A 72,089-nucleotide genomic window follows, 5' to 3' on the forward strand; every position below is an offset into this window, starting at 1 on the left:
GATGCGGATGGAATTCTTGTGGACGATAGCGATGCCTCCTCCTGTATGGTCGGCGCGGTCCTTACGAATGATCTTGAATCCTTCCGGGATGGCAATGGTGATGTCTGGGGCTGAGGAGGCGTTCATCCATGTTTCTGTTAGGAAGGCGACGTCCGGGGAAATGGTGTCTAGTAAGTTCCAGAGGTCGATGGCATGTCTGTGGACTCAGCGGGTGTTGAGCAGGATGCATTTTAGGTGGTTGGAGTCAGATATCTGTTTAGTGTTAGTGGATGAGGAGTTTTTCTTGGTGCCGTCGAACTTGCAGGAGTAGCATGTGAAGGGTCCATGGGTGTGTCCAGGAGCGGCTTGGGCGCAGTTGGAGAGTCGGCCGGGGTTGAGTGCTAGGAGGATGGAGGGGTCATAAGTAATGCGGGGGGGATGGGTGGGACGGGGGCCAGGGGGTCTAGCGCTGGGCGCGGTCCAGGCGCGGACGGGCGTAGACGGGCTTACCTTTGGCGCACCTTCGGCGTGGACGCTGCGCGTGGACGCTGCGCGTTGGGGCATCAGACATAAATGGAGAGTGGAGGGGGCGGAGCGTGGGAGGGGGAGCTGGGAGGCGTGGGCGTAGGGGGAGGGACGGGCTGCAGGCACAACAAAATGGTGTCCAAACAACAACAAGAAGGACAGCACTACGCTATGGGCGCAATCAGGCAGCAATTGACCTCAGGGGGCAGTGCGGGAAAAGCGGACTAGTGGTGTAACACAAGATAAGAATAACAATACTTGAAATCACCAGACAAAGCGATGCGGAGCACTACGCCACCGATCGGGTTCTAATTCTATGTCCTTAAAGCTATGGCAGAGGAGAGGAGCAGCGCTACGCACACAGCCACAATATTAATGGAATATGCAAAGTAAGCAGTGCGGAGCGCTACGTTACAGATCGGATGTAGAAGCAATTTAGATAAAATATAAGGCAATGCGGGGCGCTACGTTACAGCTCGAATGCTAAAGCAATTTAGATAAAATATAAGGCAATGTGGAGGGCTACGTTACAGCTCGAATGCAAAAGCAATTTAGATAAAATATAAAGCAATGTGGAGAAGCAGCGCTACGATACCACAGCAGCGCTATGAGGTCGGGAGGAAGGCTGGAGCGACCGCTTTCCAAGGAGTCAAGCTTTAGGCCAAATTTATGTAGTGAAGAGGCAGACAGCAGTGGATCCGATAATTAGATTTATTGCAGAAAAACAAGACAGCTTAAACAGCCATCAACAGGACCAGACAGCAAGGCAACCGTCTTCTCCAAGCACCGTATATAAACTCCTCGATATTCCCCTCATGACAGTCCTACCTTCTAACATTACATACTTACATTCTAGTAGCATTACAATCTAACATTCTACTATGACTTGCATTGGAATACTACACAGAGCACATTACTTTACAGGAATGCGCTCATGGTTTCATCCATGAGTCTTGAGACCAGTATAGAAGTGTGGAGAAGTGTGGCTCAGGGGTTAGAGGCAGCAGACCCGGAAGCTGAGATCAGTCCTGGACCAGGGTTCAATTCCCCGCCTCGGCGGGGTCTTGGGCTAAAAATTCCACGGACTCGATAATTCTCGCCCCGGTGCCTCCTCGACTCACGGGTTCACACTCTGCGACTCTGGGCAATAGCTTGCTTAATCTCCACAACGGCCCCTAGCGGCGGGATGCCTGACTTTCACCTTGTGGATACCCTGCTATCTCACAGGGGAATACCAGGAAGTGTTCCCTAAGCAAGCGCCGGGAAACCCACTGCGGGTAGCTGTGCGCTATATAAGCTCAACTACATTTACATTTACATTTACATAGAGGTGAGCACTTCGCTTCCCTCTCCCTGTATTGTATAAACGCAAACTAACACTACAGGTATGCTACAGTGCCCAGAGCACATCACTTCACAGTAATGAGCTCACGGTTTAGGCTCACGGTTTAATCCCCGAGTCTTCAGACCAGTAGGGGTGAGTAGTTCACTTCCCACTCCATGTATAAATGCATACTAACACTACTTACACAGTTATACTACAGCGGCGAGTATGCTACAGCACCCAGAGACCATCACTTTACAGCAATCAGCCCGGTTTGATTCCTGAGTCTTCACATCGGTAGGCATGAGTACTTCGCTTCCCACTTCTGGTATAGTATAAACGTACAGTAGCGGTCAGTAGTTCGCTTCCCACTCCCTGCATGGAATAAACACCTACTAACACTATTTGTACAAGTGTGCTACAAAGACCAGAGCACATCACTTTACAGCAATGAGCTCACGGTTTAGGCTCTCAGTTTCATACCCGTGTAGCAGCATCTCATCTCAGCACCATGTCACTTTGAGCAACACCACAGTTTCAGACTGGTAGGAGTGACTACTTCGTAGTAGTGCACCACAAGCCATTATTTGCAGAGTGGTGGAGAAAGGGGGCATGGCCTTCGAAGACTTCTTAGCAATCCCGCTGTGTGGGACTTACTGGAGGTAACAGGAGGGCTGGTTGGCCTGCCAAGGATGTCCTTGGGGGCCAACCACTCTGCAAAAACACCTACTGGTGCACTACTAGTAAGGGGATGAAGCCCCCTTGGCTCTTGAGGGTGCTTGGGAGCCAACTACCCCTCCTGTCACCTCCCGGAAGACCCACACAGCTGGATTGCTGAGAAGTTATCAGAGACCATCTCCAATCTCTTGGCCTTCAGGAAAGCAGTGAAGACCTGACTGTTTCAGTGAGCAGTTGTCTCACATGCACCTCTCCCCTGTCATTTAGCGCCGGAATGTCCCTTTGCCGGGACAGCCATGCACTCTACAAATCACCTAACATAACATAACATAACATGCCCCCTTTCTCCACCACTCTGCAAACGCACCTCCTGGCTCACTACCGGTTAGGGGGAAGTAGTCCACTTTAGTCCTGAGGCCCTCAAGAGTAAAGTGGAATTAATTTTCCAACCAGAAGCGCACCAGGAGGTAGAGTGGTGGACAAAGGAGGCATGGCCTCCAAGTCCTCTCAGCAATCCTGCTGTCTGGTACTTATTGGAAGCATTAGGATGGCTTGTTGGCCCTCAAAGACCCTCAGCATTCAAGGGGACTTCATTCTGAAATCACCATTGTGCCAGGCGGTGCGTTTGCAGAGTGGTGGTGAAAGGGGTGTGGCCTTCAGTGACTTAGAGAGTTTCCTATATATAATATTTTTTTAGGGATGGGTGGCTGCACAGCCCTGCTTCCCTGAGTGGATTTTGGACCCTGGGAGCCCATCCCCAGGACAAGTCTTTCATGAAATGGGGAGAGAGGGTGTGCAACCTGGGAACTCCATTCTCCGGAGCCCAGCTTTTCCTTTTCTTTTTTTTAAAGTTAATAAAGGAAGGGGGCGCATGGCCCCTCTTCCTTGGGCCGATTTTGGCCCCGGGGTACCCATTCTCCGGGGCTTGCCCTTTTACAAAAATAAAAATAGATTTATACTCATGGGAGGGGGGTCACGCGGCCCCGATCCCAGGCTGATTTCAACCCCAGGGTCCCTATCCCTCAGGACCTAGCCCCACGACTTGGTGCCCTCATCCCACACAGGGTACTCAGTTTTTCAAGATGGAAACTGCGAGAGAGCCGGAAGGTCCCTGTGTTCCTTGCAGCAGCTGGCATTGCTTTTGGATAGAGGGAGCTGCTACCATGTGGTGGGTTGTGGATCCACAACATCCCTAAATAGATAACTGGAAATTTCTAGAAATTTCTCGGCAACTACTAAACAGATTTACACCAAACCACAAAAAGTCACTTCCTTGAACCAACATCTACCTTACTGCCAAATTTGCCAAATTTGGTGTAGTTCCGTGTAGCAGTTCGGGCTGTAGCCGAGTCTGGAAGTCCTAAAGAAATTAACATGGGGAAAAGAAACTTTTAAACACCCTCTGGTTCTCGGTCCCCACTTCACAGATCACCCTGAATAAAAGCAGAAGTGAGCGTCGTAACAGTTGGAAAATTTTGTGAAGATTCCTCAAGCAACACCAAAGTTATTGTCAAAACAAAAAATGCTTTTCCTATGGAAACTATGTCCCAACTATGACTACCTACTGGCAATCGCCAGTAGGAAATATATACACACACACATATATATATATATATTCACTGAAAAAACCATAGGTTATAGACCATATATAGTTAGGAATTAGCATTTACAAAACCTTGAAAATTCACTGAAAAAACCATAGGTTATAGACCATATATAGTTAGGAATTAGCATTTAAAAAACCTTATTTTACTCACACAAAACCATTGAAATTCCATATATAGTTAGTTGTACTAACTATATATCGCGCACCCGCAATCCACTGCTGATCATGTCACATATTACATCATTCATGACATGGTCAGTGACATCACTGATGACATCACTGATGACATCTCAAATGACATCACTGATGACATCACTGATGACAACATCCAGTGACTGTATTTTTCTGTAAAGTTAAAATATGTCTTGAGTGGATGTATAAGTGTCTGGATGAAGGATTTAGTAGGTGCATGACTGACTGTATGAGTGAGTGATTAAATGTGTCTCACTGAGTGCATGGGTTAGTGACTAAACTGTCTTAATTTGTGCATCATTATGTCTGTTGTTCTGAAAACTGCTGCATGTGTTGTTCAGTAGCTATATGAGTAACTATATGGGTTATTGATTGGTTGCCCAAGTATTTGTATGGGAGACTGAGTGTGTGTGTGGGTGGCTGGGAGGTGTATGACTCTGTGCATAGATGTGTGAGCAGTTGATTCACTAGATGAATGGGTTCAAAAGTGCATGTGGAAACAGCTGTATGGGCGGTTGACTGTGTGCATCAGTGTATTGGTGAGTGAATGGATATCTCAGTGCTACATGTCAAAGTAAAAACATATGTAAAACACAGTATATGTGAGACTTGACATATATAAATAACTGTGCATAAGAGCCAGTGAATGTGTGAGTGGCTGTATGCATCATTGTGAACTTGTATCCGGGATTGTATAAGAGAGTAAATATGTTTTAGTATATGTTTGAATAAGTAAGGTGTGTATAACTGTATAGTTGGGAAAATGGAGGTGTGATTGATTGTTTGCATGACTGACTAGGTGTGTGTGTAACTTCATGGATGAATGATAATCTGTGAGTCTGTGTTTACACTGAGTGTATCTAAGGTTATATTAGAGTCTGAAGAGGTTCATCGTATTATCACATGAATGATGTCATCAGTGATGTGATCAGTAATGTCAAATGAGATGTCATCAGTGATGTCATCAGTGATGTCATTTGAGATGTCATCAGTGATGTCATCAGTGATGTCATTTGAGATGTCATCAGTGATGTCATCAGTGATGTCACTGACCATGTCATGAATGATGTAATATGTGACATGATCAGCAGTGGATTGCGGGTGCGCGATATATAGTTAGTACAACTAACTATATATGGAATTTCAATGGTTTTGTGTGAGTAAAATAAGGTTTTTTAAATGCTAATTCCTAACTATATATGGTCTATAACCTATGGTTTTTTCAGTGAATTTTCAAGGTTTTGTAAATGCTAATTCCTAACTATATATGGTCTATAACCTATGGTTTTTTCAGTGAATTTCAATGGTTTTTTAATAGCAAATATCATAAGCTGTCGAATGTCAAGTACGTGGTAAGTAAAAACATTTTCGTGTTTATGCACACTGATCTGCTTTGAATGCTGCCCCCCCCCTCATTTCTATTAGGAGTACTCTCTCTTTGCAGATAGTGAAGGGTAGTTAACGCAGGCCTTTGCCCCCGTTGTAATCCGTCGTGCCTGCTTCTCTCTCCATTTCATTGATTGTTCTCTTTGGTTCATTCTCTATTTACAAACAAGCACAGAGTCGCAATACTCTGTTTAGTCTTTGCAGATAGCGAAAAATCGTGTAAAAAAACAAAAGGAATCGAGCAAAATCAGTAGGCCACTAATGGGATCTCTTTTTGACCTGGCTAAAATAGAAACATTAGGAACAACCTGTTGAAAATAGCAATGTGTATGTACATAAGCGGCGTTCATTTGTGTTCACAGTACCCCTTGTTGATTGTTTGAATCGAGCATTGAATTGTTCGAAGTTGGTTCTCTTAAGGATCTTCTCTGCCTGCAAACGAGGAAGAATAGGAATATTCTCTCTCCCTTTGCAGATAGTGAAAGGTAGGTAACGCAAACCTTTAACACGTCGTGCCTATTTCGTTCCTCATTGATTGATTGTTTGCCCGAACATTGACTGTTTGGGAATTGGTTCTTTTTGGAGGTATTCCCTGTTTGCAAATAAACGTAGGAAAATCTTTGCAAGTAGTGAAAGGGTAGGTAATGCGGACCTTTGTCCCCCGTTGTAATCTGTCATGCCTATCTACTCCCCACTGATTGATGCACCTGTTTCACCCGGACCATTTACTAGAGATAGGTCATCTGGCCCGACCAGAGAGCACCCCTAGTGAAAAGGACATATGCAATAATAACGAAGTGATCACTGTATCCTGTTAACAGAAACTTTAGCATGAAACAACCTGGAAAGAAAGGAATAGGAAAACGAAAATCAGTAGGCCACTGATGAACTTTTTATTAAATAACAAACAAAGAAACGATAACAATACGTAATGATAAAACCTATTATTGTCCTAGAAACAAGAAACGTTAGAAGTAAGCCTGTAATAAGAAACCTGAAAACAGTAAGAGAAACCAAGTGTGACATTGCAACGGCCACAAGGCAACGAGGCTTCATCGCCCCTCACTGCCCCAAAACGTGTCTGTCCCACCGCCTGCCACGCCCAAATAACGGCAAACTGGGAAAGATACAAGTCAGCAGACATCCGCCCCATTCTGGAAACTTTATCGGGATTGTACTTGATTGAGTGTGATGTCACAAACATTTGTGCGGATCTAGATTGTGTTAAGGAATACAATAGGTTAAGAAGAGAGTATGCGCCACATTTGCCTCAATATCCTTTGTTTGAGAAACAGGTTTCTGGCTACGCCCAGCCGGAAGCAACACATATAAGGCGGGTCCTGCTGCCAACCGTCGGCCAGGAGATCATCACGTAGGGTGTAGCCGGAGGAGAGGCCGAGGCCAGCGGGACCCGGCCAGGGGGATTGCTACGACCACCCTGGAGAGTTGCAGGGGGGGGAATGTCCGTGTCCTCGACCCTCCCCTCTCTCTCCCAGTCCGGCCACCATCAACCAGAGGCCGAGGCCGACGGGATCCGGCCGCGGTGGCGGTAACCCTGGAGAATTGCAGGTTAGACCCTCTCTCTCCCAGTCTGGGCCAGCATCCATGGAGGGCCTGGGAGTGGAGAGGCCACTGCACGAAAGGCCCAGGAGAGGCACCACACGCCAAGGCCTGCCCCACCGGATGAGCCAAGGAACCCGTTCATGGGGCCAGAGCAAAGGGCGTCCGGCCGCCATCCACCGGAGGTCCGGCCCAAAGACGGACGGGACATTTCTTCTTTCTTTTATAATGGCTGCGACAACACTGGGGGGGGATGTCTTGCACATGCCTCCGACCCCCCCCCTCGTCCTCATCGCCTGGTCCGGCCATAACAAATGTCAAGCGAGACGCCGTGGGGTGCACTGGGTGGGAGAGGCGGTGCGAACAGGCCTCTCCCGCCTCCCCAGGTGGAGGCTTCCCAGCTGCACCCTCAGCGCTCCAGGCGCCCGGAAAAGGGTTCTTCCACTGTGGCGATGCTGCAACGTCTCGCCCGGCAGGGTGGAGCCCGTCCGCTTATTTGACCCCGCGATCGCCAGTAGCTACCGAACTCTCAAAATGGCGGTCGACCTGGCAAGAGCGGGCCCAGCATGAAGAAATGGCCCGGTCACTGGTTGACTCCACCACCGTAGTCCTCCACGACCTTGAAGATTCTAGAGGAGCCGCGGGAGTCCCCGACCCCCGCAGACACCCCCGATGGGGAATGACTGCCATGATCGCCCGTGGAGTGACGAAACTGTAGCCGCGGGACGTCGGCGCTCCCATGCTGGCACCAGCCTCAGTTTGAATGACTAGAAACCTGCAGACCTCAGTTCCGGTGAAAGCACAGTGTGACCCGGTAGGAAAAATTGTTGCACCCCCTCCCCTTTTTGACTGATGGTTCAAACCACCGATCCTTTCCTTTGCCCTTTTAACGGAACTTTGGACTGCCTCCCCCCCCCCGCGGCGCCCCACGCCGTTATTTGCTGGGCGGCAACTTACTAGACATCACCTTCGTGCCATCCAGATTTCAGCGCGTTCTGCTGCCTTGGAACTATTCGCACAACAGACCGCTACTGACAAACCACCCCCGGGACGCCCCACGCCGGATACCCAAATCAGCGCGGCACCCAGGCAACATCTTCTGAATTTTCATAATTTGAAAGAACTAGTAACATGTCCTCATCAGGAATTTCCTCTTCAATCATCTCATCAGGAATCTCCTCATGAAAAGTCTGCAATGATGATTCTTGTAACTCTATGGTCTCCAAACATTCGATAAATTCGCCATCAAGAGATTGATCAAAAAAATCATTCAAGTCATCTCCTCCTTGTGAGAATATTTCATTATTGGTGCTGTCAATTTCATTAAATGTAGTGGATAATTCAAAAGAAATTGCCACGGTCTCTTCATTGTTTAAATGTTTTTACTGTTTTTGTTTTGTTGTATATATTTATAAGTTATTAAAGTTTTATATTCCTACTACTTTGTTGGAGTGCTATATATTTTTAATATGACACATAATTGTAAAAACTTTGATGTACAAAGAGTCATCCCTGGAATCTTCCGCTTCAGGCTCGGTCCCCTCCCCAATTTATTTATTTATTTATTTTTGTAATTTGTTGAGCGCGGCAAATACCCGTGGGCGTCTCGGCGCTAATTGATACCATTAAATTCCCTCATCGCTCCTGGCAGGCTGTGTTGAACTACTGATCGAATAGCCAGGTTTTCAATAACTTTCGAAATTGCATAAGTGAAGGAGAGGACTTGATGCAGAGAGGCAAGGAGTTCCAAAGCTTTGAAGCCGCAACTAGGAAGCGACGGTCTCCCCAAGATACTGTCTTGGATCGAGGAACCACTAGATGATTCAGGGTGGTGGATCGAAGCGTTCTGGTTGGTTTATAGGGTGTCAGATTTGCCTTAAAAAATTGGGGAGCTTGGTCATGTAATGCTTTATAAACTATGCATAAAGATTTAAATTTTATGCGGTTGCGGATCGTTAGCCAGTGATAGTTTATGAGGGTGTCAGATACTGTGGAAAATTTAGGTGTTCCTGAAAGGAGCCGTGCTGCAGCATTCTGTAATGACTGAAGTTTGTTTGTTATCCTGGTTTGGGCATTTAAGAATAGCCCATTGCAGTAGTCAAGGGAAGTTAGCACTAACGAACTAACTAGAGTTTTTGCAGCAGTAGCTGGGAGAAAAGGAAGGATCTTCCTAATCAGCCTCAGTTTATGGTGGGCAGTTGCCGCTACCTTGTTTGCATGTGCCATGAAATTTAGGTCCACATCAAAAGTTACTCCTAAGTTCCTAACCTTGGGTGTTGGCTTCGGAGGTTCACCCATTCCCGGTGGCCACCAAGATGATGACCAGTCAGGTCTGAGGGGTCCGAAAATTAGCACTTCCGTCTTATCGGAATTTAGCTTGAGACAGTTGCAAGCCATCCACTCACTGATTGCGAGCATTCCGCGACGAAATCGGTCAGCCACCTCTGGTCCATTATCTTTAATACCCAAAACCAGCTGGGTATCGTCTGCGTAGGAGGTTACGCTCATCCCATATGCCTTGATGACATTGGCAAGGTCCGACACATAGATGTTAAAAAGTGTCGGACTTAGGGATGAGCCTTGAGGAACCCCACATGGTAATGACAGATTAATGGACTGGTGAGGGCCAATGGTGACAGCTTGTGATCTGTCAGCTAGGAATGAGGCAATCAGTTTGCTCGCCGATTGGTGAATGCCCATCCTTTCGACACGGTCGATTAGAGTGTTGTGGTCGACCGTGTCGAACGCCGCCGACAGGTCCAACATGACTAGGACTGCTGTTCCACCGAGATCTCGGATGTTCCTTATGTCGTCCGCGGCCTTGATTAAGGCGGTTTCAGTGCCATGGTGTCTTCGAAAGCCAAATTGTGAGTCATCCAGTAGATGGTGTGTCTCGATGTACTCAACCAGCTGTTGATTCATGGCCTTTTCGACCACTTTGGCTAAGAAGGGTAGGCTTGCAATTGGTCTATAGTTCTTTGGGTCTGTCTTGTCCAAGCTAGCTTTCTTTAACAGAGGCTTCACAATTGTATTTTTTAGGGATTCGGGAAAGATTCCGGTACCTAGTATTGTGTTACAGACTGAAGTGATCATCGGGATGAGAGTATTCATCACTGGAGGGAGGACCGAGAATGGACACGGATCCAGTATGGATCCGGTCTTAATGGAAGAGACTATTTTTGTGGTTTGTTCCATGGTCAGAGGTTTAAAACTCGTGAATTCATAGTCCGGTACTGGCTTAGGGGGGGACGAGTTTAGGGGGTTAGAAGAGAAAGCCTGATAGATGTCATTGACTTTGGAATAAAAGAATTTAGCCAATTCATCACAAAAGGATTGAGAGGCAGGCGGGGTAAGATCTGGTGCATTACCCGATAGTGTTCTGGTAATGTCATATAGTTGTCTAGATGAATTTTTAGCTTTGTCGATTTCTTCTGAAAAGTAAGTTTTCTTTGCTTCCATAATCATGTCTTTATACACTGATAGTGACTCTTTATATTTCACTTTCTCATCGGGATCATAATTTCTTCGCCATTTCCTTTCCCTGGTTCTGTTGAGCTGTTTTTGTCTCCTAAGCTCGTCAGTATACCATGGTGCAGAAGGGGTCGTTCTGTTCGTGGAAACTTTTTTTGTTGGAACTAAGGTATTAGTGGCATTTCTTAGCCAGTCATGAAATTGTTGTGTGGCAATGGATGGGTCAGTGGAAAGTAATGGACAGGAGCTGTCCAATAGATTGATTAATTCGGAATGGTTTATATTTTTCCAAATTTTAAAAGTGGCTGGCTTCGGCGGCGAAGCTTTTCTCTTGGAAGTATCTGTTAGAGTCAGCTTATTGAATATAACATAGTGATCTGTCCAAGGCAATGGCAGGATGTTAAGTATATGTAGGGTCTCAACATTAGAAAAGATACCGTCAAGAATGTGTCCAGCTTGGTGGGTCGGGGACGTGATCAAATGTTTGAGTCCTAACGTGTCCAGATCCATAATCAAGGTCTGGGTATCCTTGTCCTCTTTCAGGTCCAGGTGAAAGTTCATGTCACCCAGAATTGTAAATGATTCCTCCATGATAAGTGATTCCATGATTGTACTAAGAGTGTTTATAAAAGGCTTTCTGTTTCCAGGGGGACGATATAAGAGTAGTCCTTTGAAACTATATATGGCTGTGAAGCGAATGCTAAATTGAAGTACCTCACATGTGGTTACCGAAATGGGGGTTATTTTAATTGGAAATCCTTCTCTGGCAATAATTGCCAGTCCCCCCCCTCGTTGTAGTTTCCTGTCCAGGCGGTAAATGGTGTAGCCATGAGGCACAGCAATAACCAAGTCTGGTCCGGATGCTTCGTGCAGCCAAGTCTCAGTCACAAAAAGGACATCTAGATTGTTGTCTATGATGAGATCGGCTATTTCTTGTCTATGCTTACCCACTGATCTCGCATTAATCAGGGCCATGAGAAAATCAGTTTCTTTCGCTGCTGAAATTCCTTTAGATAGAATTTTTTGATTATTTATGAAAAGCGTGGTGTTACAATTAGTACAGTTAATAGCCGTGTTGTATGTAAGACTGCTAGGGTCATGAACCAAACATCGAGAGTTGGAAAGGGTGCGTAGATCTAATAAGGAGGCTCGAGAATGGGTTATCCTACAATCTGATGAGATCTGGCCAGGGGTCGGGGCCCTGGGCCCGGTCCCGGCGCGGACGGGCGCAGACGGGCCCGCCTTTGGCGCGCCTTCGGCGCGCCCGCTGCGCCCGCCCGCTGCGCGGACGGATTGACATGTTGTTTTTATCCCCAGATCTCGTGCGTACTGAGGAGGGTGGGAGGCGTCCAACAACTAGAACGCGACCCGTTCCTCAGCGCAAGATGGCGCGTGAAGTGTGTGAAAAGCCGGTGTCAGCCCGCAAATCGGCTGCACCGCGCCTTACAAATGTTTGTTACAGCTTCAGCGCGAAGCAAATCTCGCGCTGAAGTATTGAACAATTACAGTTTTAAAAATGCAGTTTAAAATATTTACAGTCCTTAATAACAGGTAATCATCCACATTCAATAGCGCGTTCCAGAAAGTATGAGCCCCCGGCTTTCCGCCTCAGGGGTAGATTTAATAGCAATCACCGATCTACTAGTGCTCGGGATTTAAATAGGCAAGGAGGGCGGGAGGCGTCCAACAACTAGAACGCGACCCGTTCCTCAGCGCAAGATGGCGCGTGAAGTGTGTGAAAAGCCGGTGTCAGCCCGCAAAACGGCTGCACCGCGCCTTACAAATGTTTGTTACAGCTTCAGCGCGAAGCAAATCTCGCGCTGAAGTATTGAACAATTACAGTTTTAAAAATGCAGTTTAAAATATTTACAGTCCTTAATAACAGGTAATCATCCACATTCAATAGCGCGTTCCAATCACAATACAGGATGGTTTTCAGATAGTAGGAACGCGTGTGGTTTGACGGATCTCATCGGGTGTGGGCCTTGATCTACTATAACTCCTTTGAAGAGGGGTGATTCTTTACAGCTGGGGCCATAAACTACATCTGCAGGGCTAGCTGATAGCCTGGACAATCGGACACAGAGGAAGAGGAGTGTCAGAGGGTGCGGTAGTGAATAGGGCGAAAGGGAGGTGTCGGGCGGGCACAGAGTGTGATTCTCAGGGAAGAGCAGCGCAGATGGGGGGAGGTTTATTGCCGATGCATAAGACAGAGAGCGGGGGTGACCAGTGCCTGGGGAAGATGCTTGCGAGGGTGGGGAGCCATGCTACGGATCAACAGCGTGCAGAGAGTGGGTCTGGTCAAGGCATCTAAAATGGCTGCCGTGCACGACAAAAGTGTGGCATTTCAAAAAAGGCAAGATGGCGCAGACAATGTTTTTCAACACTTCCTCATTTCCTTCGAATCGAACGTTAACAGACGTTGGTGCATATTACCAAAGTTAAGCGATATTTATCGCTAACGATGCTTAGCAACGAATTTTTTACCGCTAAGCATCGTCAGAAATTATCGCAGATAAACCTTGCTATTATCAAGGTTTATCGCAAATGCGATAAAAAACGGCCGCAAAGCATGAATATCGCTAAAAAGTCCGCGATATTCATGCATTACCGAGCTAATGCTCTTAGGCATGTTATCCACCTCCCATTGGATAACATGGCTAAGAACTGCTCAGGGCAGGTGTTAGTTTTTGGAGATATTCGCGCTTAGCGCGAATATCTCCAAAACTTGGTAATAGGAGATAGATATCTTGCATGTTGTAATGCAAGTTATTGTGGTATATGGAACTCATACCATAATCTCTCAGGAAAACAGAAACTGATCCTTTTGGGACCGCCTGAGAAGGCCTAGGGGGTGAGGGGTACTCTACTTTGCCCCCTTTTCACGTTCCGAACTATTTTATTTTACTCTCTTCTGTAATTACACAAAATGGCAGCGATAAGATGCATCAGACACAGACAGTGAGAGAAAGGAGGCCGGAGATGAAGAAGAGATGTCAAATACACATTGGAGATAATATAGTGGGACAAGGAAAGTAAATATGAGTAAACTTACCATGTAACATAAAAATGTTGCACTCTATACTATAAGTCTCATTTTATACTACAATCACTTCGCTACAACCTCATAAATTAAAAATAAAAATGAATAATGTCTCAAACAATTTTTGATTTCTAAATATAAATTTATTCTTCTGAATTTTCAAAATTTGAAAGAACTAGTAACATGTCCTCATCAGGAATTTCCTCTTCAATCATCTCATCAGGAATCTCCTCATGAAAAGTCTGCAATGATGATTCTTGTGACTCTATGGTCTCCAAACATTCGATAAATTCGCAATCAAGAGATTGATCAAAAAAATCAATCAAGTCATCTCCTCCTTGTGAGAATATTTCATTATTGGTGCTGTCAATTTCAATAAATGTAGTGGATAATTCAAAAGAAATTGCCACGGTCTCTTCATTGTGAGCCATTTTATTTTGAAATTGCTTGCTGTAAATTGCAGAAAAAAATAATCACTTTCATTTATCGTTTTTAGTAATACATAATATAAAACTAACTTTATCAAGTATTTAGTATAACAGAAGGACTGTAAATAAATAACAGAATTTTTTTTTCAAATTATCTTAAAGTGTACAACATAGTTCCCCTTACAAATTAACAACTCACCTTTTTAAAAGTAGGAGAAGTGTTAGTACTGTGTAAATCAAACACCAGAAATTGAGCACCAAAAATTCCTCACAAATATACCTCAGACAGTAGTATCACAAAATGGCTGTGGTTTCCTCTCATTTTAGATATATACATAACCAATTAACTTTCATCACACACAAATACAAAACCACAGTAACATTTTAATTGGTTCTAAATTTCAACACTTTCAAATGTGTTTTCCCCATGCAATTTTCCATAGGACATTTAGATACGTCTACAGCCTGAATGGCTGAACGGAATTACACCAAACTTGGCAAAATGGTACATCAAACCTAAGAGGTCAGGGAGGATCTACTATGCCCCCTTATGGTCATTTGCCCCTTTGCTTTGGCCTCCTCTTGTCTCTCGATCCTACCGAGAGACAAGATGGCGGCCGCTACGGACTGTTTGGAATGTTTACAGACGCCGGAGAACCAATCAGCTTCGCAAAGCTCCGTAACGCGAAAAGTACGCGAAGCGGAGCGCTGTTACAGATATATATCTTTTTTTGAACGTTAATTTCTCAAAATCCACTGGAGCACATATATTGAGACCTAGCAAAGGCACATCGGGCTACCAGTCCCTAATATTTTGCCAAGTTTCGTGCAAATCCATTCAGCCGTTCGATTATTATTATTTTTTATTTTTTTTGCCCCGCGGGGCCCTTTTAAAACCTCCACATCAAACCTAGGGGGTCAGGGAGGATCTACTATGCCCCCTTATGGTCATTTGCCCCTTCGCTTTGGCCTCCTCTTGTCTCTCGATCCTACCGAGAGACAAGATGGCGGCCGCTACGGACTGTTTGGAATGTTTACAGACGCCGGAGAACCAATCAGCTTCGCTTCACAAAGCTCCGTAACGCGAAAAGTACGCGAACTGGAGCGCTGCCCGGTCCGCTGGTACAGATATATATCTTTTTTTGAACGTTAATTTCTCAAAATCCACTGCAGCACATATATTGAGACCTAGCAAAGGCACATCGGGCTACCAGTCCCTACAATTTTGCCAAGTTTCGTGCAAATCCATTCAGCCGTTCGGGCTAAAAGTGAGGCCAACCGCCCTATGGAAAACTCAATGTTAAAAACACGTTTTGGGACCCCCCTTTTTTCTCAGCCCCCCCTTGACAAACCCCCCCCAAATTTTCAGTGGCTGCTCAGAAACAAAATGTTCCATTTTCCTGAAAATTTCAGCCAATTCCGTCCACAAACGCCAAAGTTATTAGACATAGAATTTTCAAAAATCCCATAGAGAAAAAATCCTAACTATATATACCTACTGGCGACCGCCAGTAGGTAATATATATTTATATATATTTATATATATATATATATATATATATATATATATATATCACGCTCGAGTCTGTACCACAAACGGCGGGGCAATGGCGGTGGGTGCCGCTAACACGGTGGTACGCCGTGTATCAAATGCCGCTCCGAATCTCCTCCCCAGCCGGGAAAGAAAAGGGCAGCACTCACGGGGTGTTGTCAGTCTTCCAAATTTTTTAATGAAGTCCTTACAGACGCGTTTCGGGTCAAGCCCTTTCTCAATGTGTCGACACGAGTGTTGCACAAGGACTCATTTTTAAAGTGCAGCGTGCAATCTTACAGAGAAAGAGAGGTAGGACTACTCATGGATATTCCATGAGCGCCATGTTGGAATGTGCAAATCGAGCAAAAATCATACTAATACAATTCATGGACAATAATGGAAATAATAAACCATAATAACCATCATATCACTATTTACACTTTGCGCCGTGAATCGGCCATCCTGATTCCTAGTTCTACAACCAAGGTGAGACATTATAATCAAGCCGTGAATCGGCAATTAAAGAAATAGTGCAATTAATGTGCATAATAGTCTCATTCACATTTCAAATTACAGATATTATTAACATGACAATTCAAAACATCTGTCTCCCAGTGGAGTATCACTAAAGGAAGCAATTTAAATTCATGGTTATATTGCCCGATAACAAACACATTCCCAATGTAATCTTGCCGTGGATCGGCACTGGCGGTTCCCAAAATGGAAACCGCAGAAAAGAAACCCCTCTATGTGCCAAAATTAGCAAAATAAGTTCCCTGCCGATTGTAGTGGTGGCCCTGGTAATGTGTCTTTATGTTCATTTTCCTAGGTGGATGGCCAGTTCTTCCCCACTATTCAGACCTGTGGGGATTTTAGTTTGCAGGTCAATGATATAACGAGACTCTAAACGTCTAAGTTTAGTGAGTCTATTGCCGCCTCTCTCGTGCTCTGGCACCTGGTCAATCCCAAAGTACTGTAAGTCATCCCTGTTGCTGCGATGTTTAATTGCAAAGTGTTTGGCCACTGGAGACGTCATGTCCTTATTGGCTATGGCCCGCATGTGTTCTAGGATTCTTAATTTTACGCTTTTTATGGTGCTCCCAATATATTTTAATTTACAGGGGCACATCAGGCAGTACACCACGTATGGTGTTTGGCAGGTGATAAATGAATTAATGGGTTTTCGATTTCTTACACCCGGTATTTCATAGCCTAGAACCCTTTTGCTGTACGTGCAGGCCTTGCTCTTGCCACAGGGGAAGAAACCCTTCATATCTGCCACTGTATTGGCTCTTGATCTTGGGTCATCTAAGTGACTGTGTACTAGAAGTTCCTTAAGTGATTTCGTTTTCTTAAAAGTCACCAATGGACCACTTGGAATGTCCATCCCAATGATCGGGTCAGTTTTCAAAATGTGCCAGTTTTTTTCGTAATGTTGCCTTCAAGAAGTTGGCATCATTAGAAAAAGTTGTTATAAGGCGAAACTTTCCGTCTTCACCTTTCTTATCCGTCTTCTGTTTTAGCAGCTCGTCTCTAGGTATCCTGCTTACTCTGTTTAACGTCTGGTTCAAATGGGTCAGATTATAACCTCTGGCTTTAAATCTCTCAATGCTTTCTTTGGCCACATTTTGAAAGTCTTAAGGACTTCATTAAAAAATTTGGAAGACTGACAACACCCCGTGAGTGCTGCCCTTTTCTTTCCCGGCTGGGGAGGAGATTCGGAGCGGCATATATATATATATATATATATATATATATATATATATATATATATATATATATGAAGCTCAAATTCCCCCAACTTTTGCGGAAAATCAGCACTCGTAGGCACGTTGGTCTTAGTCTTTCCCGTATTTATTCCACAAAGTCAACATGTGATTGCGGGGCCCCCGCCACCGCAGACTGCACCCACTCGCGAGTGACCCGTCGTTTGGGCAGGGTCGAGAGCTTGGAATGAATATATATATATATATATATATTACCTACTGGCGGTCGCCAGTAGGTATATATAGTTAGGATTTTTTCCCTATGGGATTTTTGAAAATTCTATGTCTAATAACTTTGGCGTTTGTGGACGGAATTGGCTGAAATTTTCTGGAAAATTGAACATTTTGTTTCTGAGCAGCCCCTGGAAATTTGGGGGGGGGTTCGTCAAGGGGGGGCCGAGAAAAAAGGGGGGTCCCAAAATGTGTTTTTAACATTGAGTTTTCCATAGGGCGGTTGGCCTCATTTTTAGCCCGAACGGCTGAATGGATTTCCACGAAACTTGGCAAAATTGTAGGGACTGGTAGCCCGATGTGCCTTTGCTAGGTCTCAATATATGTGCTTCAGTGGATTTTGAGAAATTAACGTTAAAAAAAAGATATATATCTGTAACAGCGGACCGGGCAGCGCTCCGGTTCGCGGACTTTACGCGTAACGGAACTTCGCGTAGCGAAGCTGATTGGCTCTCCGGTGTCTGTCAACATTCTAAACAGTCCGGAGCGGCCGCCATCTTGTCTCTCGGTAGGATTGAGAGACAAGAGGAGGCCAAAACAAAGGGGGAAATGACCATAAGGGGGCATAGTAGATCCTCCCTGACCCCCTAGGTTTAATGTGGAGGCTTTAAAAGGGCCCCGCGGGGCAAAAAAAAAATTTTTTTGTTTTTTTGCGTGGGTAGCGCCCGGTTCGCGAACCGGGAAGCGTTCTGGGCATCGTACTATAAGGAAAAAAGAATGATAGACTTTTCAAATACTGTATGTTAATTGATTGTTGGTTTTGTTGATTATTTTTTAATTTTTTTATTTTTTAAGCAATTATTTATTATTGTGATTGTGTTTGAAAATTTAATAACATTTCTAACATTTAACTAGTTTATGAATTACATATAAAAATGATTAAAGACTCAAACAATTTTTTAATATTACATACAATTTTATTTTTCGGATTGTTTTTCAAAATTTAATAGAACGTCTAGAATTTGACTGTCCGATATGTCCTCTTGTTGAGTGAACATAAGTTCCCACATTTGACCGTCATCATAATGAAGTAAATGATCCACAGATTCTACACATTGAACTAATTCATGGTCCCGTGATTCATCCATGAAATCTGAGTCATCATTGTCCTCAATATCTTTTTCTGTGTTGTTCTCCAGAACAATTTCGAAGGAAACATTCTGCTCACCTTCCATTTTATTGCTGTAATTTGCATAAAAAATAAATATATCAGTAGAGATAGGGCACTGTTGGGTTTAAGTTCAGACAGGTACTTGTGAGTTTATAACAGAGAAGTAATCTATGGGCACTGTATGGTTTCAGGCGTGAAGTAGTACTATTAAAAAGTGCCTGTGAAGAAGCCTAAGTAAATTCATAATTATACCACAGAAACCTAAATCAATCCATAATTATAATAAAGAAGCCTTTCTCAATGTCTAACTCTTACAGAGGGATAGTATATAACTATCTGAAAATGTTTTCAAATTTATAAAATAATATCTCACCTTCTAAAAACAAGTTTAAGTTGTGAGTGAAAATGATCTTGCAATGTAGTTCAGGAAGTAGTAGTCAAAATGGCTGTGTTTCTCTCTCTTCCTTTATATATATTCAGGTACATAGCCAATCAAATGTCAGGTAAAAAAAGTAGAAAATGAAAGTAACATTTTAATTGGTTGTCAATTCCAACACTTCAGATGTGTTTTGTGAAGTAATTTACCTCAGGGTATTTAGAGAGGTCTACAGGCTAAATGGTTAAATGGAATTTCAATCAAATTTGTGAAAATGGTAGGCATTGGTATGTAGTATGAGCTAATCTATATTTGGTGAAATTGTCTCCAGTCGCTTTTCTGTAAACTACTTTCCCACCTTTTTTGATGGTGCGCTTCCCAGGGAGCGACCCGGTACGCGAACTGGCGAGCGCCCCGGTTCGCGAACCTTAAGCGTTACGGGAGTCCACCATTTTGTGTTTCGGTCGAATTAAGATACAAGATGGAGGGCAAATAATGTTCAGAATGGGTAGAAGGGGGCACGGTAGACTTATCTTGACCCCCTAGGTTTTCTGAGGGTGGCTGAGGAGGCCCATATGTGCGAAAAAAAAACATTTTTTAAAAAATGTAGCGAGGTTAGCTCCCGGTTCGCGTACCGGGTAGCGCCCCAGGGGGCGTACTTTGTTGAAAATTAGTGAAAAATGTTAGAGTAAAATAATAATTGTGAGTGATCAGATGTAGGGTAGCTCTGAGAAGAGCTTTTGGGTTTATGGTACATTTAGGTACTTATAAGTAGGTACCAATGCACAGTCTTAAATTCAGAATGAAAATTCTGTTGCCCTCATCTGAGAAGTGAACTCCATCTCCTCTGTAGATATCTTGCATGTAGTAACGCAAGTTATTGTTGTACAGGGAGCCCATTCCATGGTCTCTCATGTAAGCTGAAACAGATTTGTTTACATGCTTCCTCGACTTCTCAATTTGTGGACAAAATTGGTTTGACCACCTCCATTTCTGTCTTTGGCATATATTTGAATATACCAAGGCAGTCTGAGGAAAAAGTGCCATTAATTGCTCAAAGGTGTCCTTTAAAAGCATTTCCAGACCTACCCCAGTCAAAGTGCCCAAATCATTACCTCCACAGTGCACAATTAACAGGTCAGGTTTTGGCAAATGCATAAAGGTTTTCACCAATGGTATCAATTGGTGACATTTTAATCCTCTGTGGCCAAACCACTTAATTTCCACATCTTGTAAATTGAGGTTAGGTAAATTCCTGTTCTCAGCATACCTCTGAGCCCAATAGATGTAACTATGTCCAACAATCCAGACAGAAAACATGGTGAGAGAAGGTTCTCCTGCAGTCAGATGAAGTGTGGCAATGAAATGGCAGTTGAAAAAATAAGAGTTTAAAATGAAAAAAACTGTTGAGTTTCTTTGTTAATGAAGCAGTAACAGTGATTGGTGGATTTTGATTGCTGAAAACAGAAAGTTAGGGTGCATGGATGAGTTCTTTGAAAGATGTATTTTGAGTGGTCAAGAAAAATCATTAAATGAAAGAATGCACTGGATATGAGGTGCACTGAGAGTTCAGAGTTCAATTGCAACATTGTTGTGTGAACTTGCAAACACCAGAGGCCTTCAAGGAGGTGGTTGCTATGCAAAAAAGGCAGAAAGGGCCGAGGGGGGAAGGGTTTTGATTTGAAAAAAAGTGAGGGAAGAGTTTTGATTGGGTGACATGAGAGATATGTGTGAAGAATTACAGCATTTCTGTGCTTTTGATAGCTGCAGACTCTGGAGTGCATACCTTTTGCTCTGCTGAAGACAAATTGGTGTGTTTCTGAGACTGTTTTGAAACTCAAAGTATTTGCTAAGGTGAGAAAAGATTTCTTTAATTTAGATAGAGAATAGTGTGCTTTAAGGAGAAAATTATGAAGAAAGTTGTGTTTTTCAAATGTTGCTTTGTCTCAAGTGTTTTACAAATAGATTTTGTTTCTTTGAGAAAATGTAATTGGAGAAAATGTGAAGTATTAGTACTGACAGGGTGTTATTGTGCATAGGAGCTGTGGAGTCTTTTCAAATTATGACTTGAAAATCGTTTTTGAGGAAAATGAATGGTTATAATATTTATGACAAGGACATAATGGTGTATGCTTCTTTATAAGGCAATTGAGTGTCTCTGATGTTATTTTTCCCATTTTAATGTAAGACCTTTCTCTGTGGAGCAAATTGCTTGTAAATATGCTCCCACCTGTGCATGGCAAATTTAGATTTTGAATGTTTGCGTTACATAGCCATGTTAAAAGTGACACAACCATGCTGGAAAGGCAATCAAAAAACGCTTTCATGTGTCTTAAGGATATTTTAAGTCATTTCTCCATGTGCAGTGTTTTGAAATTATGATTTGAAAATCGTTTTTGGGGAAAAGGAATGGTTTTTAAATTTATGACAAGGACATAATGGTGTATGCTTCTTTATAAGGCATTTCAGTGTCTCTGATGTCATTTTTCCCATATTACATTAAAAGACCTTTCCCCGTGGGGCACATTCCTTGTAAATATGCTCCCACCTGTGCATGGCAAATTTAGATTTTGAATGTTTGTGTTACATAGCCATGTTAAAAGTGACCCAACCATGCTGGAAAGGCAATCAAAAAACGCTTTCATGTGTCTTAAGGACATTTTAAGTCATTTCCCCATGTGCAGTGTTTTCAAATTATGATTTGAAAATCGTTTTTGGGGAAAAGGAATGGTTTGTAAATTTATGACAAGGATATAATGGTGTATGCTTCTTTATAAGGCATTTCAGTGTCTCTGATGTCATTTTTCCCATATTACATTAAAAGACCTTTCCCCGTGGGGCACATTCCTTGTAAATATGGTCCGACCTGTGCATGGTAAATTTAGATTTTGACTGTTTGAGTTACATAGTCATGTTAAAAGTGACCCAAAAACTTGCAAAGGCTTTAAAAAAACACTTTCATGTGTCTTAAGGACATTTTAAGTCATTTCCCTGTGGGCAGTGTTTTCAAATTATGACTTGAAAATCGTTTTTGAGGTAAAGGAATGTTGTTAAAATTTATGTGCGCCATATGCCCCCAAATTTCTTTTTCAGGGGTGCAGCAGGGTGTTCTTGAGACACCCCTGCACCTTTGGAAAAATTCCTAATTTGCGATGAGCTAATTGCTAATCGCAAATTGCACCTTCATTCCTATGGGCCTCCTGGCCCATGGAAATGAATGGGTAATTTGCAATTAGCAATTTGCTCATCGCAAATTAGGAATGGTAAAGAATCGCTATTTATTCCTTAAAATTCGCTATTTTGGAAATGCAAAATAGTTTGATGATACATATGGCGGTTCATCTCTAACAAGATAAGAAGCTTAGGGATACATTTATGATGACTGGCGCAATGAAGTGGACATCACATACTTCATTGGTAGAGCTTTACATGTATTATCTCCTCTGTATTCTTCATCAAGCGTAACTTTCATCTGCAATCCTGAGTAGGCCTCACCTTAAACAAACCTCTGGATAGGGCACACCTTATCGTCATCCTGAATTAATCATTTAAAATGCTAGGGACAGATTTATGATAGGTGTATGCCTCTTTTGCGCCACTGTGCGTCACTTTTGTGATGCAGCGGCGGTGCAAAAGATTTGCTATGAGGCGACAAAATTACAAATTGATGCATTTAGGCAGATGTGTCATGGTGTAAAAAACACCGTGCCACATGAAACCGATGCAGCAGTGATGCAAAAGATGCACCATGTTGCAAGACAGGCCTCACTTGGGGCCATATGTATGAAGCTAATTAGCATTTGCAAAGGCCGAAGTTCTGTGAATTTCGGCCTTTGCGAATGCTAATTAGACAAATGGTATGTATCAAACAAGTTTGATGCAAAATAAGGAATAGCAAAATTTGCTATTCTTTATTTTGCGATTGCACTGAAGGATTTGCAAATTTTGTGATTTCTTAAATGCAATGTATCAAACAAAAAATATGCAAAAAATGCCATTAAGGATTTGCAAATTACCACCAACTTCTAGTTGGTGGTAATTTGCGAATTCTTTTCAAAAAGCTTTTTTTCCAAAAAACAAAAGGTGACATATGACGCCCATACATGCCCTTAGGGCATGTATGTGCGCCATATGCCCCCAAATTTCTTTTTCAGGGGGTGCAGCAGGGTGTTCTTGAGACACCCATGCACCCTTGGAAAAATTCCTAATTTGCGATGAGCTAATTGCTAATCGCAAATTGCACCTTCATTCCTACGGGCCTCCTGGCCCATGGAAATGAATGAGTAATTTGCAATTAGCAATTTGCTCATTGCAAATTAGGAATGGTAAAGAATCGCTATTTATTCCTTAAAATTCGCTATTTAGGAAATGCAAAATAGTTTGATGATACATATGGCAGTTCATCTCTAACAAGATAAGAAGCATAGGGATAGATTTATGATGACTGGCACAATGAAGTGGACATAACTTACTTCATTGGTAGGCCTTTACATGTATTATCTCCTCTGTATTGTTCATCAAGTGTAACTTTGATCTGCAATCCTGAGTAGGCCTCACCTTAAACAAACCTCTGGATAGGCCACACCTTATTGTCATCCTGAATTAATCATTTAAAATGCTAGGGACAGATTTATGATAGGTGTATGCCTCTTTTGCGCCACTGTGCGTCACTTTTCTGATGCAGCGGCGGTGCAAAAGATTTGCTATGATGCGACAAAATTACAAATTGATGCATTTAGGCAGATGTGTCATGGTGTAAAAAAACCGTGCCACATGAAACCGATGCAGCAGTGATGCAAAAGATGCACCATGTTGCAAGACAGGCCTCACTTGGGGCCATATGTATCAAGCTAATTAGCATTCGAAAAGGCCAACATTCTGTGAATTTCAGCCTTTGCGAATGCTAATTAGACAAATGGTATGTATCAAACAAGTTTGATGCAAAATAAGGAATAGCAAAATTTGCTATTCCTTATTTTGCGATTGCACTGAAGGATTTGCAAATTTAGCAATTCCTTAAATGCAATGTATCAAACAAAAAATATGCAAAAAATGCCATTAAGGATTTGCAAATTACCACCAACTTCTAGTTGGTGGTAATTTGCGAATTCTTTTCAAAAAGTTTTTGTTCCAAAAAACAAAAGGTGCCATATGACGCCCATACATGCCCTTAGGGCATGTATGTGCGCCATATGCCCCCAAATTTCTTTTTCAGGGGGTGCAGCAGGGTGTTCTTGAGACACCCCTGCATCTTTGGAAAAATTCCTAATTTGCGATGAGCTAATTGCTAATCGCAAATTGCACCTTCATTCCTATGGGCCTCCTGGCCCATGGAAATGAATGGGTAATTTGCAATTAGCAATTTGCTCATCGCAAATTAGGAATGGTAAAGAATCGCTATTTATCCCTTAAAATTCGCTATTAAGGAAATGCAAAATAGTTTGATGATACATATGGCGGTTCATCTCTAACAAGATAAGAAGCTTAGGGATAGATTTATGATGACTGGCGCATCACCAGGGATGTGCCAGTCATCCTGCGCTGCTGTTCCGCCACCCATGGTGTGCTGCATTTACAATGCGGCGCAGCATGGGGCAAAAATGGCACAGATGCGTGACGCATCTGTGCCGTAAAGGTGGCGCATTGCTGGAGTTGTATCGCAAGTGTGATGCAGCTCCAGCAAGGCTCAGGGGTGCCCCATCTCCACAATGTTGCGTCAAGACCTATGCCTGCTTCAAGCAGGCGCAGGGTTTTGACGTAGCTTTCTCCTATCTGATTGTAAATGCGGCACACCATGGGTGGCAGAGCAGCGGTGCACGTTAACTGGTGCATGCCTGGGGATGTGCCATTTAACATAAATCTGCCCCTTTACATTTAAGTATGTGCAGGGGACACAGAGTCGGTGAGGCTTATCCAAGGTTAAGAAGAGATGAGTCCTGTTCACTGAAAAATTAGACATAGGCTTCACCTGCTCAGCATCGCTGGACATGGCTATATAATAGCTGCAAAATGTTACTCTTGTTAAACAATTTTACTATTATAATCTCTGAGATTTGTCTCTTACTCTGCAACATCTCATTGTTGTTATCTTTCTTTAAAGATAAAGACAACATCAACATGAGCGACAATCAGCAATCAGTTGATTTTGACCTCATCATTGAACTCGTAATTGAAACATCAGTGGATGTTGATCCCTTGGATGATTTAAATCCTGAGGATGAAGAAGAACGTGATGAGGATGCAGATTTGTCCGAATTATATGACATAGGATGGGAAGCTGACGTGCTTGAGCCTATGGAACTATAAACATTTATTTTAAAAATTTATAATAAATAAAAAGTAAAAATGTAAACCGTTTAATTTAAAAATAAAGACACCTTCAAAAACAGGTTATGTGTAGTGTCTTCAATAAAATATTAAAATATGCTCATAAAATTAGATCAGATTCACATATAAAATAGCACAGGTAACATGAATATAAATTCCATTTCTTTTCTGCTATTTCTGTATTCTAAATTTGCCAAGCACTAAAAAATCTTCTATGTAAAAATGTCAAGTAGTGTTTTAAGTTTTTGATTACTGTTATTGATTTACTGTTGGGTAATAGTGGTTAATAACATTTTTTAATATATTTTACCACAGATTCAACTGCAGATCATTTCAAGATTTCACCATGTCAACGAAAGAAAGACTGAGAAAGGCTGCAAAACGTCAAAGACAGCAGGTGAATGAAAAAAAGCAGCAGTCCTCTAATAAAAAGATTTGTCAAGTCACCAAGAAAGCACCGGGTAAGAGTACAAAAACATTCATAAGAAATATTTGTAGTAAAAAAAATATTACTACAGAAAATGTTTCAGTCCAGAAAAAGAGAAGCAATTCAAACGGAAAGGAAAGGCCAATGAAAAATGTTACTGCTAGAGCAAGAGATAACTCTGTGCATGATATTAGAAGGAAACAACAGTTTAGGGACATTCGTAAACGAATGTTCCGCAACAGGATAATTGGCAATTTGTTAAAAAATATTAAGAAAGGTCAACAGAAAGTGGTTTTTTATAAGAGAAAAAAAAAGTTGAGAAAGTTATTGATCAGGCATTTGAAATTAAACGTAAGTTATTTATTTTGATAATCAATAGAATTAGGAAGCTAAACAAGGCAATTTATGATTTCAAAAGAAATAGTAGATGGAAGAGAATAGTTAATCGTAGTAATTTTTGTGAAGTTTTTTCTGGAGAATGGATGCATAGTTCAAGCTGTGAGGCATTTTTTAATGAGGAGAGTTATTTCCAGGATAATGATTTGGTGCATGCAGTTGACACCAGTGGTCGTGCTTATGAAGTGAAAGATGGTTGTCCAGTTGAAAAAGAAAAACTTGTGACAACAGAGGCAGAAGAGGTGTTAGGTAATGAGGTTTTAGGAAGACGTGCTAAGGGTCCTGTGTACACCTTGAAGTGTAGTAGTATTTGCAGTGTGCGACAGGATTCCATCAATTTGCTTTGTGATTTTGTACGGTCATTTAATAAGAAAAGTTTGAAGCAGAAAATGAGGTTGTTGCAAGAATTAGATCCTTGCAGAGTGAGAGAAGTGACAGGTTTGCATGGTCATTCACTGGCTTGTCTTTCCAGGAGAGTATGCCAGAGTGTTTTTCATCATTTCAGGATGCTAGCAGTGCATCATAATAAAGTGAGGAAATTAGTTAGAATGTTGTATTATGCTAAGAGTCCAGCAATTATGCTTAAACAATTATGCGCTGCTCTTTTGCATGGTTCTGAAATAGATGTGAAGAATATATGTGAAGAAATTGAGTTTTGTTACTTTGGAAGTAAAGAGGAGAATGTTGAAATTGACCAAGAAGAAGCGGGTAATGTGGAAGATAGTGTACAGGTTTCCAGTACAGATAATTTCCAGAGGGAAATTGCGACGTTTCAGGTCAAATCAAGTGAGAGGCCAAATTTCACTTGTGTGTGTTGTCGACGCACTTATTATAAGAATCAGACTAAGTTAGTGGATTTATATGCAAAAAGTGAAAGGGAAAATAATAGTGAATGGAAGGATTTCACAACATACTTGATGGCAGAAAATAGTTTTGATTTGGGATTGGATCAACGTGTGTGTACTTATTGTTGTTGCAAATTAAATCAAAACCAGATGCCTGCTAGAGCAGTTCATAATAATCTGGAATTGGTTGAGATTCCTTCTGAATTGAAGGATTTAAATACTTATGAATCTATTTTGATTCAAAGTATCCATCCCTTTCAGGCTATTGTAAGAATGGAGCCAAAGACAGGGAAATTGCCTCCATCAGATTTACAGAGAGGATTAAAGGGAAGAGTTGTTTATTTGCCTCTAGATTTGAAGAAAAACATTAACACAATTGGAGTAGAAAAAGTGGAAGAGGAACCTCTGGTTATCTTAGTTAATGGGGTTCCGACAAAGAATAAGAAAATATGGCAAGATTTAGTGGATGTTAGGAAAGTTAAAAAGGCAACATTGTATTTGAAAAAAAATAATAAATACTATAAGAATGTATATGTTGCAGAAGAGGAAGTAAGTGAGGAAGAGGATAGCGATTTGTGTGCTGGTCAAATTGAGAAAGTAGAACCCTCTACTAGTGAAGAAATATATGAACATTATAGTGTTCATCCTTTGCATTCCAAGGAAGTCATGGGGAATGCTATTGAGTTGTTTCAAATGAAACACGCCAAAGGGAGTCCCATTAGTGTTTGGGAGGAAAGTTTGGAAGCTCGGTGTTTCCCACAGCTTTTTCCAACAGGTCAGGGAGGAAGATATGATGAGCGACCTCATCAAATTCCTTCTTCTGAATACCGGACTTTGCGATTGTATGCAGGAGATGCTAGGTTTCGACAATGCATTCCTTATTTGTTTCATCTCCTGTTTGAAAGCGATCTGTCTGGACTGTCATATGCAGTGAACCACATCTTGAAAAGTGGTATACACATGCAAAACATCTCGGCAAGTGACTTTATGGATAAAGTCAATGTCCAAGACAGTATTTTGGATTCTCACCTGATTAATCTCATGGCGTGTCAGCGTGGTACTAATGAGTACTGGTACCGTCGTCATGGTGATTTAAAATGTATGCTGAGGAACTTAGGAACTCCCACATGGTTCCTCACTCTGAGCTGTGCCGAGTATGGCTGGGAAGACTTACTTGAATTTCTACGAGAGGCAAATGCTAACGTAGAAAACATCGAATTCAAGACACCCGGAGAACTGTGCTCTTTGGATCCAGTCAATGTATGTAGGTACTTCAATCATAGATTTGAAGCTATGATGTCTTTCATCATGAATAAGAAGAATCCACCTCTTGGAGAGGTGTTGGATTTCTTCTGGAGAAAGGAGTACCAAGCAAGAGGTGCTCCTCATATACATATGTTGCTGTGGATCAAGGATGCACCTAAATTTGGAACGGATCCAGAAGACTCAGTGATGAGTTTTATACAACAGTATTCTACGTGTGCTGTTCCAAACGCAAAGGAGAAGAAAAGCCTAAGAGAAAAAGTTCTGCGTTTCCAAAGCCATCGATGTGGAAAGTACTGTCGTCGTAAATTCCGAAACAAGGACAAGTTCTACACCAAATGTCGTTTCGGCTTTCCACGACTGGTGATTTCTAAAGGAAGAGTAAACAGTTTGATGTCTTTGCTGCGACATAATGTGATGAAGAAATCACCTAAAAACACATACAATTTGAAGAGGAACGAAGAGTCCAAGTACATCAACGACTACAACCCGGTGATTTTGTCCATGTGGAATGCTAACATGGATATACAGTTTGTGGCTGATAACTGTATGGCTGTGGCTCGGTATGTGACATCTTACATCACCAAAAAAGAGAAGACAGAATTGAAGGATATGTGGGAGGACATTTCCCATGAAAAGAGCCTCAGCAAGAAGTTGTACAGTTTCAGTCTGAAGATGTTGTCGCATCGAGAAATCGGAGCGTACGAATGTTCTGACCGGTTGTCTTCAGCAAGTCTCTATGCCAAGTCCAGGAGTATTGTTTGGGCGAGTCTTGGTCTTGCTGCAACGCGTAATCGAGTTCTCAAACCTGTGCGGGAAATTGAGTATTTGGCGGAAAAGGAGCCAAACAGTACCGACATTTTGAAGACCAACATGTTGGATACATATTATCCAAATCGAAGCATTCACCTCGAGAATGTTTGTCTGTATGAGGTTCTTCAAAATTACATATTCAAGAGGAACATCAAAGAAGATACTGAGAAAGGAGTGTATGCTGTAATAGGAAGTGAGGGATGTCTGGTCAAGCAAAGAAAATGCCACTTGGTAAACCATCGAAAATTGAGTGGCGAATCTCCTGAAAAAAAGGAGTTTTTCTATTTCGCACTTTTGCAACTTTTCAAGCCTTGGCATGCAGAAGAGGAACTGCTTGGAGATTTTCTCTGTTACGAAGACTCTTTCAATGCCGCCAAGGAGACCATAGAATGTCCTGCTTTTCCCAAATATGTAGAAATGTTGAATGCGGAAATTGAGCAGGAAGCAATGATTGCAGCCGAGATTGCCAGAGACAGTTCTCAGGACAGTCAGAGTTCTGCTTCATTGAGTCAGGATCGACTAGGAGGACCTGTTATCGAAAATGAAGCTGCCACTGCTATGAATGAAGTGGAAAGAGCCATGGCACATGCTCAGGAGGATGCGGTTAACTTAGAAGAGTTGGAAAGACAACTCAACGTTGAGCAGAGGAAAATATATGACGAAGTTACCATGCAAATTGATCATGGATTAAGTCATAACAAGAAAGAGTGCTCATGTATGTCGTTGAAGCCTGTCCGACTGTACGTGAGTGGAGAAGCGGGAACTGGAAAAAGTTTCCTTATTAAAGCAATTTCATGTTATTTGCAGGAAAGGACAGAGTCATCGCTGTCTTGTGTTGTCACCGCTCCAACTGGACTGGCAGCACATAACATTAAAGGGATTACTTTACATCGTTTACTGATGCTGCCAGTGGAGCATGACAACAAATTACAATATCACAAGCTATCTGGAGATGCTTGTTTTGAAGTTTCAAGAATCTTGAGGAAAATGAAACTTCTTATCATTGACGAAGTAAGCATGGTTTCCAATGTCATGCTTGCCTTTGTGCATTTGAGAATGCAAGAAGTTCTCAAAACAGAGTATGATGTGTTATTTGGTGGCAAACACATCATTGTTTTCGGAGATCTTCTGCAGCTGACACCAGTGAAAGGGCAACCTGTGTTCAAAATGCTCACACATGAAGATACCAGGAAGTGCCTAGACAGCATTGGCAACGTCAATATATGGTTAAACTTCAATTATGCTGAACTGCATGAAAATATGCGTCAGGCGAAGGATGAAGTTTACAAGACTATTCTACAAGATGTTAGAATTGGAAAAGTGACCGAGCATGGGAAAGAAGCTTTACATGCACGATTACTGTCAAATTTATATGCAGAACAAGATGTTGTGCCTGAGAATATTTTTCAGAAAATTACTGAGAAGAAATCTGGAATATGTTTGATGCCAACTCTTGCAGAATGTGCCAAATTCAACAACAAAATGTTGCATTTAGAAAAGCAAGAGATTGTGAAACTGGAAGGTATTGACAGAGTAGAGCATATGGGATCAACAATTATTTTGTCTGAGAATCTGAAAACAAAATTGGATTCATTAGAGAAGAGTATATCTAAAACTGCAGGTTTTGAAAAGACTCTGAATGTGTGCTTGAACTGCCGTATAATTTTAAGAAGGAATTTACATGTTGAAAGAGGTCTGGTAAATGGACCAATGGGTAATGTTGTTGATTTTGTAAAATACAGAAATAGAGATGGAATTGAATTTTTAAAAATTAAATTTGATGGCATTGAGGAAGTACAGCTAATTGGTCGTTGTTCTGCTAGATTTTTGCTTGTTAAAGACTTATATGTTCGCCGTAAGCAGTTTCCTGTTTGCTTGGCATATGCGGTGACAATCCATAAATCGCAAGGTTTAAGTGTAGACAGTGCATTGGTGAATATTGGCAGTTCTGTGTTCAAGGAGGGTATGGCATATGTGGCATTGTCACGAGTTAGAACTTTATCGGGATTGTACTTGATTGAGTGTGATGTCACAAGCATTTGTGCGGATCTAGATTGTGTTAAGGAATACAATAGGTTAAGAAGAGAGTATGCGCCACATTTGCCTCAATATCCTTTGTTTGAGAAACGTGTGGTAGGCCGGAAACGAAGAAATGTGACCAATACTGGGGAGGTTGTAGCAAAAAGACGAAAAGTCGATGAACCTGAAATTATAAGCAGAAACAAAAAGGATTCTGTTGAAGATGTTGTTGGTTTTCAATTTGAAAACAGTTCTGGTGTCAACTGCTATGCTAATGTAGTGGTTAATGTTTTGTTTTCTCTAGAAAATGTAAAAGAAGAGATTGTGGTCAATTCTGATCAAAGATTTTGCAGTTTGTTAAATTCTGTCTTAGAAAAATGTAGCACTGATAGAACAAACATAGAAAGTGTGTCTGAAATTCGAAATCTGTTAGACAGATGTTCAGGCCAAACACAATTCTCTCAAAATATTCAGCAAGATTGTCAGGAGTTTTTAATGTATATGCTTGATGTATTGCATGCTGAAGGTGTAGATGTAGATCAGCTGTTTGGGCTTTCTTATCAATGGCAGCATGACTGCGAGAACTGTAGGGTATCAAGTACTACTAGTGTAGACTCAGAAAGATTTATATATTTAACTTTGCCAGACAGTAAATCAGTCTCCTTTAATAAGCTAGTAAAAGCAGCTGATCACAACATGGAGTGTAGCCAATGTAAATCTGAAATGATGTCCACATTATTTATACGAACATATGGCCAGTATGTCATTTTAATGTTCCAACGATGTAGGCCTGATGGAACAAAATTGACAACTTTAATTAAAAATGTTGTGGCTTCACAGTTGTCAATATCAGGAAGGACTTTTGTAACTGCAGCAATTATATATCATGACGGTCCTTCAATAACATCAGGACATTACACAGCTTATTTAAAGTCTAGAAATGGCTGGTCATTCTGCAATGATTCTGTTTTAATTTTCAAAAAAAAATTGCCGTATGACCTTAAAAACTCTTACCTGGTGTTTTTAAAACCAACATTTTAGGGAAAGAATCTCGGGATGTGCTCTGAGGAATTTCAAGAAGTTCTAATGGCTCCTACACGATTTGGCCTTGAGGATAAGTGTAGTTCAGAGACATAACTTCTAACTATAAGACTGGACGTCATGGAGAAATAAGTGCACTTTGAATGAGTTCAGAAAAACTGTTTCTTTTTATAAGCTAATTGAAGCAGCCAATCAAAACATAGAGTAGAGGGAATGTAAGTCTGCAATGCTGTCTACTGTTTTACATTGCTTTGTGATTAAAAGTGATGTAGAGAATTAAATAATTGTAGTAGTCATAGAGGTAGTGTAAGTCTGCTTCATAGTAAGCAGTATCAGTGTCATAGGAAATGTAGAACATGACTGAGCAAGAAGGGGAAGATATTACTAGTCCAGGATTGTGAAAATGATCTTCAACATTTTAATTGTGAAAGTTGCGGAAATACAACATGACGGGATTGGCTTACAAGAATTCCAAGAGTTATAAATGGCTCTGACACGATTTGGCCTTGTGGAAACGTGTGGTAGAGAGCGAGAAGTCATTTATTGTATGTAACATGTTTTTCAAAACGATGGAGGTTTTCTTTCAGAAAGTGGCGGGCTGAAAGTAATAACAGCACAACAGAGTGTAAGCTGTTCATAGGACATCCTTCGCCGTCATGGAAAGTAAGTTAACTTTAAGGAGTTCTGAATTCTGATTTGTTATGTTGTATGGGTTTTTTAAACACAATCATTTTGATTGTGTTTTTTTCCCCGCTGTTATATGATGAATACCTTCAAGTCACTGTTTTTAGTGAAATTTGATACATTCTGAGAACAGCAAAAATAAACCATTTAACATGTATAATTAATTCTGTACTGTTTCCATTTATGATGTACATTTAGAACTGTGTAGGAGGCATGGAGAAGGAGAGGCTTCTGTAAGTGTCAAAGTTCTTGCATACAGTGCTCATATTCTACGTAGTCTTTCATATGATAGACTACATTTCCACAATGAGATACCTAAGCAAAGGAAACACAGGTCATATGATTGTGGAATGAGCAAAAAAATGTGCATGTTTTTCAATTATATTACCTGTGTTTCCTAACATTACACACCACATTGTGTAGATGAGGTTTAGGCCTTTTCCTGGAGACAGAGGAGGTCTGACATTTGTTCAAGAGTGCAGTGGACATTACTCACTTCGTTGGTAGGCCTCCACATGTATTATCTTCTCTGTATTCTTCAACAAACCTAAATTCCATCTGCAACCCTGAGTAGGACTTACCTGAAACAAATCTGTGGATAGGTTACACCTTATTTGCATCTTGAAACAATCATTTAAAATGTTAGGGTCAGATTTATGGTGGCCGTGCGCCTCTTTTGCTCCATGGTGGGTCACTTTTGTGTAAAAGATGCACCATGTTGCAAGATAGGTTTCAGTTCATCTCCAGCAAGATACCATCAGTTTAAAATGTATATAATTAGCATTGTGTAGGGGGCATGCAGAAGCAAAAGCTTTTATAAGTGTCAAAGTTGTTGCATGCAGTGCTGCACTTCTAGGTACTGTTTAATATGCTGGACTACATCTGCACTATGAGATACCTAAGCAAAGGCAACACAGGTGATGTGATTGTGAAATGAGGAAAAGAAACTCCACATTTTTCAATTACATCACCGGTGTTTCCTAAGTTTATGAATGACATTGTGCAGATGAAGTTTAGGTCTGTCCACGGACACAGAAGAGGTCTGGCCTTTGTTCAAGAGTGAAGTGGACATGACTTACTTCATTGGTAGGCCTTCACATGTATTATGTCCTCTGTTCTCTTCAAACAACTCGAAATTTCATTTGGAACCCTGAGTAGGTCTCACCTCAAACAAACCTCTGGATAGGACACATCTTATTGGCATCCTGAAGCAATCATTTAAAATGTTAGTGTCTTGCGACACTTTTCTGAGACAACAGCAGTGCAAAAGATGCACCATGTTTTAAGATAGGCCTCACTTCATCTGCATCAAGATACCGTTAGTTTAAAATGTATATCTTTAGGACTGTGTAGGGGTCCTGGAGAAGCAGAAGCTTCTGTCAGTGTCAAAGTTGTTGAAAAACTGTTTGTCCTTCAATCTTTTCCCTTGTCTTTTGTAATTTTTAAATACATGTTTTAATATTTTTCAAATGTTTGTTCTCTCTTTCACAGATTGAAAGTATAAAAACAAAAAGTGAGTAATTTAACGACAATTATAAGGTAAATGTTTTGTATTCTTTTTTCGTTACATTTCTATCACATTCACCTACTATTAGTTCCACAGCTTCATTTCTTTAACCCTCAGTTTCCTGCCTTTGCTACTTTCCTCATTCCTTTCTCTATTACCTACTTACTCAACTCCTTCCACTCTTTTTCTCAGTCCCTCTCTTCTCATAGTTCCTCACTCTTGTTCACTCACTCCGTCTCTATTACTCTTAGTGTCTTTGACTGATCACTCTTTCACTACTTGTTCATAATGCTTTCTCTGTGTAGTTGAAGCACACTAAGGGGCATATTATGAACACAGCCAATAAAATTATTGCTGTTTTTATTGGCAGAAAACTGGTGCAAAAGTGGTTTTAGCGGCAGTTTTCTGCTGCAAAAGCGGCTTTGGTGACATATTTCTGCCGATAAAAGCTGCAAAACTTTTATTGCCTATGTTGATGATATGGCTCTATGTTATTTACATTTCTTTGCTGTTTCAATTAATCTTTTTCTGTTACTTCTTCTTTTCTGTTTTCTATTTTTTCTCTCTGTTATTCCCCATGTTTTAATCTTATTTTGAACATTCACTCACATTCTCCAAGAAAGTCTTCTTTGTTATTGTTCTACTCTCTTTTTTTTCTTTCACTTCCTTATCTATTTTGTTTTTCACAATTATACCCTCTTCCGTCTTTTCTTCGGTAAATAGATCTATTAAACAGTATCTCTGGTTTACTCCCTATAGCTGTCTTTCTTTTAACATCACTCTCTGTTTACTTTCCTTATACTTACTCTTCTTTTTTTTTTTTTTTGGTTAGCTCCCGGTTCGCGAACCGGGAAGCGAACTGGGAAGCGAACTAAAAGAAATAGAGCTTGCCAGAGTGCTAAACATTCTAGCAATTTTTTTTGAAAGGGGAGGTAGTTCTGAAAAGAACTTTTTTTTAATGTTTTTGTTGTTTTATATTTTTTTTTAATTTTTTGAACATTTTTTGTTTTTTTTGTATTTTTTGAACAATTTTATATTTTTTTGGGTTTTTTGGGGGGGGAAACAACAAAAAACAGGCATTGAAAAGGGCTCAACAGGAGCAAAAAAAAAATTACTGTCTGGGGCGGTTAGGACAATTGTGATTGTTATAAGCTAGGTTGATTGAATTAATGCTCATGTTACCACATGATATCAATGCACCGCAGTGCAGACAAGTATATTTCATATGCCCAAAATTCTCCTGGATGTTTAGCACGGTTTCCCGTGCCTCTGCTGCTGTCAACGATATTAACGATGTTGACCTGGCCACAGGAGTTGCTGTTGGGTTTTCTTCCATGTCACGTATCTCCGCCCGGCTGTAATTCAATGGATGCCACCTGTTCATGTGCCGATGCATGGTATAGTTCCCGTAGCTATACTTTTTATCAGTCCCTCTTGATAATTTCTCTTTGCAAATGAGGCAGGTGACATACCTCGCATTTACTTTTTTCTGCCCTGGAGGGATTGAAAAAAACTGCCAAATGAAACTGGCTTTCCTATGGGAAACCCGGGGCACCTCTTCCAAGAACTGTGGTCCTTCTCTCTCCTCTTCCTCTAGTTCTTCCTCTTCCTCCTCTGTGTTGGTGATGACCTGGGGAGGTGGTCCTCTCTTCCCATGAGGAGGTGGAGGTGGTGGTGGGGGTGCACCAGCTGAAGCAACTACTGAAGCCATTGCTCTACTATGAATAAAGGTCTTCCTCTCACAATGATGAAAGTCAGAGTGAGGAAAGAAGGAGGGGTTTTCATCATTTGGGAAAAACAATAGTTCTAAACCAATGAAAAGTGTTATTTTTAGGTCACCTGACCTAGCCTTACATGATTATGAAACCAAAAGTTAAATGAACCAATGAAAAGTTTTATTAACAAGTCACATGACCTCTCACGCTTATGTTACGCGCTGCGGAACGCGCCCCGGATCGCTTCCGGTTCGCTGCGCTTCGCGCCTCGGTTCGCGCTCCGGAGCACTTCCGGGTGCGCTAACGCGGCGCGTCATAAGATGCATTACGCGGCAACGCGATACGTCGCGCTTTCGCGACGTGCCGCGGATCGCTTCCGGGGAGCTGCGCTTCGCGTCTCAGTTCGCGTACCGGAGCACTTCCGGGTGCGCTAACGCGGCGCGTCATAAGACGCATTACGCGACAACGTGATACGTCGCGCTTCCGCGACGCGTCACGATGTTGATTTCTAACGCGGCAGTTGCACTAACGGAACGTTTACCGGTTCGCGGACCGGGTCGCGGCATCAAATTGAGCTAACGGAAAGCTTCCCGGTTCGCGAACCGGGAGCGAAACAAAAAAAATATTTTTAAAAAAAATTATTAATAAACATATAAAATATATTTTTGGATTTAAAGAAGAATACATTTTACAGCTATAGATATTAGCTTTTAAAAAACCAATGAAATTCACTGAAAAAACCATAGGTTATAGACCATATATAGTTAGGAATTAGCATTTAAAAAACCTTGAAAATTCACTGAAAAAACCATAGGTTATAGACCATATATAGTTAGGAATTAGCATTTAAAAAACCTTATTTTACTCACACAAAACCATTGAAATTCCATATATAGTTAGTTGTACTAACTATATATCGCGCACCCGCAATCCACTGCTGATCATGTCACATATTACATCATTCATGACATGGTCAGTGACATCACTGATGACATCACTGATGACATCTCAAATGACATCACTGATGACATCACTGATGACATCTCAAATGACATCACTGATGACATCACTGATGACATCATCCAGTGACTGTGTGTTTCTGTAAAGTTTAAATATGTTTTACATATTGAAGAATGAGTAGATGTAGAAGTGTCTGGATGAAGGATTTAGTAGGTGCGTGACTGACTGTATGAGTGAGTGATTAAATGTGTCTCACTGAATGCATGGGTTAGTGACTAAACTGTCTTAATTTGTGCATCATTATGTCTGTTGTTCTGTAAACTGCTGCATGTGTTGATCAGTAGCTATATGAGTAACTATATGGGTTATTGATTGGTTGCCCAAGCATTTGTATGGGAGACTGAGTGTGTGTGTGGGTGGCTGGGAGGTGTATGACTCTGTGCATATATGTGTGAGCAGTTGATTCACTAGATGTATGGGTTCAAAAGTGCATGTGGAAACAGCTGTATGGGCGGTTGACTGTGTGCATGAGTGTATTGGTGAGTGAATGGATATCTCAGTGCTACATGTCAAAGTAAGTACATATGTAAAATACAGTACATGTGAGAGTTGACATATATAAATAACTGTGCATAGGAGCCAGTGAATGTGTGAGTGGCTGTATGCATCATTGTGAACTTGTATCCAGGATTGTATAAGAGAGTAAATATGTTTTAGTATATGTTTGAATAAGTAAGGTGTGTATAACTGTATAGTTGAGAAAATGGAGGTGTGATTGATTCTTTGCATGACTGACTAGGTGTCTGAGTAACTCCATGGATGAGTGACAGTCTGTGAGTGTATGTTTACACTGAGTGTATCTAAGGTTATATTAGAGTCTGAAGAGGTTCATTGTATTATCACATGAATGATGTCATCAGTGATGTGATCAGTAATGTCAAATGAGATGTCATCAGTGATGTCATCAGTGATGTCATTTGAGATGTCATCAGTGATGTCATCAGTGATGTCATTTGAGATGTCATCAGTGATGTCATCAGTGATGTCATTTGAGATGTCATCAGTGATGTCACTGACCATGTCATGAATGATGTAATATGTGACATGATCAGCAGTGGATTGCGGGTGCGCGATATATAGTTAGTACAACTAACTATATTTGGAATTTCAATGGATTTGTGTGAGTAAAATAAGGTTTTTTAAATGCTAATTCCTAACTATATATGGTCTATAACCTATGGTTTTTTCAGTGAATATATATATATATATATATATATATATATATATATATATATATATATATATATATATATATATATATATATATATCGTGCTCTGGCGTTGGTCCAACAGTAAAGAATCACTCGGGTACAAAGTAGCTTTAACCCCATCAGCTTTTATTCGGTAAGAACAACCGCCCTCGCAAGACAATGAAGCATCAGACTGGTGTCCGGACGCGTTTCGGGTAAGTCCCTTCTTCTGGGGAATAACAGTCTTGTGGCCCTCCACTTTATCCATATCGTACGCCATGAATGGCTCCTCTAACTTGAGACTGCACATTGATTTCTGGGAGGCGTAGTCCATTGCTTCTCAGAGTGCAATTTAATTCATGCTATGTTCAAGGCTCCACATGAGCCCTGGGAGGCGCAGCTTGTTCCCCATCCAACTTTGTACCCCACACAACAAGCCACTCGCTTCGTGACTACGTGGCCCCCGCTTACGGGGTGTTGCTCCTTAGCAGCAGGATGGCCGCTGAAACATCGTGCTCTGGGGTTGGTCCAACAGTAAAGAAGCACTCGGGTACAAAGTAGCTTTAACCCCATCAGCTTTTATTCGGTAAGAACAACCGCCCTCGCCAGACAATGAAGCATCAGACTGGTGTCTGGACGCGTTTCGGGTATGTCCCTTCTTCGGCGGAATAACAGTCTTGTGGCACTCCTGGGGCCACGCCCTCCATTTTATCCATATTGTACGCCATGATTGGCTCCTCTAACTTGAGACTGCACATTGATTTCTGGGAGGCGTAGTCCATTGCTTCTCAGAGTGCAATTTAATTCATGCTATGTTCAAGGCTCCACATGAGCCCTGGGAGGCGCAGCTTGTTCCCCATCCAACTTTGTACCCCACACAACAAGCCACTCGCTTCGTGACTACGTGGCCCCCGCTTACGGGGTGTTGCTCCTTAGCAGCAGGATGGCCGCTGAAACATCGTGCTCTGGGGTTGGTCCAACAGTAAAGAAGCACTCGGGTACAAAGTAGCTTTAACCCCATCAGCTTTTATTCGGTAAGAACAACCGCCCTCGCCAGACAATGAAGCATCAGACTGGTGTCTGGACGCGTTTCGGGTATGTCCCTTCTTCGGCGGAATAACAGTCTTGTGGCACTCCTGGGGCCACGCCCTCCATTTTATCCATATTGTACGCCATGATTGGCTGCTCTAACTTGAGACTTCACGGTGATTTCTGGGAGGCGTAGTCCATTGCTTCTCAGAGTGCAATTTAATTCATGCTATGTTCAAGGCTCCACGTGAGCCCCGGGAGGCGCACCTTGTTCCCCATCCAACTTTGAACCCCACACAACAAGCCACTCGCTTCGTGACTACGTGGCCCCCGCTTATGGGGTGTTGCACCTCAGCGGCAGGACGGCCACTTAAACATCGTGCTCCGGGGTTGGTCCAACAGTAAAGAAGCACTCGGGTTCAAAGTAGCTTTAACCCCATCAGCTTTTATTCAGTAAGAACAACCGCCCTCGCCAGACAATGAAGCATCAGACTGGTGTCCGGACGCGTTTCGGGTAAGTCCCTTCTTCGGCGGAATAACAGTCTTGTGGCACTCATGGGGCCCCGCCCTCCACTTTATCCATATCGTACGTCATGATTGGCTGCTCTAACTTGAGACTGCATGGTGATTTCTGGGAGGCGTAGTCCATTGCTTTTCAGAGTGCAATTTAAATCATGCTATGTTCAAGGCTCCATATAAGCCCCCGGGAGGCGCAGCTTGTTCCCCATCCAACTTTGTACCCCACACAACAAGCCACTCGCTTCATGACTACGTGGCCCCCGCTTATGGGGAGTTGCTCCTCAGCGGCAGGACGGCCGCTTAAACTTCGTGCTCCGGGGTTGGTCCAACAGTAAAGAAGCACTCATGTACAAAGTAGCTTTAACCCCATCAGCTTTTATTCGGTAAGAACAACCACCCGCGCCAGACAATGTAGCATAAGACTGGTGTCCGGACGCGTTTCGGGTAAGTCCCTTCTTCGGCAGAATAACAGTCTTGTGGCACTCATAGGGCCATGCCCTCCACTTTATCCATATCGTACCTCATGATTGGCTGCTCTAACTTGAGACTGCACGGTGATTTCTGGGAGGCGTAGTCCATTGCTTCTCAGAGTGCAATTTAATTCATGCTATGTTCAAGGCTCCACATGAGCCGTGGGAGGCGCAGCTTGTTCCCCATCCAATTTTGTACCCCACACAACAAGCCACTCGCTTCGTGACTACGTGGCCCCCGCTTATGGGGTGTTGCTCCTCAGTAGCAGGACTGCCGCTTAAACATCGTGCTCCGGAGTTGGTCCAACAGTAAATAAGCACTCGGGTACAAAGTAGCTTTAGCCCCATCAGCTTTTATTTGGTAAGAACAACCGCAGTCGCCAGACAATGAAGCATCAGAATGGTGTCCGGACGCGTTTCGGGTAAGTCCCTTCTTCGGTGGAATAACCGTCTTGTGGAACTCATGCGGCCATGCCCTCCACTTTATCCATATCGTACGGCATGATTGGCTGCTCTAACTTGAGACTGCACGGTGATTTCTGGGAGGTGTAGTCCATTGCTTCTCAGAGTGCAATTTAATTTATGCTATGTTCAAGGCTCCACATGAGCCCCGGGAGGAGCAGCTTGTTGCCCATCCAACTTTGTACCCCACACAACAAGCCACTCGCTTCGTGACTACGTGGCCCCCGCTTATGGAGTGTTGCTCCTCAGCGGCAGGACGGCCACTTAAACATCATGCTCTGGGGTTGGTCCAACAGTAAAGAAGCAATCAGGTTCAAAGTAGCTTTAACCCCATCAGCTTTTATTCAGTAAGAACAACCACCCTCGCCAGACAATGAAGCATCAGACTGGTGTCCGGACACGTTTCGGGTAAGTCCCTTCTTCGGCAGAATAACAGTCTTGTGGCACTCATGGGGCCACGCCCTCCACTTTATCCATATCGTACGCCACGATTGGCTGCTCTAACTTGAGACTGCACGGTGATTTCTGGGAGGCGTAATTCATTGCTTCTCAGAGTGCAATTTAATTCATGCTATGTTCAAGGCTCCACATGAGTCCCGGGAGGTGCAGCTTGTTCCCCATCCAACTTTGTACCCCACACAACAAGCCACTCGCTTCGTGACTACGTGGCCCCCGCCTATGGGGTGTTGCTCCTCAGCGGCAGGACGGCCGCTTAAACATCGTGCTCCGGGGTTGGTCCAACAGTAAAGAAGGACTCGGGTACAAAGTAGCTTTAACCCCATCAGCTTTTATTCGGTAAGAACAACCGCCCTCGCCAGACAATGAAGCATCAGACTGGTGTCCGGACGCGTTTCGGGTAAGTCCCTTCTTCGGCGGAATAACAGTCTTGTGGCACTCACGGGGCCACGCCCTCCACTTTATCCATATCCTACGCCATGATTGGCTGCTCTAACTTGAGATTGCACGGTGATTTCTGGGAGGCGTAGTCCATTGCTTCTCAGAGTGCAAATTAATTCATGCTATGTTCAAGGCTCCACATGAGCCCCGGGAGGCGCAGCTTGTTCCCCATCCAACTTTGTACCCCACACAACAAGCCATTTGCTTCGTGACTACGTGGCCCCCGCTTATGGGGTGTTGCTCCTCAGCGGCAGGACGGCCGCTTAAACATCGTGCTCCGGGGTTGGTCCAACAGTAAAGAAGCACTCGGGCACAAAGTAGCTCTAACCCCATCAGCTTTTATTCGGTAAGAACAACCGCCCTCGCCAGACAATGAAGCATCAGACTGGTGTCCGGACGTGTTTCGGGTAAGTCCCTTCTTCGGTGGAATAACAGTCTTTTGGCACTCATGGGGCCACGCCCTCCACTTTATCCATATCGTACGCCATGATTGGTTGCTCTAACTTGAGCTGTTGGACCAACCCCGAAGCACGATATATATATATATATATATATATAAATATATATATATAAATATATATATATAAATATATATATATATATATATAAATATATATATATATATATATATATATATATATATATATTCACTGAAAAAACCATAGGTTTTACACACGTTATAGTTAGGAAATAGCATTAACAAAACCTATGAAATTCATTGAAAAAACCATAGGTTTCGCACTAGTTATAGTTACCTGGAAGTTTTACTCGCATAAAACCATTGAAATTCCCACGTTATAGTTAGTTGGACTCACTATAACTTGCGTGTGCAATGCACTGCTGATGACGTCACATATTACATCACTCATGACATGGTCAGTGACATCACTCATGACATCCCTGATGACACCATCCAGTGAATGTGTGTCTTTCTGAAAAATAAATATTAGTGAGTAATGTTTAAATATTTAAATATATGTATTAGTGTTTCACTTTGTGTATAAGTGGCTGCATGGGTTGGTGAGTAGCTACATGTGTATGTATATGGGTTATTAGATGTTTTTCTTAGTATCAGTATGAGTGTTTCTATGGTTTGGTGGGGGTATTACTTAGCACTTAGATGCATGAGTGACTGACTCTCTGTTTGTATGTGTTTTGAAGACAGCATATGTGCAGGACTGTATGGGTGGATGAGTGTGTATATGTGTGTGTTACTGAGTGAATGACTGTCTCACTAGTGTGTTTATCAGTAACTACATATGTTTTAATCTAGTATATGTGAATATTGATGTATATAAGTGAGTACATGTGAGAGTGAGGGATTCTAAGAGTTCCTGTTTAAATTAGTATGTGTTTCTATAAGTGATTGTTTAAGAGAGTAAGTATGTGTAATTTTCCTTAGAAGTAAGGTGGTAGTGTGTGTATAGCTCTATATGCAAATAAATGGATGTTGAATAGTTTATTTGCATGTGTGAGTAACCTTTGGATATCTGTCAGTGTGTAACAGGATGTATAGGTGTATCACTACATATGATGAGTGAGTATATGTATGAGTGACTATATAGAACTGTTGGTGAATGAGTGGATGTGTGTATAGATGGTGGAATTATTGAATTGGTTGTTGTAACTAGTATGGGTAACTCTATTTTTTTGAAAATTTTAATTTCTATTTTTGAATATGTGTTTCAAGGGTTACATTACAGTGAAAGGAGGTCTTTCACTCTGTCACAAGGATGGTGTCATCAGTGGTGTCATGAGTGATGTCACTGACCATGTCATGAGTGATGTAATATGTGACGTCATCAGCAGTGCATTGCACGCGCAAGTTATAGTGAGTCCAACTAACTATAACGTGGGAATTTCAATGGTTTTATGCGAGTAAAACTTCCAGGTAACTATAACTAGTGCAAAACCTATGGTTTTTTCAGTGAATTTCATAGGTTTTGTTAATGCTATTTCCTAACTATAACGTGTATAAAACCTATGGTTTTTTCATTGAATTTCATAGGTTTTGTTAATGCTATTTCCTAACTATAACGTGTGTAAAACCTATGTTTTTTTCAGTGAATTTCATAGGTTTTTTAAATGCTACTTCCTAACTATAACGTGTGTAAAACCTATGGTTTTTTTCAGTGAATTTCATAAGTTTTTTAAATGCTACTTCCTAACTATAACGTGTTTAAAACCTCTGGTTTTTTCAGTGAATTTCAAAGGTTTTTTAAATGCTAATTCTTAACTATATCTTGACAGTAACCTATAGTTTCATCATTGAATTTCGACAAATGTTTTTATCCGCTAAAAAAGTTTTCTTGACTGGCATAATTGTTTAGGGACTCCTTGTAAATCTCTAGAGGTTTACGAAGTCTTTACCTTGCTTTCTTTTTAACGTTTTCAAACTTGTCACTAAATGTCGGAGAACGTCTTTTTATACTTCCGTGCGCGACCGGGTGCGCGTACCCCGATATTTTTCAAGATTGAAAAAGGTTTTATAGTTTATCAGTATTCTTCTTGGGGCCCCATATGAAGGTGTACAACATCAGGGATTATCTACCTTTCCTCCTTTTCACATTTTCAAACTTCATTAAATTAAACCGATACTTCCAAATGACGTACGTGACCGGATACTGTCACCGCGTATACGTCCTAATGCGCGCATGTTAAGTCATGTGACTTGAAAAGAACACTTCCTATTGGTTCATAGTAGTTTCTATTCTGAAATTTTCCAGAAACTACCCACTTCCCTCACTATCTTTTTTCCTCTCAAGGGAGAAGAACCTTTCACATCTTTCCGAACACTTTGGTGAAATGGCTGCCACACGCAATTCTTCTTCGGAATCTGAGGAAAATTATCGAGTAACTTTAAAAAAAAGGAATGAATCTTTCATCTGGCAATTGTTTACTTATCCTCAGGATCAAAAAAAAGTAAATGACCCGAAAGTTACTTGCACAATTTGTGACGCAGTGCTTTCAAGAGGAAATCCTTCGAAAAAATATTTGTTTTTGATACATACGATGAAGAGGCATGTCAGCCAAGTTCATCCTGTGCAATTTGCACAGGCATCTACAAGAGCTCTGGCAACACAACTACCACCAGCTGTGGCAAGTACTTCATCTAGAAGACGACCTGCATCTCCATCTACTGCACAGGCGGACTTGAGACCATATTTGTCGTCAGTGCATATGAAATGCAACGAGTGTTCAGGAATGATTGTGTACGGAGAGCAGAGCCTCACTCTTATAGAAAGAAGAATTAATGAACATCAATGCTCCGACAGAAGATAATTTTTTAACAATTTCTTTTGTTCCTGTTTCACAGTTTCACAGTTCAAAATATCGTCTCCAGTTTAAAAAATCACAAACAATATAAAACTTCTCAAAAATAAAAAAAAATACAAAAACTACAAAACCAAAAAAAATGTTCTTTTCAGAACTAACTCATAGTACCAAAAATAGCTCTATTCATAAACTGAAGTTTCGCCGCTTTTTCAGCACAATTTATCAAAAAAGCGGCGATACTTGGGGCATATTATGAAGAAGACGTGATACGTTATCGTTGCTTTTATCGGCAGGACACTGCTAATAAAGCGACGATAATCGCCTTCATAATATGTTCTATAAATTCCAATCGAAACGTATGTTAGATGTCTTTATATCTATCATTACGTTCGATTGCAATTCATAGAGCATATTATGATGGCCGTTTTCGCCCATATATCGGCAGTTTCCTGCCGTTAAGAGCGGCGATAATGTTTTGCGTATCCTTGTAAATATTCCTCAGCACCTTTGTGAAACGTCATAACAGCGTCTGCCGTAAGAGCACTTTCCATGTCTGCCACACAGAAAGTTAATGACATGCATACTAGGCGTACGTCAAACCACAAGCAAAATGGGGTTGGAGAGGAAAAGACTATCACGAACACAGCCGCTACGAGAAAAACAGTTGGAAGAAACTTGTTTATCGTACGACTGCCACGGCCTGCTCTGATCAAGCATTTGGCAGCGTTAACATGGGGGTGTGGAAAATAAAACTAAATCAACCCCCTCTCCTAATTACAAGGCACACATTAGTGCGTGAAAACAATGCTTGTTTTTACGCGGTAATGTTAACTGCCGCCAGCTGTTACAAGATTTACTATCACATATGTATTCGAATTGATAATAACGCAGTTACACTGCGGAAAATTCTGGCGATAGCCGGCAAAAGTCAAATGTACGATGTTCGGGGCATATTAACAACAACTATAGGTTCACCAGGCATCCCCGTTTTGCCAGGACGGTCCCCGTTTTTAACCAGCTATCCCAGCAAATTTCAAGAAATATTGCTCATGTCCCCATTTTTAGAGAGGGTCGACTGAAAACGGGGAGAAATCTATTTTATGTTTTACAAAGCAGTTAAAGTTACTTGTTGTTTCCACAATGCAATGTAATTGACAGGCAAGGTACACGGTTTAAAAATTACATTTTATTTATGTTCTTACTGCCTCCTCTGTAATTCTCTGCTAACGAACACTCTCATCGTTTGAAGTAAAATCGTACTCCTTCTTCTATTTTTCTGAAATGTCCCGGTTTTTTGCTTTAAAAATCTGGTTACCCTAAACAACTAGCGATAATTATCACTATGTTGGTTTAGTTGCGATATTTTTTTCGTCGAGCTGCAGCGTTTTTTTTCGCTTAGGAGTCTTGCTATTATCAAGGTTTATTTCCTAAGCCTGTGATTCACAAACTGTGCACCGCGGCTCCCCAGTACGTCGTAATGAGGTGCCAAGGGCGCGGCGCACACTAGGCTAACCAACCGTCCGTAAATTCCACGGACGTCCCTACCCTGTTATCTATAATTGTAGCCATCACAGGGAGCAGTGCTGCTCCCCTGCGAGAGGCCTCACCCCCGCTGCAGGATCGGCCTCGCACTCCTCCAGGAGCACAGAAGCAGCCCCTCCCGCCCATTGAAATTCTCTATGGACGTCATTGCCACTTATTGAATGAGAATATGGCAGTCAAGGTTGTTCAAGCACATAGCGCTCCTCCTGCCTCAACGTACAGAAGGGATTCTGTTAGATAAAAAAAAGTTAAACGCCCACGCTGGAATGTTAGAAAACACTTCCTTTAAAGAAAGCTATGAAATAAGTTTAAAAAAACAGATTAACGTTCTTTCATTCTCTCATCATTTTTGAACAGAAGTATTTTCAATATTATATTCAACAATGCCATGGTTACTGCTTTTGTACTTAAAGGAACTAGCAACCATTGACAAAGCCAATAGTCCTTGCTTGTTGTTGGTGTAAACATTCTTGCTGTTTTATATATTTGCATGCAATGACAGATACAACATAACACCAGTCGACCACAACACTATGCTAAACGCATATTTGTAGCTTAGGTGTTTTCAACTGCCCACGGAATTACATCCAACACCCCCTTTCAAGGGACCCCTCCATTTTTATTAACACTGCTTAAAGCCCTGGAAACAACACCATTTTACAGTAACCTCACATCCTGTTACTGTACATCATGTGTGACTGATAACTTCTACGTTTTCAGTCTGCCTATGTACGGAGGCATTGTGAACTATCCCCCACCGCACCCCACCCCTTGCTGTAGTTTGTTCTTCACAGGCCTCTTCTCCCTGCAACTCTGCAGACAAAGACTCAGGTCATAAAGTACAAAGCTGGGTGAGTAAATAAGTTTGGAATGTCTAAATGGCTGGATCGATTACTGAAAGGATGAATGGATGAATGAAAAGAGAATAGTTAGATAATCAAAGAAAAGATGGATGAATAAATGAATGAGTGGAAGTATAGATGAGAGAAAAGATAAATAGATGGATGTATGGCTGGAAGGGTGCATAAATGGCTAGAAGGATGGATAGATATGTTAAAGGATGGATGCATGAGTAAAAGAGCACCTGATGGATCAGTGATTTAGTGGATGGATGTGTGAAAGGATAGATAGAATAATAAATGAAAGGGTAGATGATGGGCAAGTGAATGCGTGGATGGATAAATTGATAAGTGAAATGGTAAAAGAATGGATAACTGAAAGGGTGATTATAAAGATTAATTAGTAAGTGAAAGAGGGTAGATGGACAAAAGCATGGATACATCAGTGAAGTAAAAGGGTGGATGGATAAGAGAGCGGATGGCTGGATCAGTGAACGGATGATTGGATGAGTGAAAGAATGTGTCCCAATTACTTTAAGGAAGATAACATGACGTACATACCACCTACCCACTGTTAAAAAAAATGGTGGGGAGCCACTGTAAACTGCTGAGTAGGTCAAGGAAACCACAGGTCAACAAAGTTTGCGAACCACTGTCCTAAGTGATAAAAATACATAAATATTGTTGTGAAGTCAGCAATATTCATGCATTACCGAGCTATTGGTCTTAGTCATGTTATCTACCTACCATTACATGACATAGCTAAGAACTGCTATGGGGCAGCTATTAGGTTTTGGACATTTTCGACCGTAGCACAAATATGTTCAAAAGTGGGTAAAAGGAGATAGCAATGTTAGGAACTGTTTCCAGTCACTAACATCTTGCAATGCTAACTTTGCATGTCAATAGTGATACATTTCACAGACAAACAAAGCGGGTCACAAGATGGTCAATATCTGTTATTAGATGTCGCTAACTGGTGTTAGCATCAGCTACGTACTAGAGAGATAATTTTATCTCCGCTTTCTTGGCTTTTAAAGCCAAAAAAGCAGAGTAAAACCCCCTTGATAATATGCCCCAAAGTTCTTTAACACACATCATTTACCTGCAATGTTTTGACACATCCGCATTAGTGAACTGACTCAGTGAAATGTTGCTGATTTCTTAAATTAATTTTTAAGAGGCTCCTTGTGACCGTGCAGCCAATCCTCCGTGGAAGTGCTCACATAAAACACGACACTGGTATGACCAGGATACTCAAAGAAATGACACAGTGATGAAAAAGTATTTTTATTTTTTATACTTACCTAAGAAATAGTAATAAAGAAAAACTTAAAATCTTTAAAAAACATGGTATCTGTGGAAGAAAAGTAAAAATAAGGTTATAGTGTCATTTCATAAAACAAAACAAAGTAGAAGTGATTGAAACAGAAAGTGAAAGAAAAGAAGACTGAGGGACAGAAAGAGACCGAGACAGAATATGTAGTATATAAATCAATAAATAAAATAATTAATTGAAATAAATAATAGCACTCAAAGAATGACTGTCTAAAGGAAAGTAAAGTGAGAGACAAAATGAGAGTATGATCAGTGATAATACACGAAACAAACAGTCTGTAAAATAAACAGACTAAGAGTACCGAAATGTCTTAAAGAGATAGATAAAATAAAGGAACAACACTAAGAGAAACAGAGTGAAAAAGGATGAGTAACAGAAGATGAATGGAATAGAAACAGACAAGTAGTGTAAGAGAGAGAGATAAAGAGAAATGAAGTAGGGTGAGAGAACTAAACTATAGATTTAAGTTTGGAAATTGAGCATAATTAATGAAAGCAGAGTAAGGGAACAAATTGTAAGGTACAGTAAGACAAAGAAATTAAGATTCAGGAAACAAAGGTGATACAGGGTCAATAGAGGTGACTCAGTATAAAACAACGTAAGTAACAAACTGAAGAGTTAGATAGACTGAATAGAATACTAACAGAAAAGATGTAAGAGAAACAGGATAGAAAATTTAAAAATGCAAAATGTGCATGAGTTAAAGGGAATAACCATGTCTAAACACCACTACAGGTACACGAAACTCTCAGATATGATTAGTTGTACTTACCTTATAAATGTAATATCTGTGGAAGACAATAAAGAAATCTGTTATAATACATATTTCTAAATCCAATGTAACAAAATAACTTAGACAACATATTAAATGGTTTATGTTTGCTGTCCTCAGATAAATTGATTTTCACTATAAACAGTGATTTCAATAGTAATCACCATGTAACAGCGGGAAAAAAAAACCACAATCAAAATGATTGTGTTTAAAAAACCCGTACAAGATCTCTATACATAATATAAATACCTGAAAAAAACATGTCTTAAATGTTTTTCTCTAATTCGCAATTTCTTGAGTAAGCACAGCACATACTCCACAGTTACAAACTAATTAAACTATACCACTTATTTTTTAAATACCTCTCAACAAACTTCCGAGCAAGTATGTTCTGAAAACATTTATCTCAAGTCCACATTTTAGTATCTCATTCTTTTCCGCGTGGCCAAATAGTATGAGTTAATTCCAACGTGTTCTGTACCATTCAACATTAAGGAAACCTTACCTGATACTATCACTATGCCACATAAAAGTTTCATTTATAGATCTGAACACCCTCAATCACATCATATTTCTAAACAACACAGTTTCATATTTTTACAGTATTAATCTTACTACACCATGTAATTTTACTGAAATTTAGGTTGCAAAAATATCAGATAAGAATTTGTTAAGTCAAAAGGCAAACGTTTCTTAAAACTCAATTGACTATCATTGCAGAGCGTCCAACCTGTTGGAGATTTCAAATAAGCTATGTAATGTCCTAATGATATTGATGGCCCTTCATGAAAAATAATTGCTACAGTTACAAATGTTCTTCTAGAAATAGATATTTGAGCAGCCACAAAATGTTTAATTAAAGTTGACAATTTACTTCCATCAGCTCTGCATCGTTGAAGCATTAAAATTACATACTGTCCCTATCTGTGGATAAATAATGTTGATAACATTTCTGAGTTACATTGAGAGCAGACCATGTTCTGATACGCATCTTTAACTAGTTAATTAAAGGACACTGTTTTACAATCTGGTAATGTTAAATATATAAATCTTTCTGTGTGTATCTCAGTACTACTTGAAAATGAACAATTATCGCAATTATGTTGCCATTTATAAGAAAGGCCAAAAAGACTATCAATATCTACACCTTCCTCTTCCAAAACTGCAAGCATATACATAATAAATTCCTGACAATCTTGCTGAATATTCTGAGAAAATTGATTTAGTCCTGCACATATGTCTAAAACATTCCTTACTTCTGAAACACTTGCTACGTCACTATTACCACTGCTACATTTTTCAAAGACAGAATTTAAGGAACAACAAAATGTTTGCTCCTGATTTTGTACAATCTGTTGCTGTAAATTTTTTAGAAAAAAAACAACATTAACCACTACATTTGCATAGCAGTTGACACCACACCTGTTTTCAAATTTAAATCCAACAATCTCTTCAATACTAACCTTTTTCTTACTGCTACCAATGACAGCCTCATCTTTTTTCTTCGTTTCTCTACTACTTCACTACATTTTTCCTCATTTCTCCTTTTCTGACCAACCATACTCTTTTTAATTAAAGGATATTGAGGTAAACTTGGAGCATATTCTCTTCTTAACCCATTCACACATTTTAAATCTGCACTAATCTTTGTGTCATCAAAATCAATTAGATAAAGTCTAGATAAAGTTCTAACTCGAGATAAAGCAACATATGCCATACCCTCTTTGAATACAGTGCTTCCAATATTTACCAAAGCACAATCTACACTTAAACCTTGAGATTTGTTAATAGTCACTGCATATGCCAAACAAATTGGAAATTGCTTCCGACGGACATATAAGTCTTTCACAAGCAAAAAACGAGTTGAACAGCAACTGAATTGTTGAACTTCCTCAATTCCATCAAATTTTATTCTTAAAAATTCAATCTCATCTCTATTTGGGTAATTTACAAAACCAACAATATTACCCATTGCTCCATTCACCAAACCTCTTTATACATGTAAATTTCTCCGTAAAATAATCCGACAATTTAAACATACATACAGATTCTTTTCTAAGCCAGCAGTTTTAGATATAGATTTCTGAAGAGAATCCAATTTTAACTTCAAGTTTTCAGACAAAACAATAGTACTTCCTTCATTCTCTATTTTATCTTTAGCTTCCAGTTTCTTAATTTCTTGATTTTCCAACTTCAATATTTTTTCATTGAAAACAGAGCATTCTTTTAGAGTTGGCATCAAGCATATGACTGACTTCTCTTCTACCTCTTTACTATATATTTTCTCAGGTACATTTTCTTCATTGGGAAACAACTTAGAAAGTAATCGTGTTCGTAGAGTTTCTTTCGCATCTTCAGTTAGTTTTCCAATCCTTATATCTTGAAGAATATTTCCATATTTAGTATCCTTTGCCTGTCGCATGAATCAGTTCAGTATATTTGAAATGTGACCATATAATAACATTTCCAATACTGCCCAGGCACTCTCTGGTGTCTTCATGTGTAACAGTTTGAAATACAGGTTCTCCTTTCACAGGAGTTAGTTGCAGTAGATCTCCAAAAACTATGACATGTTTGCCTCCAAATAACACATCACAGTCTGTTTTAAGTATATGTTGCATTCTTAAATGCACCTAAGCAAGCATTAAATTGGATACCATGCTTACCTCATCAATAATGAGAAGTTTCATTTCTTTAAGGACTCTAGAAACTTCATAACAAGCGTCTCCAGATAGCTTGTGATATTGTAATTTATTTTCATGTTCAACTGGCAGCATCAGTAAACGATGTCAAGTAATACCTTTAATATTATGTGCTGCCAATCCAGTTGGAGCAGTAACCACACAAGACAGTGGTGACTCAGTTCTTTGCTGTAGATATGTAGTAATTCCTTTAATTAGAAAACTTTTACCAGTTCCAGCTTCTCCACTTACATATAGTGGAATAGGTTCAAATGACATACATGAGCATTCTTTTTTGTCATGACGAAAACCATGCTCAATGTGCTCTGTCACTTCATCATATATCTGTCTTTGCTCAAGATTAAGTTCCTTCTCCAATTTTTCTAAGTTTATTATATCCTCTTGAGCTTGCTGCATTGCTCTTTCCACCTCATCCATGGCAGTGGCTGCTTCATTTCGGATAATTGGTTGTCCCAGTGGATCCTGACTCAACGATGCAGAACTTTGAGTGTCTTGAGAACTTTCTCTAGCAATCTCCGCTGCAATTGTTGCTTCTTGCTCTATTTCGTTGTTCAACATTTTGAGATAATTACTAAAAACAGGACATTCTATACTACTTTTAGATGCGTTAAATGAATCTTCATAACTATCAAAGTCACCAAGTAGTTCCTCTTCTGTACGCCATGGTTTAAAAAGTTGCAAAAGAGCTAAATAGTAAAATTCTCTTTTGTCAGGACTTTTGCAACTCAGTTTTCGGTGATTAATCAAGTGTCCTTTTCTTTGTTTGACCCGACATCCTTCCTGTCCAATTACAGCGTATACACCTTTTTCAATATTCTTTCTAATATTCCTTTTAAAAATGTATTTTTCAAGTACTTCATACAGACAAATGTTTTCAAGCAGAGTACTTCTATTTGGATAGTATGTATCCAACATATTTGTTTTCAGAATGTCTGTACTGTTTGGTTCTTTATGTGCTAAATATTCAATTTCTTGCATAGTTTTCAAAACACGGTTTCGTGTTCCTGCAAGACCTAAACTCACCCACAGGACACTTCTAGATTTCGCATAAAGACTTGCTGATGATAATCGATCACAACATTCATATGCTCCAATTTCTCGATGAGATAACATCTTCAAACTGTACGTATACAATTTCTTGCTTAGGCTCTTTTCATGAGAAATATCTTCCCACATCTCCTTCAGTTCCATCTTTTCAGATTTCGTGATGTAAGACGTTACATATCGAGCCACAGCAATAGAGTTGTCCGCAACATATTCTATATCCATGTTAGCATTCCACATGGACAAAATGACTGGGTTGTAGTCATTTATATATTTGGACTCTTCACCTCTTCTTAAATTGTAGGTATTTTTGGGTGATCTTCTTGTGATATTATGTCGCAAAGATGACATCAAATTGTTGACTCTTCCTTTTGAAAGCACCGGTCGTGCAAATCCAAAACAACATTTAGTATAGAATGTATCCTTTGATTTGAATTTTCGCAGACAATATTTTCCACAACGATGTCTTTGAAAGCGTAACACTTGTCCTCTTAAGTCCTTATCAGTTGTACTGTTAGGTATGTCACAAGTGGCATATTGTTCAATAAAAGACAGTACAGTGTCATCCGAGTCTGTTCCAAATTTGGGAGCATCCTTGATCCATAATAGCATATGAATATGAGGAGCACCTCTTGCTTGATACTCTTTTCTCCAGAAAAAATCCAGAACTTCACCAAGCGGTGGATTTTTCTTGTTTGTAATAAAAGACATCATAGCTTCAAATCTATGATTAAAATATCTGCAAACATTAACTGGATCCAACGAACACAATTTTCCAGGTGTCTTGTAGTTTATATTTTCAATATTTGCATTCGCCTCTCGAAGAAATTCAAGTAAATCTTCCCAAGCATACTCTGCACAACTTAGAGTTAAAAACCATGTAGGTGCTCCTAAGTTTCTTAGCATGCATTTTAAATCTCCATGACGACGGTACCAATACTCATTAGTACCACGCTGACATGCCATTAAATTAATTAGGTGAGAATCCAAAACACTGTCTTTCTGTTGCACTTTATCCATAAATTCCTTTGCTGAAACATTTTGCAGATGCACTCCACTTTTTAAGATATGGTTTACTGCATAAGAAAGACCAGATAAGTCACTCTCAAACAGAAGATGAAACAAATATAGAATACATTGACGAAATCTCGGATCTTCTGCATATAATCTTGTTGTCCGGTACTCAGATGCAGGAATCTGCATAGGTCGATCATCATATCGCGCACCTTCACCTGTTGGGAATAACTGTGGGAAACAACGACCTTCCAAACTTTCTTCCCATACACTAATAGGACTTCCTTCTGCTTTTTTCATCTGAAATAACTCAATAGCATTCCCCATTGCTTCTTTCGAATTCAGTGGATGAACACTGAAATGTTCATAAATTTCTTCCCTTCTGGACAAGTCGACTTTTTCAATTTGTCCAATAGACAAATCATTATCCTCTTCTTCACTTACATCCTCTTCTTCTACGTACACATTTTTATAGTATTTATTATTTTTGACTAAATACAACGTTGCCTTTTTGACTTTCCTAACATCCACTAAATCTTGCCAGATTTTCTTACTCTTTGTAGGTACACCATTAACTAGAATAACTAGAGGTTCCTCTTCTACATTTTCAATACCAATTGTCTCCATATTTTTTTTTAATCAAGTGGCAAATATACAACTCTACCCTTTAATCCTCTTTGTAAATCTGAAGGATTCAATTTCCCAGTCTTAGGCTCCATACGAACAATAGCCTGAAAAGGATGAACACATTGAATCAAAATAGTCTCATAAGTATTTAAATCCTTCCAGTGTTCCGATGGAATATTTATCAACTCAAGATTATTATATACAGCTCTAGCAGGCATTCTATTTTCATTTAATTTATTATAACAATATTTACAAATACGTTGCTCAAAACCCAAATCAAAATTGTTTTCTACCAACAAATAAGTCGCAAACTCTCTCCACTGAGTATTATCTTCATCTTCACTTTTTAAATATAAATCAACTAACCTAGTTTAACTTTTGTAATGAATGCGTCGACAACACACACGAGTAAAATTTGGTTTTTCACCTGCAATGACCTTAAACTTTGTTATTTCCTGTTCAAAATCTTCAGTATTAAAATCTCCAACATTTTCTAACACATTTCCTTCTATAACTATATCAGTTTCTGCATTGTCTTCTTCTCGAGCAAAATAACTTACCTCAATTTCTGCACAAATGTTCTTCACATCTAATGCACATCCATGCAAAAGAGCACTATTTAACTGTTTAAGTTTAAGTGCTGGACTTTTTGCATAATACAACTTTCTCACTAATTTTCTCATTTTGGTATGATGCACCGCTAACATCCTGAAGTGATGAAAAACACTCTGGCATATTTTTTTAGAAGGACAAGCCAGAGAATGGCCTTGCAAACCTGTTTTTTCTCTCACTCTGCAATGATCTAATTCTTGCAACATTACAATTTTTTTTTTAGACTTTCCTTAGTGTACTTACGTAATAAATTGCAAAAGAAATCAATTGAATCCTGTCGTACACTGCAAATACTGCTACAATTCCAACTATAAACAGGAGCATGAACACGTCCCTCTAAAAATTCTTCACCTATTGCCCCTTCTGGATTTCTAACCTCAATTTTCTCTTTCTCAATAGGGCAGCCATCCTTCACCTCATACGCTCGACCACTGGTGTCAACTGCATGCAACAAATCGTTACTTTGAAAGTAACTCTCTTCATTAAAAAATGGCTCAGAATTTGAAGTATGCATCCATTTTCCAGAAAAGACTTTACAAAAATTAGTTCTATTTATGTGTCTCTTCCATTTACTCTTAGCTTTTAAAACTCTGATTGCCTTATTTAGTGTATTTATTCTATTAAGTACTAAAATAAATAAAAAAATGTTGTCTCAAACGAGTGTTCAACAACATTCTCTATATATTTTTTCTTCTTATAAAAAGCAGATTTCCTTTTAGAAACTTTTTCCTTTTTTAATAAATTTTAAACTACTCTCTTATGAAACATACGCTTCCTGATTTCCGCAAACTGATTAGTACGTCTTTTACTGTACATATTTTCCCCACCGCTGATTTCAGACACATTTTTCTTTTTTCTTGCATTTCTCCTTGTAGATACTGACAACTGCTTTTCCTTTTGAACATTATGCAATTTACTTTTCCTTTGACACAACTTTTTTATAAAATCCTTGCTGCTCCTACCAGGAGCACTCTTGTTTTTCTCCGTCCTTTGTTGATTATGTAATTCTTGTCCTTCTCTCCTCTTCAAATGGTATGTCCGTTTATACAGCTTTCTTTTTTCATTTCTGGTCGGCATACTGATTGATGTTTGTGTTAAAAATGACAATCTGTTTGGAAAAAAGTTAAAAAATATTATAGACCTCTACTACCATATAACATACAAATTATAACCACTGCTTTATTTTATAACTAGATTAAAGACAAAGAAACAGTCTCTGAACAGAGTAGGAAATCCTGTAGTGAATATTGGTTCTAAATTTATAACAGTCCATAGCTGTGTCACCATTATAGACATATTTTATGATTCTAATTTTTCAGGCATATGAACACTATACTAATGTTTAAGCACTGTAGGTGTTCCTCCTGCTTTTAATTTTTTTTAAATGTAATCTCTTATACAGTTCATGAAAACTTTTATTCTCATTCTCATAAAGCAGATCAACGACCAATAGCACAAGAAAAGTGTTTTTTTTTAATATAAATAATTTTATTCATTTAATAATTCATATTGTAAAGTCACTTGTAGCATAATATCATCAGGAACTTCTTCATTATTGTAATTTTCTTCTTCCAAATTCTCTACTTCACCTTCCACCATTTCTAAATAAGCACTGTCAAAAGTGCGGTCCATAAAGTCCACATTTTCTGTGTAATTTTCCTCCTCAAATACTCCATCTAGTAATTCGTCTATAAATTCATTTGCAATTTCAAAATGTTAATTTATGTTTTCGGAATCATTTTCCATTTTAGTATTCCTTTTCTGTCTTCTGTGTCCTTTTAAAAACATTTAAAGACTAAATTATATCTTTTTCATGAATAGAAAACCAAAAATTACCTTTACTAATTTTTAAACTATATACATTTTCATACTTTTTAACACATTAAGTACATATATTAAGACCTTCCTCTTGTTTTGAAAGAAACTGACACTATGATCCTAGACATTAACACTATCCCTTTCAATGTTTTTTAGTAAATTGTGCTGTAAAAACACATCTTACTGTGAATTTTTTTTTAGGATTTTAGGACTGTAGAACTGTTGACAGACTTTCTAATTTATTTTTAGAGATCTATTTTCTGAGTTCACCACTACAAACTACGATTCAAACTGTATGCAGACTGAAGGGGGGACTCACAATATACCAATTAAAACATTCACTAAACAGATTACTACTTCCCACAGAGACAGTTGCTTTTACCTTTCAACAGCATACTCAACATGTGAATTTCATCGAATGTAGAACATTTCATGCTAACCATGAGGAACCACATCATAATAGACCTCTGCAAATGCATATAATAGGGTGCAAATAGATAGTACAGTCACAGATATGCACAAAAAATGCCCATCATGCCAACAGCCATATCATAATACACCTCTATAATTCAAGAAAAACGACTGTACACAAATGATACAGCATGAGTTACAGTGATAATGATAACTTAGCAAGAATTAATCCACGTAAAGAGCAAATTCTTGCAGTCATAGAATAGATGAACCAGAACTGCATAGGAAATAACACATGGACCCGGCCCATAAAAAGATAGTGCCAACAGACAGTGGAAACCTATCTCAAAATACATATGTAGTGCAAGCAGGTACAGACATGGTAAAAATAGAACATAAAATCCTCCAGCAAAAGAGAAGCAGTGCAAATATTCTAAAAAATCTTACTTATTATTTTAATCTGCACAAACATAAATTGCCTTTAAAAAATACCAACTCACCTGGAAAAAAGAATTTGATCGTTGTAAAGTATATCACGTTGACTTCAGGTTGTTGCTTTTCAGCACCAAACACTCTAAAAATAAAAAATAAACAACTGATTTTTAGTTAACATATTACAGACATATTTATTACACAACATACACCCATTGTGCCAAATAACAAGCCTAACAGATACATTCCCTAATTTTCTCTCCATTATATATCCTAAAGCCTAACTAACTTTAATATTTGTTTTTAAACACATCCAATAACCAAATTTTTCACCCAGATTTTTAAAAAAATCAAACTTCATTTACAGTGTGATATCCCACACATTGCCTGGATACTACATGCAATATTTATGATATGCACTGCTACACAATCTTACTTAGTATATCTGTTACCCATCTTACTTGGCAAAATATATCAGCATGGAACATCAACATCACATTGTGAATAAAGCTTCTTTTTACATAATTTTGAGTGAATAATTTGCTTTTGAGTTTTATATTTGAATTCTGGTAATTATACTGATTCGTTTTCCTTCCTACATTTTCATAATCACTAGTTGCACAAAACTAATGACAGAGATAGAGAGAGATGTACAATACGAAAGAGACACAGAATAGAAGGGACACAGACCACAGGAGACAAACACACAGTACCAGGGACACCAACATGCAGAGAGAGACCAGCTTTGAGAGCACAAATAGAGAAAAAGAAAAAATAACAGAAAGCAGAGAATAGTGAACAAAAAGAGGGATGTTACAAAAAACAAAAAGATTAACATAGACAGGGTGTGACAGAGTAGAAACAACAGACAGGGCACAAAAGAAACAAACGCCAGGAGGCACATGGAAATAGAGGACACCAGGCAAACAGCACAATAGGGAGAAAGAGAGCATAAGGAACGCAGAGATGGACAAGAAGAGCAGAAGGGAGAGAGAGATGGAGAGAAGGAGGCTGAATAGAAGAGAGAGAGAGAGATACACCACCATAGAGATAATGCAGGAGAAAGACTGAAAGCAGGAGATAGAGAAAGATACAAAACGACCATAGAAAGCAGTGAGAGATCACAAGGGAGAGGGAAAGCAAGGGCATAAATCAGGCCACAAAGTAAAAGAAGCACAGATGGCAAAAAAGAATAGTAAAAAGAACAACACAGAGAGGGACAACAAGAGAAACAGAAAGAATACAACAAACAGTGAGGGAGAACAAAAACAGGATAGAGAGAAAATACATGAGAGACAAGAAGGGTAGAATTCAGAGAGTACACAACATAAAGTAAAACTGCACAATAGACAGAGATACAGAGAACTAGCCGGACACACTGAAATATATGAGGGAACCAGCACAAAGATAGAGATTTTGAGAAAAGGGAAAGAAGAAGACAGATATATGTTTGCTAACTCCACAGTAACTTAGTGCATGAAGACATCTGCTGCTGGAACTTCTGTATAACGTCATAGTCAAAACTCTTTGTTTCCCTTTAGCCCCACCCCTTTCCCCTCTGACCTCTCACCCACCAGAACCACAAACCACACTGTAAATTTTGCCCTACATCTCAAAGCATGAGGGTATGGTACACTAGATAACATGATACCTACAGCAACTGTGGACTATTGCCTTTGACACACATTCATAGTTGCACAAGTTAAATAAGCATTAATATCAATACCACACATAATCTACCTGCAGTTTCTGAACGTGTCTGTTCTGCACTCTCTTTTTTGCTTTTCTTGAAGTACTGCAACAGCATACTGTCACGATACGCCGGCAAAAAAAACAGTCTTCCTATGCCAGAGCTCAAAAGTGCACCCCGATACACACCCAGTCTAGCTTTAAGAAACTGCCTATAATGAGACCCGAAAAGACCCGGCACACTTAAAGCCCTGAAACTATCTTAATGTCTCCTCTCCCTTTGCACCTTTACATTTCATTTTCAAACCACGTTTCCTTTCCATCACACACGATTCTTTTTCTGTGTTCCACATTCAACGCCTAGACACTTTACCCTTTTTAGTTTGAAGCCGAAGCTGCAACATGCCTAATCCACAAATTAATTACTCTATCTTTCGCGCTTTTTCAATGTTTAAATTCCACAGATTTTTTTCACAAAAATACATACCACCGGCTCAGTACCTTTTAGTAACATGAAACCAAGTCCCTCCCTTTTACTTACAAATCCCTTAGAGACGGCAAAAAATTATATTTGTATAGAGATGAGCGTACTGAAACATGGGATTAGTCGTTCACACCCAGGCACTTCCAATTGCATGACTTATTTAACTAGAACCGCTGTAATGTTGCGTTTTTTTTCAAAGGTACAACGGTGCCTCCTATAAAGCCTACTTTTACCTTAATACTCAACAGTGATTATTTATTTTCAAGCAATGAGAATTGCTATGACTTATTAAACGACAAACCTTACTCTGTAATAGTCACTCTGCATATGCTTCTCTGTAAGAATGTAGTTTATCCACCCCCGCATGGGAACCTTGATGTTTCCATCTGGCTGCGAATTCCGGCCTTGAATTCAAAGTTCCATCCCAAGACATGAACAACAGCCTTATTGTCACAAAATCAAGTTACCCTAGCATCTGTTCACAAACATATCTCCTTCACTTAGCTAACACTCTCAGAGAACTGCATAACTTATTAAATAGTGACCTTCCTTTACAATTTCCTGAGGTGACTCCCATAATCTTTAACGCATCCTCCACTTCACAGCTGGCCTTTTTTATTTGCAACTACTAACCAATGGTTTTGTAATTTCTTTCCCCAAATTATTTAAAGTCATTCTGCTACTCTTCACTCCATATTCTCTGACCTATTTTTGTGAACTTGCTGATCTACTACCAGTAGCTGCTACTTTTCTGTTCCTATTTTCTTCTTTACAAAATGGATGTCCGTCCTGTCTTCGCAAACGAGCTGGAGCACTTAGAACTGTTTCGCCACAGGATGCTTGAGTACTATGGCATCCTGCCACTCGCGACTTTGAGTGCATCATATGGATTATCATTTTGATTTTCCTATTTCACCTGTGTGCAGCCTGTATTTCATTGCCTGAGCTGTGATTTCATGTGGGCCCTGGACTTATGTCTCTGCAACTCGGTATCTCCTGAAGTGAATTACAATCATCTCATGAATCCGTTAATTGATCATGAACAGCTTTGTTCCGACGGAGGGATTATGGCCTTTGCAGCGATACATGGAGTTCTGGGTCATTGGAATATATTCGCAGCGGCGCAAGATTTCTTGGCACACAGCTACATAGAAAAGTCACCAAGTTGTCCTCTGATGGTACTAGAGGCTCCGGTAATTAAAGAACATGTATGTTCATTTCCTCTTTTCAATTGGATGGCTGACTTGTTTTCGGATGATAACACTGACTTCCTTTTAGAAGCGGTTGCTGCTTACTTCACCTACTCAGTTGTTGGATGACTCTTATGCAAGCCATTGACGTCTTAAGTTTTTTTTCCCTCCCTATCTTTCTCATGGACTTAATTTTTTTATATAAACAGACCTATTGGCTTTACTAACAGTGGACATTACAATTTCGTACTGGTGAGATTTTCGTGTTTTATGTGCAGTTAAGTTTTTTTTCCTCACCTACTCTATTTCGTTCAAAACATTTCATTGTACTCTAATTTGAACAAATCACTTGCTTATCTTATCTTATCTTATTTCAAACGTTCTCGAAGCAAGGCTGGGTAAAATATTGTTAAATGTACCCGGATAAATGTGTAAAGCTACAATGACTTTTTATATGTTTAAACGCCATTTTCCCTTTCTGCTCCTTATTTCTGCCTCACACACATGTGCTGCTTTTCTTTTCTGCCTAGTGAAACATGTTCGATTCATAACAGAAAAATATGTGGTTACACTGATATTACCCTTGCTTATCGAGCTGTATCTGACATGGAGTACTGAAACCTTTCAAAAGATATCTCAATACAGTAGTTGTTTTGAACACTGATTTTCGACATCCCTACAGATAACATACATGCACCTCCAGCCAAGTTCTCGCTTTTGGCGCGTTTTGTATTTCCTTACACAATACCATAACACAAACTTGATAGTGCTTCGTATGCACACAACTAATTGTTAATGAGATGATGTCTAACCACAAGCATTTTCATATATGATTACTGAACTTAAAATCAAAAGACACCTTCTTAGATTTAATATAATTTAATATTTTTGCTTAGGAGGCTGTAGAATATGTTTTGTTAAACCTTATTCATTTTGCATCATACTATGCTTCTACCATTTGTGTTCTATGGACTAGTAACTATGCCGATTACTTTGTTTCTTATAATATCTTTACTCGTATTAGTTAATAAACTTCGCTACAAAGCACTGCATTAGTGAATAAACATTTCAAATATATACGTTCCCTCTTTTATTCCATATTCATAACTGAAATTATTGTATACTAAAAGAGTATTCATGTGTTCAACGTAATCTCAGCTATACTAAGTTCATGTTTTCTTTTGTCAACCTGAGTTACTCATACTGCAACCCGCTGGCCTGTGATGGCCCGTCAACCCTTTCTTAGCGGGTCGCGGACCATGCAAATAATTTATTACTGTTACCAAGCACCGCCGCTGTTGCGCTTCACTCAGACTGATAATCACTGCTCCCCCGCTTCTACAGAGCACACGCTATGTCGTATTTCACTACTTATCACCCTTTCATCTCCACTATAACAAACACTTCTTCGCCAGCCACCAAAGAACAAAGTGCAAAACCAAACGGACTAAGAAGTGAAATAAACCCTTTGCTCTATGGAGCCGACCGAGCGGTAATTCTGAAAGTAGTCAGTCACTGACTAGCGCGTCCAAAAAGCATCTCAATTATATAAATATTATTTTGAAAACCTGCCAAGTACTTTGATGCGACTATCTGTGTCTGCCAGCAGAACAAACTTCCTCAGCCCAGACTGAACGCAGACACAGACAGACACACACACACACTAAGATAACACAGAGCAACGGATACAGAAAGCAGGAGGGAAATGAAAATGGATTCAGACGGCAGGAGGGAGAGAGCTCTATGTGTACTCGGTCTGCTACCTCAATGTATAAAGGCATGTACCCCACGAACCTGTGTACAACCTCATGGTCACAAGTTTTCATTTTATTTTACTCGACCCCCTCCCCTTCTCACACCACCCCCACCAGTGCAGCCCTCGGCCACAAACCACACTGTAATTTTATCCTCCAACATAAAGTTTATAAATACCTTAAGCATTAGCACTTTTTGACGACGATATGACATATAATCTACCATTTCTCTCTCTACCTGCATTATCTGTGTCTCTGCTAATTCCATTTTTTAATCTTCAACCAACTTTACAGATTTTATGGAAACGCTCCCAAATCAGTCAAATAATTACTGTCTATTTTAACATATTTTATATACCATTTATTCAGTATACCAAAAATATTTCCAAAACTATAATTCGCACTTGAAAGAAAGTGAAAAAACGGCGTGCAACCCCCATTAACTTCACAGGACTTCAGCCCCCTCCCCCCCCGTCTGCTGTGGAAGCCCAAGATAACATACATCCCAGATACACACAGAGCCGCACCTGAACGTTTCACATCTCTATAAAGAACCATTTGAATGTTAATTAGGCCTTGCACTTGTTTTACCCATTCTAAGAGCCCCTCCAGCTTTACTCTACCTACTGATTAAACGTTCATGTCCCCTTAACAACAAACAAAATGTTTTTCTCCCCCCCGAAATTTCGTTGCAGTTCCGTCTCTGACTGACATTGCATAAAAGAACTAACAGTAGGGGATAACATAAGAACATGCCTGAAGTCCACTGAGCTTAATCAAATTTATTAATCGTAATTTAAAACTATTAATTGCAAATAAATAATGTATATAAAGAGTGATTAAATGAAATGGAACAGTAGTTGAAGAAATAGAAAACAGTGCCAAAGTCAAAAATGCGGTTACTCAGAGACTGTGAGGGAAATAAACAATTGTAGTGACCAAACCACATTTTACGATACATCACAATAGAAACAGTTAGAGACTCACCTTTACCAATGCTTTATAAGATGTAGAACAATGATATTCACAAAACAGATAGTCGTTTGACGGAACTCTTAGTAATGCTTCTATCACTGCAACCAAAAATTAATGGCACAGATTTCCTGTCAATACACACTCATATATGTCTCTTCAACCAATCATATTTGTTCCCGCACAATTTCATAATCAAATTAACATTTCAGTTGGTTATCCCTTTCAATATTTTCAAAGTCACATGAAGGTCACCCTTCACCCTCTGCCTTCTCTGGGTGTTACCATGGTAACAGCTCATTCTGCACCTGGCTGAAGGCACAGGTCAAAAGTTCATATCTCAACGTACTAAATCAAAGCAACAAGGCTCATTTCCCTCCAAACACACCTGCCTATCCACTATTTTTTTACATTTCATTTTTTTTCACGACCAATAGAAGTTTTCAATTTAAAAAAACAGTAACATACAACGTAGTCTTCAATCTTGAGGTATAAGAATCAACCAATCATTTTTAGTTTTTCATCAACACCAAACCTCATCCACTTTTTTATCCTCACTTTCACCTTCTAACTGCCATTCCACTTCCAGAACCCATCGGAGTACTACTGCATCTGCCTTGAAAATGAAGGTTTGGCTTTTAGCACACAGCTATATTCACTGGAGTGAAAAATATGCTGCAAACAGACGAATTTCTAACCTTGACTTACCAAATGTGCACATTACGTGGATTGGCCAAAGAGGATTGAGATGTCACCAATTGATACCATTGGTGAAAACTTTTATGCATCTCCCTAAACCTAACCTTATAATTGTGCACTGTGGTGGGAATGATCTAGGCAATTTAACAGGGGTAGGTCTGGAAATGCTTCTAAAAGACACCTTTCGTCAATTGATGTCACTTTTTCCTCGAACTGTCTTGGTGTATTCCAATATATGCCAAAGACAGAAATGGAATTGGTCCAATCAACGTTGTCCACAGATTGAGAAAGCAAGGAAACATGTAAATAAATCTGTTTCTGCTTTCCTCAGAGATTATAGCATGGGTTCTATATACAACAACAACTTGCGTTACAACATGCAAGGCATCTATAGGAGAGATGGTGTTCATTTCACGGATGAGGGAAATAGAATCTTCCTCTGTAACATGAGACTCTGCATCGGTACTTACTTATAAGTGCAGAAAATACTCAATTAACACAAAGGCTCTTTTAAGAGCCACCTTACATCTAAACACTCAAACTTGTAATTTATCTCCATCTTTCTTTATTTTTTTGTTCGCCGTGCGCGACCGGGTGTGCGCACCCCGCAACTTTTTTGCAAAAAAAAGCTACTTTTACACTTTCAGCGTCCTTAGTAAACCCCTGAGGAAACCTACGAAATCAAACAGTCTCCACCCTACTCCCTTTCCATGCTCTCCACTATAGTTTTTCACAGTCTTGTGAATAGGGATGCGCGAGCAAGTGCGCGCACCCCGCAACTTTTTTTCACAAGAAAAAAATGTCTTTTCGCGTTCAGGGTCCTTTCTGCACCCCCTGAGAAAACCTACCCGGCCAGACAATCTCTACCTTCTCCCCTTTCCAAGTTCTAACCCTTTGTTCTGTACAAAATATTCACTCGCACTAACAAATATGGTGGTCAACACTTCCTGATTTCCTCCGAATCGAATGTTGACAGACGTTAAACAGCAAATCAGAATTCCGCTCGCGCACAGCCGCACTAGTGCGCGCACCCGTGCGCGCTTACAGATATATAATTGATTTCAACTTTAATTTTCTCAGCAACTACTGGACGGATTTACACCATTTAAACAAAAGCGTGATCTGCGAGCCGGACTCTACCTTTCTACCAAATTTCTTATAAATCCATTCAGTCGTTCGAGCTGTAGCCGTGTCTAAACATCCTATGGAAAATAACATGGGAAAAACACGTTTTGGGACCCCCCTTTTATCTCAGCCCCCACTTGACGAATCCCCCCCAAAATGTTCACAGAAGGAGCACATAGGAACGAGCCATCTTCTTTGAGAAATTCGCAAAGATTCGTCCACCGGCGCCAAAGTTATTCTCATAGAATGTTGCGGATTTCCTATGGAAACTAGGTCCTAACTATAACTACCTACTGGCGACCGCCAGTAGGTAATATATATATATATTCGCTCCAAGTCCCACTGAAAAGTCCCGGGCACTCGCGGGCGGGTGCAGTTTGCGGTTGAGGGTTCCTGCAATGATACCACGCTCGGCTTCAAAAGTAGTTCACTTTTTCAAAGAACCGCACTCGTAAACCCATTTCCGTACTCACACCATCAAGTTGATTTTTGTCAGAGACAACAGACGCATTTCAGCCTAAAGCCTTCGTCAGTGTTGATAGCACTGCGTATGCTGATTCGAGTTTACATGCATTCGTTCTTGATACCAAACATTAAAGATGGACTGCAACAATGTAGCAAGCTTATACGCCATCTTAGAACATGTCTATATACATTCTATTTGTTCTTTTACGATACATAATGCAAATGCACATTTGTCAATAGTCAGGCGTTTCGCTTGCTTGCACGTTTGCTGGGAAATATTCCTACTCTTGCCGTGTATCGGCATTGCTCCCCTCGAACTTCGAGGGGAGATATCGGGAGTGTGAAGCCTCGCACCCCCGAATCTAATTCCCATCAGTCCATACAGCCATGGATTGGCTAGTGTTACATGTGAGGTCCTGAACGTAGTAGTGAGTGCCCAGTGTCAACCATGTGCCTATACAATCAGCCTCCTTAGGCTATTTAGTTATGTTGAAATTGTCATATTCAATTACAGCATTATTACAATTCCAATTTTTTTGCACTATTTACCTACATTTTCCCAATTTTACAAATTTTACAAATTTTACAAAGGTTCATAAAGATGATAGAAATAAACTACAGTACTTTGGGCTAGACTGTGTGCCATACAGCATAAGAGGAGGAGACAGGCTAAAAAAGCTAAGACGCCTAGAATCAAGGTACATTATAGACCTAATGACTAAGGTACCGATGGGGCTAAATAGCGGAGAAGAGCTGGCAGTCCACCTAGGCAGGTAACTGTAGAAGATAGACTGCTTTTCCAAAAAGGTCATAAAATGTCAATCCTGTTTAACATGAAAAGCTATACAACGTTGGAGTAACGATGTATAATCTTAACTATGTCTGGGATTCCATGTGCTGTGGAAGAATCTGAATTAGGATGATGGAAACCTATGAACCTTTGTAAAATGTGTAAAATTTGTAAAATTGGGAAAATGTAGTTAAATAGTGCAAAAAAAATTGGAATTGTAATAATGCTGTAATTGAATATGACAATTTCAACATAACTAAATAGCCTAAGGAGGCTGATTGTATAGGCACATGGTTGACACTGGGCACTCACTACTACATTCAGGACCTCACATGTAACACTAGCCAATCCATGGCTGTATGGACTGATGGGAATTAGATTCGGGGGTGCGAGGCTTCACACTCCCAATTCGGCATTTCATCAGGGACTCCGGTTTAGGAACTGCATGACAGCATTACGTTTTTAAAGCACATGACATCATTAGCAAGTCACCGCTTAAATGGGCGTCATTGCACCCGTTGAATCATGGTACTTGCAGTGCCGAATTTTTTACCACAGTGGGCCGGGTGCCATCACAGGTTCCATTCAATATTAATAATCCTCAGCGGGTTGAGGCATACCTATGGAAACTAGGTCCTAACTATAACTACCTACTGGCGACCGCCATTAGGTTATATATATATATATATATATATATATATATATATATATATATATATATATATATATATATATACACAACCATTAGTTCGCCTGGAAAGGGCAAGCCCACAAAGATGTAAATATTCACCACTTCTTTTAATGGAAACAAGGCACGCACTAACAACATCAAGTGCTTTTGCAGAATTATCCCGTAGTTTAAGCCCAACGCGTTTCGTGCGAGGTAGCACTTCGTCAGGGGCAACAGGAATCACTTAGAGTTCAGGTCGCGGCAACATTTATCCACACGTTGTACTTCACATCCCCGCCCTGATGGGCGTGGCCAATGGCATTCTGGATCTTGTGGTTCTGTATTACCTCAGTGAGTAGCCGTCTCCTGGCTCGCGTTTTCAAAATTAAATCCCCAGTGGGTGGCAATTTTCACCAGATGCTGCCATGTATGCTCGCAGTGTTTGTTCCATAGGGCGCATCCTTCCCAAAGTCAAAGCGTCGCTTGGCGCCTCAACGGGGCTGCACCGAAATGCAGCGGGACCTTGCTCACGGCTCAGGCTGCGCCGTACATCTCCAACCATTAGTTCGCCTGGAAAGAGCAAGCCCACAAAGATGTAAATATTCACCACTTCTTTTAATGGAAACAAGGCACGCACTAACAACATCAAGTGCTTTTGCAGAATTGTCCCGTAGTTTAAGCCCAACGCGTTTCGTGCGAGGTAGCACTTCGTCAGGGGCAACAGGAATCGCTTAGAGTTCAGGTCGCGGCAACATTTATCCACACGTTGTACTTCACATCCCCGCCCTGATGGGCGTGGCCAATGGCATTCTGGATCTTGTGGTTCTGTATTACCTCAGTGAGTAGCCGTCTCCTGGCTCGCGTTTTCAAAATTAAATCCCCAGTGGGTGGCAATTTTCACCAGATGCTGCCATGTATGCTCGCAGTGTTTGTTCCATAGGGTGCATCCTTCCCAAAGTCAAAGCGTCGCTTGGCGCCTCAACGGGGCTGCACCGAAATGCAGCGGGACCTTGCTCACGGCTCAGGCTGCGCCGTACATCTCCAACCATTAGTTCGCCTGGAAAGAGCAAGCCCACAAAGATGTAAATATTCACCACTTCTTTTAATGGAAACAAGGCACGCACTAACAACATCAAGTGCTTTTGCAGAATTGTCCCGTAGTTTAAGCCCAACGCGTTTCGTGCGAGGTAGCACTTCGTCAGGGGCAACAGGAATCGCTTAGAGTTCAGGTCGCGGCAACATTTATCCACACGTTGTACTTCACATCCCCGCCCTGATGGGCGTGGCCAATGGCATTCTGGATCTTGTGGTTCTGTATTACCTCAGTGAGTAGCCGTCTCCTGGCTCGCGTTTTCAAAATTAAATCCCCAGTGGGTGGCAATTTTCACCAGATGCTGCCATGTATGCTCGCAGTGTTTGTTCCATAGGGCGCATCCTTCCCAAAGTCAAAGCGTCGCTTGGCGCCTCAACGGGGCTGCACCGAAATGCAGCGGGACCTTGCTCACGGCTCAGGCTGCGCCGTACATCTCCAACCATTAGTTCGCCTGGAAAGAGCAAGCCCACAAAGATGTAAATATTCACCACTTCTTTTAATGGAAACAAGGCACGCACTAACAACATCAAGTGCTTTTGCAGAATTGTCCCGTAGTTTAAGCCCAACGCGTTTCGTGCGAGGTAGCACTTCGTCAGGGGCAACAGGAATCGCTTAGAGTTCAGGTCGCGGCAACATTTATCCACACGTTGTACTTCACATCCCCGCCCTGATGGGCGTGGCCAATGGCATTCTGGATCTTGTGGTTCTGTATTACCTCAGTGAGTAGCCGTCTCCTGGCTCGCGTTTTCAAAATTAAATCCCCAGTGGGTGGCAATTTTCACCAGATGCTGCCATGTATGCTCGCAGTGTTTGTTCCATAGGGCGCATCCTTCCCAAAGTCAAAGCGTCGCTTGGCGCCTCAACGGGGCTGCACCGAAATGCAGCGGGACCTTGCTCACGGCTCAGGCTGCGCCGTACATCTCCAACCATTAGTTCGCCTGGAAAGAGCAAGCCCACAAAGATGTAAATATTCACCACTTCTTTTAATGGAAACAAAGCACGCACTAACAACATCAAGTGCTTTTGCAGAATTGTCACGTAGTTTAAGCCCAACGCGTTTCGTGCGAGGTAGCACTTCGTCAGGGGCAACAGGAATCGCTTAGAGTTCAGGTCGCGGCAACATTTATCCACACGTTGTACTTCACATCCCCGCCCTGATGGGCGTGGCCAATGGCATTCTGGATCTTGTGGTTCTGTATTACCTCAGTGAGTAGCCGTCTCCTGGCTCGCGTTTTCAAAATTAAATCCCCAGTGGGTGGCAATTTCACCAGATGCTGCCATGTATGCTCGCAGTTATTGTTCCATAGGGCGCATCCTTCCCAAAGTCAAAGCGTCGCTTGGCGCCTCAACGGGGCTGCACCGAAATGCAGCGGGACCTTGCTCACGGCTCAGGCTCCGCCGTACATCTCCAACCATTAGTTCGCCTGGAAAGAGCAAGCCCACAAAGATGTAAATATTCACCACAAACACTGCGAGCATACATGGCAGCATCTGGTGAAAATTGCCACCCACTGGGGATTTAATTTTGAAAACGCGAGCCAGGAGACGGCTACTCACTGAGGTAATACAGAACCACAAGATCCAGAATGCCATTGGCCATGCCCATCAGGGCGGGGATGTGAAGTACAACGTGTGGATAAATGTTGCCGCGACCTGAACTCTAAGCGATTCCTGTTGCCCCTGACGAAGTGCTACCTCACACGAAACGCGTTGGGTTTAAACTACGGGACAATTCTGCAAAAGCACTTGATGTTGTTGGTGCGTGCCTTGTTTCCATTAAAAGAAGTGGTGACTATTTACATCTTTGTGGGCTTGCTCTTTCCAGGCGAACTAATGGTTGGAGATGTACGGCGCAGCCTGAGCCGTGAGCAAGGTCCCGCTGCATTTCGGTGCAGCCCCGTTGAGGCGCCAAGCGACGCTTTGACTTTGGGAAGGATGCGCCCTATGGAACAAACACTGCGAGCATACATGGCAGCATCTGGTGAAAATTGCCACCCACTGGGGATTTAATTTTGAAAACGCGAGCCAGGAGACGGCTACTCACTGAGGTAATACAGAACCACAAGATCCAGAATGCCATTGGCCACGCCCATCAGGGCGGGGATGTGAAGTACAACGTGTGGATAAATGTTGCCGCGACCTGAACTCTAAGCGATTCCTGTTGCCCCTGACGAAGTGCTACCTCGCACGAAACGCGTTGGGCTTAAACTACGGGACAATTCTGCAAAAGCACTTGATGTTGTTAGTGCGTGCCTTGTTTCCATTAAAAGAAGTGGTGAATATTTACATCTTTGTGGGCTTGCTCTTTCCAGGCGAACTAATGGTTGGAGATGTACGGCGCAGCCTGAGCCGTGAGCAAGGTCCCGCTGCATTTCGGTGCAGCCCCGTTGAGGCGCCAAGCGACGCTTTGACTTTGGGAAGGATGCGCCCTATGGAACAAACACTGCGAGCATACATGGCAGCATCTGGTGAAAATTGCCACCCACTGGGGATTTAATTTTGAAAACGCGAGCCAGGAGACGGCTACTCACTGAGGTAATACAGAACCACAAGATCCAGAATGCCATTGGCCACGCCCATCAGGGCGGGGATGTGAAGTACAACGTGTGGATAAATGTTGCCGCGACCTGAACTCTAAGCGATTCCTGTTGCCCCTGACGAAGTGCTACCTCGCACGAAACGCGTTGGGCTTAAACTACGGGACAAGTCTGCAAAAGCACTTGATGTTGTTAGTGCGTGCCTTGTTTCCATTAAAAGAAGTGGTGAATATTTACATCTTTGTGGGCTTGCTCTTTCCAGGCGAACTAATGGTTGGAGATGTACGGCGCAGCCTGAGCCGTGAGCAAGGTCCCGCTGCATTTCGGTGCAGCCCCGTTGAGGCGCCAAGCGATGCTTT

The sequence above is a fragment of the Lissotriton helveticus genome, chromosome 3_1 (genome assembly GCF_964261635.1).
Source record: "Lissotriton helveticus chromosome 3_1, aLisHel1.1, whole genome shotgun sequence".
NCBI lineage: Eukaryota > Metazoa > Chordata > Amphibia > Caudata > Salamandridae > Lissotriton > Lissotriton helveticus.